The sequence below is a fragment of the Falco biarmicus genome, chromosome 18 (assembly GCF_023638135.1).
Source record: "Falco biarmicus isolate bFalBia1 chromosome 18, bFalBia1.pri, whole genome shotgun sequence".
Taxonomy (NCBI): Eukaryota; Metazoa; Chordata; class Aves; order Falconiformes; family Falconidae; genus Falco; species Falco biarmicus.
The window spans coordinates 2,635,026-2,706,873 of NC_079305.1; the positions used below are offsets into that span (position 1 = coordinate 2,635,026).

At 45.1% G+C, this 71,848-nt stretch overlaps 1 protein-coding gene and 1 long non-coding RNA gene across 2 annotated transcripts; one reads left to right on the top strand and one right to left on the bottom strand.

Annotated features, from left to right (window-relative positions):
- The first annotated feature begins 24,566 nt into the window (after nt 1-24,566).
- On the top strand, nt 24,567-43,715 carry ADRA1A (adrenoceptor alpha 1A). The gene is made up of 3 exons (XM_056363046.1): nt 24,567-24,778; nt 26,121-27,749; nt 42,815-43,715. Exons 2-3 carry the CDS (start codon nt 26,867-26,869, stop codon nt 43,324-43,326), a joined length of 1,395 nt encoding a protein of 464 aa, XP_056219021.1. The 5' UTR covers nt 24,567-24,778; nt 26,121-26,866; the 3' UTR covers nt 43,327-43,715.
- Nucleotides 43,716-53,590: 9,875 nt separating this feature from the next.
- On the bottom strand, nt 53,591-59,217 carry LOC130141102 (uncharacterized). Its single transcript, XR_008818978.1, has 3 exons — nt 54,786-59,217; nt 54,661-54,697; nt 53,591-53,670 (listed from the first exon to the last, which is right to left on the bottom strand). It is a non-coding gene; the product is annotated as an uncharacterized LOC130141102 (long non-coding RNA).
- Between the last annotated feature and the right edge of the window lie 12,631 nt (nt 59,218-71,848).

Sequence of the window (71,848 nt, forward strand, 5' to 3'; positions counted from 1 at the left end):
TATTGTAACGAGGGACAGTTAACCTGGATACAATGCATCCCATCTGTGTCCCAATCTAATTACAGCAGATGCCTCTTTGCCTCCAAAGAAAACCTCTTTGTTGGTTTTGCGTGCTCTTCGGGTGACAGTATTTGTTCTGTGAAAGCTCAGAGGATATGAATCATTCGGTCTCTACAGCTTGTGGCTCCGCTAGTTTATTAGAATCTAACCCTCGCAGGTCACACTTCTAATCTAGCACAACCAGCTGTTCACAGCGTGGTATTAGCTGATCAATACCGAGTGACCCAGGAGAGCTGTGGGCATTCAGTGCTTTACACAGCGGTTGCAAGCATCTGCTGGTCCCATACGAGCCGTTGTGAGAGCTCTTTCTATAAATAATACAGACAAGCATTGTTACGTCTCATTGTTAGCAGCAGCAAAATAAATGAACAGCTCCAGCTGGGGTTTAGCATCTTCTCATATAATCAGAAGAGCTGGGAGGTCCCAAAGTACTCCAGAGGATCCTGAGGAACAACATACTGTGGAAATTAAAATGTGGCACTAGGGGTGAAGTTAAATCTCCTTCCTGCTTTGCTGCACAAGGCCGGTGCTTGTACACAAGTTTCTGAGCTATTTCCCCACCTTCACAAAGCTACCCGTTTCACAGCTCAGCTATCAGCCTCTATCATTTCTCTTAATCAGTTCTGTGCTTAATGGCTGGTAACCCCTTCTTGTGCTCGCAGCTCCATAAACGTCTTGCACTGTGCAGTGCTCACTAACCTGCAACAAACCAACACTGATGTACGTACTCCTTCTCAGGTTTGTAAGAGGAATTCATTGTGGGATCAAGACATGCATCTTTTAAAATGAGATTAAAATGCAATGTTTGGATCAATGTTTTGCAGGAAATGAAATCAAACTGTTGATATTTTTATTTACATTTTAGATAGATGAGCGTACACTAGCCTACCATTAAGTAAATTACCAATAAGACGTTTTCTACACTTACAATTTAAGATGATCACTACTGTAGAATTAGTTAGAGTTGCCTCACTGATTTTGCTTTACCTTCAAAGGAGAAGCCTACATACACACACATCCAACGGAGGACAATTATTCAAATGCAATCATAAGTAGTAAGAATAAAACAAAAGCTCATCTGTGTGCAAGCAGCAATTAAATGGAAGAGACTATCATCCTATTTTTCAGAAATATTGAAAAACTTTTGTTAAAGGTCAAATAATTTGTTGAAGACTTCTTTTACGATTAAATTTGAAGGCATTTAAATGTTCGCTTTGTGATCTTTACTTCCAACCTTTCAATGAGTGCAAATAACAGCGCTAGGCTGAACAACTTACATCTGCTTTCCGACAGACGTACTTTCCAGTTACTAAGAGATAGCGCAGCACTGTCTGATACCAAATGGTAAAGTTGGCATTTCAAAGCATATTTTTATTAACTAACGGTTTTATTTGGTAAAGCACTTTTTTACTGAAAACTGAGTTTATAACATATTCAGATATGCCATATGTATAGTTAGGACTGGGAATTCACACACAGGCATTCTAAAGATACTACAACGGGAGCTAAAAGCTTTCTAAGTATTTTCCACGAGCAGCAGTGAGTAACAGAAGAGCTGTCTTCATTCCAAGCATAGACTGCAACTACTCACGTGAGTAGGACCGGCTGAGAAACAGCTCCGTTTTGCTCGGAAATTATGGCTGACCCCCACCCCCACCCTCCCAGGCTTCGCCCTATGACACACAGCAGACACGCTTTAGGCGTGAGCTTGGTAAAACACGCGAGTATCTGCCAGCCTTGACTTCAGCTGGAATGCCACAGGAAGGTTTGTGTCATCTGCTGTCTCACCGAATACCGAAGCCAAAGTTTGGAAAGCACGGAAGAAAATACTAGTTGGTTTCCTATAGTATCTCGAGTTTTCCTGCTAGGGAGTCAGAACCAAATTGAACGCCAGTCATTAACCGAATCTATATCCTTTTATCTGGCGCTTCAGGCAAGACCATTATATCCAACTAATCAGTAGAAAGAAGATGAGGCCAACAAACATCCTTAAGAAGTTGGCAGTGATGTTGCAAACTAGCTCAACAGAGTTAGCAAAACCAGACAGCATCCAGCTATCCTTTTCAATAATCTCTGTCTTACTGGAAGCTTTTTTGGCTAGCACAATAAACAAGAGCAGCAGTGCCTCTTCCTACTCAGATAATGGATACAAATTTAAAAAATCATTTCACGGCAGATGAACAGCCAACTTATTTGTAGCTGTGCTATCATAAAGACATTGTAAGCTGTGAATCGAAATGGGGAGAGGAACAAATGAAACACTGGGCAGCTTGTGCTTCTGTATTTGTTGCTTCTACCACAGTCTTTTGCATGAATTTGGGAGCACCCAGCAAAAGATGTGCAGGTTTTGGTTTCGGTGGCCAATAAATATTTACTTCAGTAAAGGGCAAAGTTAATGCAGCGTGTTTCAGGTTGGTTTCTGACAGGCTTAACCTTTCAGGGGCATAAATCCGTTAGCCTATCTCTTCATCCACCTGTCCTTAAGACTCAGTGAGAGGGACTTTGCTAGGAGTAGGCACTCTGGATTTCCAAAATACCCTGCCCCTAACTACAACCATTTTGCAGACACCACTATATTTAAAGCTTGCCTGAAGGTAGAATTAAATAGTGAATTCTGGCTCGTGTATCCTTTGACCTCTTCCTTAATAACAACGTGGTTTTTTCTCAGAGATAGGAGAATTAGACACTCAAATCCTACTTAACAAGAAACTCTGAATCAGCTGTTGGCTGCTTATCACTGCCTGGGGAAATATTTTAATCAACATTAAATCTGGTGGTTTTGAAACCACCTTGTCTTAGCAGTGCAACAAATTCACTTCATTGAATGGGTTTAATTACTAAAGCCCAGAGGAAGAACTGTTCAGGGGTTTGAGTGGCCATCCAACAGTAATATCTTTGTTTCCAAACTAATAAGGCAACAAAGGGGAAAAACATCAGAGGCTAAATTCATTTCAATCTGTTATGTTTTGGGGCCAAAGACAAACAATCAGCTTTGGGATCCAGGTATAAGAATCTGAACTGTTATTTATTACTTGTCTGCCTCTCAGCCTTGGTGTCTCCGTACTTCTGTGCCTTACCTAGTACCTCCCTTCTTGCTCGGCTGCTTGAGGTTCTTCACTGAGGGTTACTTTAGACTGGAGCTCAGGAGTAGCAACAAAAATGGGGTGATTTATTCTGGCATGCTAAAACACAAGAGGGGTGTGCCTAACACAAGGTAATTTAAAGCTCATAAGATTATGGGATACACTCAGGAAGTATTGTCTTCTGGTCTTTGTAGATCGAATACAACCCACCAACAATCTATTCTGCTAAAAGAGGTGGCCTAGTTTAGTATATATTACTAATAAATATCTTCAGGTTGTCAACCCCAACCCTTTGATTATCAAGTCTTGACAATATTGAGCTTATCAAGATCATTTTACACAGGGAAATACCAGCCCTCTCATACTAGAGTGCCACTAGCTCTGTTAACGCTGAAGGTTAATAGCGCAGGCTCTCACAGCGATTGGCATTTGGGATAATTGGATGATTGGGACCTTGCCATGGGAGGGAGAGATGGGAAACAAGGTTATAAAACACAGCGGTTGTGACAGCCTCAGTGAAAGGCTGTAGAGGACTGGAATGGCTTCAATGGTTTCAATCATTAGTCCAAACTTAGTCACTGCAGCCATCTACCAGAGCCTTGGGTTTTGTGCTGATAAACTAAATTAATTTCATCCCTATCTGATAGAAAAAAGGCCTTAATGATACCAAAGGCCTTAAGCCTGCCTGATAAGTATGAACTACTTCATGTGATCTGAGATTTAGTTCCCTGTGTAAGATAATCTGCCTTCTAGCTGTACAGCTATTCCCCTTGAGTAGTAGAATTAACTTGGAGAACAGGGGAGTCCGAGGCTCTTGATCTAATTAGGAGATCACAGATTCATATCACCTGCTGAAGTCACTCAGGCCAGAAGCGGTCACCAAAGGTCCACAGGCAAGGGAGAGCTGGCTGCTTCCAGAGACAGCCCACCAAACCTGGGGATGGCTGTGCGTCCCCGATGCCTGCAGGAGGAGTCCAGGGTGACCGTGCTCCTAACCCAGCTGCAGTTAGAAATATCACAGAATTATTTGGGTGGGAAGGGACCTTAAAGCCCACCCAGTTCCACCCCCAGCCACGGGCAGGGACCCCTCCACCAGCCCAGGGTGCCCCCAGCCCTGTCCAGCCGGGCCCTGGGCACTGCCAGGGATGGGGCACCCACAGCTGCTCTGGGCAGCCCGGGCCAGCCCCTCACCGCCCTCACAGCACAGAATTTCTCCTAAAATCTCACCTAAGCCTGCCCTGTTCCAGTTAAAAGCCATTCCCCCCCGTCCTGTCCCCCCACGCCCTTGCACACAGCCCCCCTCCAGCTTTCTTGCAGCCCCTTCAGGTGCTGGGGGGCTGCTCTAAGGTCCCCCCGGAGCCTCCTCTTCTCCAGGCTGCACCACCCCAGCTCTCCCAGCCTGCCTGCACCGCAGAGGTGTCCAGCCCTCTGAGCATCCTCGTGGCCTCCTCTGGACTCGCTCCCACAGCTCTGTGTCCTTCTTACATCGGTGGCCCCAGAGCTGAACACAGTACCGCAGGGAGGGTCTCACCAGAGCGCAGCACTGGGGGACAATCCCCTTCCTCGACCTGCTGGTTGCACTTCTCTCGACGCAGCCCAGGGTACAGCTGGCGGGGCTGCAAGCGCACATTGCCGGGTCATGTTGAGCTGCTCGTCAGCCAACACCCTCAAGCCCCTCTCCTCAGGGTTGCTCTCAACCCATTCTCTGCCCTGCCTGTGTTTGTGATTTCACCCCGAGATGCCAATATATTTTCATGGACATTATGCTATCCATACATAAAGGATATGTAACCTCCGCTGGCCCATGTACAGCAATACCAAAGAGCAGCAAAGCAGGATCTCTGTTGTCACAACAGCATCGAGGCAACACGACCCGTTTGTTTTAAAACACAATAGCAAATATCTTGTGTTTAGGTAAGTGTGCACGATAGCCTGCCAGGATAAGGCTGATGTGTCATGATTTGTTAGTCTGATATAGGCTGGTGACATATAACAGTGACACATCAACCAGAAATACTTGCGAAGACGCAGTTGCCTGAAGAACAACGTCATACTTTTGTTGCTAGTGGAATGTAACTCATTAATATGTATATCATGCACTCATGAGTCAATGCAGAGTAGAGCTATTAAGATCTAAATATATTTTACTATGAATAGTAGAAGATCGACCCACACTGCTCTCCCCATTACAGCAATAATTTAATATCCTGTTCTGGTGGTATATTACCATTTTATTTTGACAGCAGCAGGTATGTGAGTGATGGATGGAGTTGAGTGGCCATAACTTTTAGTCTTCTCCAGAACTATTAATGAGCTCATTAATATAGTGAAATGACAGACAAAAGACTCAAGGTGAAAAACTAAAATCAATAAGTGCTGATTTGTTTTTATCAAATAGTTTTCCTTCAACTTGATAGCTTCTAGTACTGCAGAGCAAGCAAAATTATCATTTACAGTAACTGACGGCAAATGGTGACTAGATGAAAAAATTCAGGAAGAAAATATTCCAAGGCCACCATGGCCAAGCAGACAGAAAGGCTGAGCTCAGATTCTCAGTGCCGTGCTGTGGAAGGGTTTTATCCAAATAGAAAACTTACGCCGCAGCACACTGGGTAACGGGGATCTTTGAAGCCTTGTTTTCTGATCATAGTGACATCTGGACCTTATAACAGTGTAAGACAATGAAGAGGAAGAAGGTGATACCCCAACACGGCACTTTCCTGCCTGGGTTATGGGAACTTTGTGCTCTTTATACATTCCAAGGGATCAGCAAATGCGTTCCCATTTTACCCAGTTCTGTCGTGTAGCGGGCGCAGGTTTTAAAGAACAATTCCAATTCGGTTTCAACAGCCACAAAACCTCAGATGTGAGAACTGGGACTTGGGAGAGCTTCTCTTCCCCTTAATATCATTTGGTCTCCTGTCCTGGTGGTCCTTTCCCCAGAATCTGTCTCCATCAGATGGTTTCTCTGTCCTGTAACTGCACAGTATCTGCAGTGCTGGCAGCTCCAGGTCACAGAAATACAGCTTTGCCTTTTCCAAGGGGGGGAGCGGTCAAGTCAGCATTAACCTTTGCAGATGTTGCACTATTTTTCTTACTCACAGATAAAGATCTAATAACCATTTAAAAAAAAAAATTATCTATGGCCTTTAAAGAAGAGGCCTGGTGAGAGAATTAAGTTAAAATAGAACAAAAATGTTTCCATCTTTCCCATGCTCTAATTGAGGTCATAAGAGATCCCCCCAGCCAGGAAACTCTTGTTTTGGCATAATTATTTTCCCACAGAGTGGCAGACATAATATAAGCTGTAGGACCTTCAATTTGTTGATAAAAATTTGAGTTCTTCCCTTTTCATCTGTGCGTATATATGTATCTTTTGCCTATCGATGATAAAGGCTACCAAAGTAACCAGGTCAGATGCAAGCACGTGCATCGCAGAGACAAATGCAATGACTTAGACGAACATACTAATTTACTTGCCTCGGACAGAATAACTAAAAAGTGATGCTTATCACCTTTTGTTGAACCCAACCTTTTCTGTGGATTTGCAGACTTAACGTGTTAGCACTTGGAAGCAGCACAGGAAACCAAATAATTTACAGTTTGTTAATAACTTTAAGTAGGTTGTGTCGTGTGTCTGCTTTCTTTCATGTTCTCCTCAACGCCAGCTTGATTCTGTCGTGAGAGAAGAGTGCATTTCTCCCGAGTAATTTTCCAGCCTCTAGAGTTTTGATGTTGGAGGTTCCCAAGTAAGCCCCGTTACAGAGGGAAATGGCAGAAGATCTGTCAGTCCTCTATCACCCGCTTTTACTGCTTCATCCTCTCTGAACAACTGCAGTTGCAACTGTTTATCATTACTTTAAAAATGGATGTCATCTTGGAGAATCACACTTAACCAAATGCATTACTCAGCTCGGTGGGGTGTTAGCAGTATTGTCCCCTAAAGAGTTCATCGCTGTAACACACTAAAGAACCACATAAAAAAGGGTTAAACCACCCACCTAGACATTACCAGTAGCCTCTAAATTCCAGAACAGATCACGTGCAATAGATTCTTTTTTTCCTGGGTCTTGCATTAAAAAAAAAAAAGAAATAAATCTTCCTTTGTCATCTCCAGTCATCACTGCTGCCTCACAGCTAAATAAAGTGCTGCCTTCCTCCTTTTTGGTGAATCTTGAAAGATTTTTTTTTTTTTCTTTCTGCGGAAAGTTACTTGAGCAGTCCTCCCCTCCTCTGCAGCTGACTCATCCGCAATAGCGTTTATTCGTAATACCAGCTCTCTCCCTATGTGGTATGGAGTTTTCTGGTAAAAACAAGTAAAAGCTGAAACTTCAGCACTATCAGAGCAGATTTTGCAGTGGATGGTTTGTTTTCCATTCAAAAAAACCTCAGTTTTCTAGGGCAGAGAGAATGCCAATGACAAGACCATAGCAGAAAATCTACAGCCTCTTAACAAAACCAGTACGATTTACAGGTGCTATTCAGAATACTTAGATTAAACGGAATCTTTTGAGCCCCTGAAATTTTTTTCTGCAGTGATTATACCCATCCCTATGACATCTAATTGACTGTCTGATATGTAAAGTGGCACAGTAGTATCTAAGAGTATGTGTCTGGCATTTAATACGTAATTTTCCACTTCTTACTTCAGGTTACTGCCTCCTCATTTCATTTCCTTTTTCATATTATGGGGCTCTAGCGTTCATGATGATGATAAAATATCTAATCCAAGAGGCTGCCAAGTGAAATTTTAATCAAAGGCCTTTCGTAGCCGAAAGTCTGGCTTTGTTAAATGATCGATATCTATTGATGGAAAGAGCCTAGAAGAAAAATAGTTCTCTTGGCTTTCACAAAGGAAGAAGTTATTAGAAGTTATTAGAAACGTGGACCAATTTGCCCCTCCCGTGCCTCCGAGGAGTCTGGATCCAATCTCCGACTGACAGACTGGCTGAAATCACAACGCAGCCGTTTTAAGACCTCTTCTAAGCCGTACTGTTAATTAGAACCTGAATATGAACAGACTGCTGATATCTGACACCTTGGGGGGGGGGTGGGGGGGTGGGGAAGTCACTGTAATTATAATTATGGGCACGACAGAACTTGTTCTCCATCTCAAAGCTGCAGTTTTTTACTTAGCTATGCAATGGGCTAAAGAAAAACAGAGACCGGGCTAGAAGTATGTGTGGCAACCTGCCAGGCACACAGGAGTAGAAGGATGAAGAGCACTAATTAATATACTGGTTTGGCAGTATAACAATTAGGATGCAAAGACAGGCACCAGCGGCAGAGAGAGATCTGGAATCAGATCGCAACAGAGAAGGGAAGGGAGGGATGGGATGCTGAGAACAGGAACGGGCTCTAGAGGATCTCCCTGCAGTTTACCACCAGATGATTCCCGAGGAACAGCCCCTCAGTCCCGACAGAAGTGATGTTTTGTGACTTAATGATGTGGGAGCAGATTCCTAACCCCTGCCCCCCTCAAGGATGCCCATTCCAGAAATCCTATTAAGAAAAAGACAAAAAGTACTGGATTTGTTTTCCATCACTATCAGTTCAAATCCTTTCCCGATCAAGTCCTAGCCGATTTTTGTGCTTTTCTTATTAATGTATTGCAGAGCACGTAAGAAATCAGTAACGGGGTGATTTAGTGGGTGTTTTTCTCTTCTGTGCCTCTCCCAGTACCCAGTGCAGTCTGTGCTTAAGGGGAGCAGGCAGACACGATAGCAAGATTCGTACAAATGTAAAGTAAGTACAGTTGCTCCATCATCAGATTTCTGACGTCATATGCACCTTTACAAATTAAACACCACACACACAATTAAACGCTTTACTCCTTTCTCAAGGTATTTTTACCCATTCCCCATCAACATAAATAACGCAGTGTATCTTTCCTATCCTCCTCTTAAAAATATTGACAATTCATGCTAATGCAGCACGGCCTCGTTATTTTGAGAGCTCAAGGCTTTGTGTTATTGAATGGCCATTTCCCAAACCTGGAGCTCAGAAAGGAAGGTTTTCCTTCCCCTGGGAAAACCGTGTCAAAGGAGTTTTGTTATGGTAAAAATTCTCCCGGAGAGGGGGCTCAAACCGATAGTAAAGCAGGGTGCACGGGACTGGGGCTCGCTCAGCACCAGGCACACGCAGCCCACCCGAGCACCAGGACGGCTTGGGAAAATATCCAGCCAGTCCCAGGGAGACTGAAAGAGCCGAGACGTGACCCAGCCAGACCTTCCCTTGAGAACTCAGATAAATATTACACAGGTTTGAAGCTTTTTGTTGGACCCCACTCTAGCAGCACAAAGCAATATCCTTTTATTTCTTATGTTTGGGGGGATGGCGGGGACATTTTTACCGAGTAGCAGGTTGGTACGCCAGCCAAGTTATTTTACAGAGAACAAAAGTCCAATACTGCTGAAGCTGCATTCACGTACTTCGCCAATAAATTAACTAAAGGAAAGATCCTTGGATACAATGTACCTACTACACAAATTTGCTTCAAATCATGCCGTGAGGCAGAAAAGCTTTAGGTTATCACAACTGTTCCCCTTAACAGCAACTTTTAAAAACGTGGATTTGAAACAGAGAAACAAGTAAGCGATAAGTAGTGTTGCTTTAGAAATCCATAGTTATTTTTTGCAACCAAGCCTGATCCTCTCCTCCCTCCAGGATTTTCAAGACTCGGGATTTTTACATTTGCTTGCAAAACAAAGTGTCTGCTCCTTGCTTTGAGGTGGGCTGGAATGGCCTGGCTGGAGGCAGAGCTGGTCAGCAGTCACCGGTCTGAGTCTGCTCGTGCAAGCCTGGGATTTGCAGCATCGCTGCTGCATAGCAATGAGGTTTGCTTTTGCAGAATACTCAGAAAAACTGAATGCACCCAGGGTTAAACCACAGCTTCTTCAAAATGCTGCTAGTTACCAACTAAATGGTACTTGCTGACCCTGTGCCCTGTTAGCCTTTCTCACTGTCACACATCAATAAAAACTGAACTGCTCCCTGCCCCAGCCAAGGTGGAAGCCCTCAGGGTAAGGGCAAGTTGGACCAGTAACGTATGTCTGGGCTAAACTCTGGGGTCCGTCGTTTTCCCTTAGTTCTAAAACCAGATAACTACAGTTGACTGCATTTTCTTTGACTGTCTACCCTCGCCATGCCTGCAGGCAGAGCCCCAATTTTGGCTTCAAGGCACCAACTGCAGAACGCGTGAACCCATCCCGAGCTAGCAGAACCCACCCGCGTCTCACACACCAGCTCGCCACGCTCCCCACAGGCCAAATTCAGCCCAGGCAGGAGGTCTCGGTAAGCATCCTGATCACGTGCATTGCTGACGCTGATGTTTTGACTCATGGGCATATTCTGAGTCAGATAAGTCAATATCAGGACATATCTCTGAATGCAGAACAAAAAAGTCGGGACAACCATCAGGCACCACTTTTCTGGTAAGCCAGGCTGATCCGAGTTTACGGAGGTACCTGGCTGCTAACCAGCAGAACCCGATTCCCAAATACACCAGTGCCCTGAGAGCAGCTTTAAAGTAGCGATAAATTCATGAAAACGGGAAATGGATACCTTACTTTTCTCTCTCCTATGCCTCGTGGACATTGTTTAATCCATTTCCTACAGTGAAACCTGCATTACGAAACCAGAGGAATTCAAAGTAAATGAATGGATCCAGTGCTTGCTCGGCTGCGGAGCGTTAATAATTTTGCACAGCTCCCTGCTTAGATTGTTTTTCACCTAAAGAGCTATTTACTGTAATATCCAAACACTGTTTCAGAGCAGATAAGGAGCATCCCTACAGATGAAAGGCATTCTTCTAGATCACCAGGAAAGGAGGGAGAATTCCTCAGAAGGTTTGTAGTCAGACGCTCCACCTCGTTGTGGCCGGCTGCATGCCCAGGATGGCTAACATAAAGAATAAATACACATAAAGAATAAAGAAAAACGTCCTACTTTAGACTGTGAGATTGGCTCCCATCGGGAGTCGTCGAACCCCTGCCTCTTGAGATATTTTACAAGCATCAGCAAAAGAGAGAATAAACTGGAGAGAATAACACTGCAAGCAGAGCTGGGAGGTGGTGCTGGCGTTCTCCATCCGTGTTTCTTTTTTTTTGTGAACAAACCAGCAGCTGTAATCCTGTTGATGATGTAGCCATCAGGATTGCTCTCGGGGCACAAGGGCCCATCTTCCTTTGGTAGCAATTCCAGGCTGCCATTTCAGCGGGTGTTTGACGGTTTGCAGCCAGTCAGGAATGAGACATCTCCCTGCTGCCCACAGCCCGGGCACCACAGCCATCTGGTCACACAAACACAGAAAAAGAGTTCAGGAACCACCCAGGAGCTCTGATGATTTTCTTAAAAAGACAGGCTTGTCGTTCTTATCAAATAAAAACTCAAGCGAATCTGAAACCTGGAAGAGCTCGCACTGGTATTCTGCTCCCCCTCTCCTTTAACACATTAGGGGTATTTTGGTTGCTTCTCCTTCTCCATTTTGTGCTTTTCTTGATGGAGTTACAGGGAGGTTTTAGCTAATGACAAATAACCGGCTTTTTTTAATGTTAAAGCCTTGGAATGGCCTGCCAGCTAAATGCAAGAAAGTGACTTCGTTGAAAGCAAAGAGATTCCCAATATACCACCTTACACATAACTCAGCTTGCTAAAAAGACAGCCTGTTCAGCATTGCAGGTACTTCATGCCTTGCTCCTGCTCTCTGCACCATGAGCCATTTCAGCTCCTCACCCTCCCTCCAGAGCACGGACCTTGGAGTGGGGCAGAAACCCCCTCTTCATGGCAAAAGAGCCATCAAAGCAGCTGCTGGGATGTGGGGATGAAGAAGCCGGTAACAAGATGGATGATACAAATAAAAATGTCAAAGTGGTCCCAAGTATTATATTGTCAGCTTTGTTACGATAACAACACCTCCCAGATACTTGGTATAGTTTAGGAACAGCCCTAAAGAAAGATAATTTTCCCTCTATTTTGCAACCAATGTAGACACTTTACTCAAAATAGAGAGCTCTGCTCTCCCCAGCCCCAGCCTGGTACCTAAACCGTAAATCTTTTTTCTTCTCATACTGCTATACTATTTTTTTACCTTGATCTCTAATAAATGTCATGTCTGTGAAATACGGTATACCATACGGGGAGAAATAAATACAAGCACGTATCCAAAGAGTAAGTCCAGCAGCAAGTGTCCCTTACACCTTGCCAGAATTCCTCGGCGCTGGATTTAAAGGCACTACGCTGGACTGCGACAGGGTCATTAAGTCTGCACCGAGCAACTGTAAGTCTTGCTGGGAACCCAAAGCAGCCGCAGTTTTACAGATGGCTGCAGACATGTGGCACCAACAAGAAAGAAAAAGCCACGACGGTAAAGCAGAAGGTTATTTGGGATGGCTGGGATCAATTCTATGCTCCCAGAAGACATTATTTAATCTCTGGGTCTCAGGTTCCCCCCCTCCCTGGCCAACAAAACAACACCTTCCTATTTCACGGGGGCGGTTTTTGCAGGAGGCTCTCTAATATTGCAAAGTTGGAGCTGCCTCCGGTGTTTTGATGACATATGTGACGTTCCTGTAAGGCACCGGATAGCTGAACGATGGCTGTGACTTATCTTCCTTCAAAATGTGAGCTAGAATTAAGGCAGCTAAGGACAGCTATATATTGCAGCATCAGTCCCCTGTATCTTTTAACCCCTTCCGTGGGACCCCTGCTTATGAACCGGTGTCTTTCAAGTTTTTATTCCAGATTCTGCCATTTCTGCAAAGGAGAACAAGGGATCACCAAGAATATCCATGTATAAATATGTGAGCAGTGAACAACCAGTAAGGATGAGATGAAGTTAACTCCTGTCCTGGTGCTAAAGCATAAACAGAAAGTCAAGATCAAAGAACAGGACGTTCTCTGCTGGGCTAAAGGAGCTGATTTCCACATTCATGCCACAGTAAGATAATTAAAATAATCACAACAATGACACAGCAGATGTGCCCTCAAGACATTCTGTTACAGAAATCTCAAGGAGTAAAGAGAAAAGGGGTGGCATCAAGGATGCAGTGCTTTGGCAGTAGCTGCAGGCAGCTCCATCCAGCTCGGATGGAGGGCACAGCGGGAGGTGTCTGCTCTTGCCTCAGCGCATGCAACTTGCACATCTCATAGGCCATAGAAATGTGCCCAAATCCAGCAGCCAGATGGCCAAAAAGCCCAAGTTTCAAGAGCTTGGGAGAATCAATCATGCAAGAAAATAACCACCTGGTATAAGCTGAAACTTCCATTCATTATTCTACAAAATTTCCTTTTTATTTTAACCTCTCTGCTATCTGAAACAAAACCTGCAGCCACATCGTTTGAAATAACCAGCCTTTCCTTAATTTTGAAATTACATTCTATTGATTTACCTAGCACTATTGTTGTTTTAATGTGTCAGACCTGGCTGTTCCCCTAGAAAACATCCTTTCCAATGCCAACATTTGGCTCCGTGCTGCTGTCAGTCTATTAGGTACTTCCCAGCTGACCAGCGCAGACTGGTCTGCCCTTAAGAGTTCAATCCTACGGGCATCTTGAGTGCCAGTAAACAGGGAAAGTTTTACAGCCTGAAAATATGAATCCGCTGTTTGCTCAATGAGAGAAGGCATAAAAGCTTGGGAATCATTTGAACACTGACCTAAAGTGAAAGCTGCGGCTGTTGGTTGAAAGCATCCCTTTAGCTGGCCAGGGCCAAAAAGTGAACGCTACAGCAGAAGCGCTTTGGTTTGCCTTGTATAGAAGTAAAAGGAGGATGTTTCCCAATGTGGCTGGATTTCTTGCTGGCACAGAAATGGAGGGGCTGGCAAAAAAAAAAAAAAAAAAAAAAAAAAAAAAAGGCAGCTAAAATCAGGTCCATCTGCTTAGAATTAGCTTCTGAGCTTATGCAATCCACTGTGCAGCAGTAATGCACAAAAGGAGAATGAAACCAGGGGAGTGTGAATTACAGCTGATCAGAACATTTTCAGCTCAATGAAATTTTGAAAGTGAATTCTCTTGCAGCGATGCGCTAGTTTCAACATGTGTTTTGTCAAGCAAAAGCTTTTTAGTTGTTTACTATTGTTGAGCAAGTTGGTGGACCTGCATTAAAGGAGAAGAGCAAGGCTAGACCTGCATGAAAACATTCCAGTAATCCCAAAGTAGATGGGCTGGTGTCATTCTCTTTTGGAGCAAGATTTTGCTTCTGTTCTAATGCAATATGACAGTTCAGTGGCTATAACAAAACAGATTCATCATCCCCCACCTGGCCCTAATAAGAATATTTTTGGACAGAGGTCAGGAAGGGGATTACACATGTGCACAGGTTCCTTTGAAGTCTTTCAAGAGAGAATTCCTGCTTCTGCTGCCATCTGTTCGTGACTGCCAGGTCCCAGCACAAAGCCTTCAATAATTCAGAACATATTTTGGGGGCAAAAGAAGCTGCTGGAAGTTAGCACAGGTAGTCAGCAGCTTTCCTCCTGCGAGAGAGGTCATTGCATAAATGGCCATGAAGTTAGTGAGGCTGCTGTGATACTGACTCACTGACGTGTGAACTCGCTCCAGCAAGAGCCTTTCTGGCTGAATTTCCCTTGATGTAACATACGGATGCTGCACATCTTTCCAGTTTGTCTACTGTTCTCTTTCTTAAGGGCTTCCTGCTTCTCCGTGAAGTGTCTTAAAATACCCTTCACACTCATTTGGAACTGGCATCATGCAAAATATCTGTATATGCTGCTGACTACTCAATTTTTTATTTTATTTTCTTTTTTTTAAAGACCCTGCATCACTCCAGACACTCCATTTCTGAGAGTGTTCTGCTGTTCTGACCGGTTCTGATGACTTGAAAGTTTTATGTTCTGGCGTGCTGTAGCCAGTGGGAGGAAAATATTGCAAGGAACAACAATTCATTTCTGGTTTCTCCAACATCAAAACATTTATAGTCCAGTTCACTGAGTCTCCCACATCATGCTGAAGAAAAGGAGAAAAATCCAGTTATATAGCTTTTTTTCATTTAAAAGAAAATGTAGCTTTCACAGCTGATTTTTAACATGCATTTTTACTGTGGTAGAATAAGAAGCCCTGCAGGAGGCAATCAACTTCAGCTGATAGGAGCAAAGGAACACTCTGCCAGCCTCTGAGAAATGGATTATTTAACATGATTTTTTAAATATTCCAAGGTAATACTACCTGGTTAGTGTTAACACAGGGAAATCAGCATGGTCTTCTTTTATTATCCTGAGTATTGGGTTTGTAAGGAAGGTCATTCGCAGAAAAGCGTACGGTGAGATATTACTGATTCCTTACCCAATTGACTGAATTAATAAACAGGTTTTTGTTTTGTTTCTTTTAATTTTATTTTATTTAACTTCTCCTCCTTTCACACCTTCATCTTGTTGTTAAACTTTGTCACTGCCTGAACCCTTGCGTGCTGGACCACTGTGAAGATCAGGCTCGGCCATAGCGTGCCCCCAGATACTGGGGACTTTATTATTATTATTTTCCTCCTGAGCAAACCAGGCTCAAGCATCAAGCAAGAACACTTTTTTCCCCTCCGAGCCTGCTAAACCAACAGTCAAATAAGCTGCCAAAGAAGCAACACTCCCTATATACACCCACAAAACCATGCACATACTTTCTAAACTCCAGTCTCTCCTGGATCATCCTTTTTGCATGGGACTTCCCAGTCTACGAGGCAAGAACTTGAGCTCACAGTTAGTCTCCTACTCCAGGTACTTAGGATTGTGAAGTACTTGTCCCTATTGCCTAGAAACAGTGTTAGGCACCTAAAAATAAATGACGCGACCACTTCCTCGCCAGCCCCATGCTGTGTTAAGTTTAGGACAAAGTTTCATTGCGAAAGCCAGTGCTCGAGCCTGGTTCCTCTGACGCTGAGTCACAGGAATTCTGTGTATTGTTTGTATATGGGAAATGTCGAAGGGGAAAATCCTTTTGGTTTGGGTTCATTCTTCAGTCTATAAAGAACATCGTGCCCCATCTTTCTGCCAAAAAGCAGCATGCGCTGGCACTCTGAAGCCAGGCAGCCTGGGAAAACCTGTGCACGTTCAGTGTCAAGGGAACAGAGCAGCCCAGGAAAATCACACCTTCACGCGCCTGAGTTCTGAAGCTCTGGGGAACGAGGATTTTCAAACACATCGATATGATTAGGAACACTTCCGCTTTTGAATTGGTCAAAGTGACCAATGTCATCCAGGGAAACTGCTGCAACTGAACAGCTATGAAGACACCTTTTGTTTTGGTCATCTTCCCAAGAGCGATCGAGAGCAGATCCCTAGGTTGAAGTCCGGTCCTGAGCGAACACGAATAGCCACGTGCTGGCTCAGAAAGGACCACAGAATACCGCTACAAATCACTATGCCACAGTCTGCACTAAAACTCAGAGACCACTCTATTAAAAAAAGAGAAAAATAAATCTAAGGACTATGATAAATACAATATGCCATGGGCAGAGCATAAAAGATATCAAGGGAATTGCTACTGTCTTACGTCTCTGAAATAAGATGGCATTTATTAGGCGATAACTACCATGTAACACTAAGAAGCAGCGTCTTCAGTAACGATAAATTTTGACTATCTCCAGACACAGGCAACCTGAGCAGAACAAAGAACAGAGGCCAGAAGACAACCTCTGCCAGGCATCCGAACGCATCCAGCAGCACCACGGCGGGAGCAGCACTGCACAAAGCAAATCAGAATCTGACTTCTACTGCCCCAGCCACTCCATACCTCTAGATAACAGCCTATCCACACAAGCAGAACAGTCTCCGATTCCTGTCACGCTCTTAATTAGTATTTAATATGTAGTCAGATTACTCCTTGGGAAGCATCAGCGAGAAAAATACGTATTTTCTTGTACTTGCACTCTTAGATTCTTGGAAAGCCTGCTGCTTGCAGTTATACTTGGGTCTGGAGAACAATGAACAGCACAACACATTGTTTCTTCTCCGTAAAATGACTTTACAGTGTAATAAACAAGCCATTTCTTTTTATTCTGCTTTCACCCAAATACTTTTTCATTCCCCATTTATGTTATTTAGTGATTTCCGCTACAGCGAAAGATGCTAAAAACAAATCTCTGCTCTTTTGAACTTGAATTCATCTACCTAGAAAAAAATAGGGGGGGAACTTTTGCCATAGCCAGCTTTATAAGCAGGTATTCCAGAAGGCTCAAATTAGGAGCCAGTTCTTTAATTCCTGCTCCACCACCTACTTCACGTAAGACTATTCCTTGCACAAACATTGAAGAGCTTCTGAGAATAATTCAGTGATTTTTCCTGTCTTATTTCTAAGCCACCTTCTGATCTATATGATGATAACAAAAGAGAACCTTGCAAATCATGCATTTGGGTTCATATTTTGGTACATGATTGCCAATCATGTATCATCTAGAAGTTCTCACTGAAAGCTCAAATTTGTACTAAACGAGTCCAGGGCAATTTTACTATTATCCTCCTACATTAAAAATGAACATTGAGTCACAGAAAAAAAGCATTTTAAGAATATAAATATTTTAATTTACAGATTTTAATTTACACACACCACCCCTTTGTTGAATCATGAGTATTTTAACAAATATCGAGCAAAGCTGGGTTTGATCAGTATCTCCCCCCCATCTGCAGCTGGGTTTTTGCTCTCTCCGATGTTCAGATGGAGAATTTGTGCCATCAGCTTTCTGTCCGGGCACAAGGAGGGTGGATTTGAACTCAATTTTGAAGTGGAGGAAGTCTAATAGGAAATGATTTCTTTCCTTCTTCTGGACATGTTACAAAGGAGCATCCTAGTAACTACTCTGAGAGTTTCCTCTTTGAAAGGATGCAGGAACATCCCCCATGCTTTGCCATCGGGAGGGTTGCAGCTTCGTGGAAGGGGACCCAGGGTGCTACTGACCTTCTAGCAAACAGGGGCAATCACCTACACCCATCTCTATTTTTTTTTGTGGCTCTCTAGTCATTATTACTAAAATACACACACCAGTAATTCCCTTCCTCTGAGCCAGGCTCTTACCACTGCATAACACAATTACCGCAAATTAGCATCGTATGAAAACCAAAGAAACAACACCAAGCTCAAAAAACTCAAACAAACCCTCCCAAAAGGTGGTTCCACCATCTCAGCCCTTTGTGGCTGCCCTCAAAGATACCCCAAAGCCTCATTCCTCACCTGCCTCATCCCCCAGGGGCCTGGAGGGCAAGAAATAGCACAACGGTTCTCTCCTTCCCCTCCGTGCTTCGGCCACATCGTAGAAAAGACATGCCTACTTCGCACACAAGTCTTCCAGCGACACAGTCTGAGCGTAAACACAATGTACAATACTGTTGGATGAAAGTCCTTAACATGTAAAAACATTTCACTTCGCCAATCTAATTAGCATTCCTGCCTGTTGGCGTTTTAAGTCGAGTTTTGAAATGCCGGGCAGTTGGGAGGGTTTGTTTGGGTTTTTGAGCTTTGTGTTGTTTCTTTGGTTTTCATACGATGCTAATTTGCGGTAATTGTGTTATGCAGTGGTAAGAGCCTGGCTCAGAGGAAGGGAATTATTGGTGTGTGTATTTTAGTAATAATGACTAGAGAGCCACAAAAAAAAAAAAAAAAAAAAAGAGATGGGACAAAGAACATCTCACCAAAATGCTCACATACTTGGGAAGAAAGCTAAAGCTTGTTGCTTTAAGGAATTAAGAACCTGTCTAGTATCTCTTAAACACCTATGTCTACTGGCCATCAAGACACAAACTGTGTACATTTCTACAGGCAACATTAATTTGCAGCAGTTAATGGAAATAAAAAAATAAACACGCAGTTATTTTTATTGTAGCACTAGGTGCGTGGAAGCTTTTATAAATCACTCCTTTTGTGATTTAAAGCTCTTAAGACCCACGAGGAGAGAAAAAACTAAGCACAGTTTTTTTGTCGGCAGTGTTACAGCAATACCTTGATACCTTAATTAAGGACACAGCATGCTCAGGTCTGAACTAAAAGGCAGCTCCAATTCCATGTTGCTTAAGATATAAACACAGCAGATGAGTAAAGAGCAAACAGCTGCCTCAGGAGAAGAGGGTGAGTTTAGCCCAGGCAAAAGAAGACATCTCATCATCCATAGGGCCAAAATCATCTGCTGAGGGGGTAGGCTGGCAGGGCAGCAGGCTGGCCTGGAAAGGGTTAAAGCAATGGCTTGGAGTGATGTTGCATAGGTATGACCCTGATTGATCATCTGTAGGTTTGTGGACTTACGCTACAAACGTCTCTTCCTCTGGAACATCCTGTGCTGGCCACTATATGACAGGCTCCTAAATTAGATGGAGCATTGATTTATTCTGCAGTGGTGGTTATTGTCCCCGAGAGAAAGGGGCCAGTGACCCTGGCAGGTCGGTCTCTGGAGCTCCAGCTACTGACCTGGACTTCAAGGGGCTTCGGATCTCACCCCTGCCCATGCCAGTGCTGCAGTCAGAGAGCTGCTCCCGGGAACACGCTGCCAAAAGTTCTCCCTGTTGCCATATTTCTTTTAAAGTTGCTGACTTCTGCCATCACCAGCTCAGGCCCCTTCCATTCCCAGTGGATCTCAGACAAGATGCAGCGATAACTAATAGCAGGTAAACATATGCCTATGGAAAGACCGATACATCACCACCATCATCCATCCTTTCCCTAAACTATTTTCTCTAACATCGTTAGCCAACAGCGGCTGCCTGGAGGTGGCAGCGGGTGACACGAGCTTTGCATTTCCAGTCCCAAAGCACAACAGGTTCCTTGTGGATGTGAGGCTCCATATCTCGAATGTAATTTATCATTATGCTCTGAGCTGCTTGGAAGATGGGTTGGATGGACAAAAGCTGCTGTTCGAGCACAGTGGGGAAGTGGAGGCTCAGCAGGGATGACAGAATTACATATAAAGTCACGTGGCAAAAGAAATCTAGCACGGCCGTGCAAGATGCCCGAAGCTTGGACAATCAGCCAACACAAGGGGACAAAAAAAGCTCAACAGTGACTTCCATCCCCACTGGAATAAGAGAATGTTTCTGAATAAAGACAGAGCCTCATCCCCGGGATTTTTCCAAGCCATGCTTCTCTATAGTAGTCAAGGAATTTGCCGTACTGTGTGCTTTGGATAGAAAAGAAAGCTTGCAGGCCTGTAGTGAATGCTGAGGCACGAGACTAGAACTAAATCCAGCTCAGATCTGGGAGAGATAAAGCAGCACACTCTTTTTATTTTGGTCCCGGTGATGTTATAGGGATTGCAATCTGGACCGTCGCACACTGAGCAGGGTGAGCCGTGCTGGATGCAGAGCTCTGGCCCTACGGGGTGTTCTGCCCTGCCAGACAAAAGCTGGCAGGAGGAAGAGAGATGGAAGGAGATGCTTCGGGGAGAAAATCAACTCAGTAGCAGGAAGGCAGGTGTTTTCCAGCGTGCTGGATCTCATCGCCCCTCACGCGTGGGCAGGCAGCAGACAAAAACCTGAACAAAGCATTTAAACGAGACAGTCCAAGATCGGCATGGTTTAGACACAGCTTCAATCCTCCCGAACTATTTTACATATTAAAGATTAACATCAAGCTAAAGCAAAGTGGCATAAACTCTCACTAGAGAGAAGCAGCAGGAAGATCACGGGAAAGGATCCAGCTAGACACAGGAGGTGAACAAGAAGGAAGCAGGAGGGATGAGCAGGCGCTCATCTAGGGATAGATTTGTTTCAGCAGTAGGTAACGATCAATCTTCCCCAGGCGACAGAATAGGACCGTCCTCTGTATGTGGTTAGACTTTATCAGATCATCCAGGTAATAAATCAAACCAGGAAATTCTTCATGACTTACACAGAAATAAACACTTAACAGCTTCAGCATGTGATTAGGCAGCCTTCATACCTGCAGCTGTACACAAAATCCAGTGGCTCAAATCTTCACCTGCTGTGAATTAAGAAAGTACCCTTAGCTTTAATGAAGCTCTCTTGATTTATGCAAAAGCATGGATCTTGTTTAACCAGCATTAGCCTATGCTCAAGTGATTTAGGAACACAGTGAAAGAGTCCCTGTGAATCCAAAGATAGAAAATTTCGGACACCTCTCGTACTTGGGCAGATCGCTATTGAAGAGAGTTTAAAATCAACAGGCAGATCCACCTTGCTTGAAAATTTCAGCCCTTTTTGCCCCACACTTTTTTCAACCCAACACTCTTTTTTAACCCACGGTTTGAAAGCTCACTTTGAATTTTCTCCAAACGACCTGAATAATTTTCATCTTTACTTCACTTATCCAGTAAACATAGATCTTTCCATCAGTATGCCACCCCTGAATTTAACCATCATTGTACTTGCAAATGAGGCTGTATGGGGAAAATAATTAATCAGTACTGAATGCATACTGCTCTCTTCCAAGGCTCAGACCACATGCAGCAGCATCCTCCAAGGTCCCCATTCTCAATGCAAAACGATTGTCTTCCATGTGTGAGCAGCTGCAGCCCAACAACAACTATGCTGGGTTGTTTGTGGGTGGTTTTTCCTTTTCTTTTCTTTTTAAATACTCAGAAGTTTGCAATCTTCAACTCAGCTGTGCTCTACGCTTCAGGCTGCCCAATCATAAGACAGAGAAATGAGTCTACTTCCAGCTTCAAGTTTAATAGACAACATTTAATATCTCTTGCCTTTGGGTGGGTTTTCTTTCTTACCCAAGCAGAATTACTAAACCCTGAGGGACGATTTCTCAAAGCAATGCTTTTCACTACTTTCTGAACAGGTAAATAACTAATCATGTCAAAGCCTAGAGCACCTTGGAGAAGTTATTCCACTCCTGGTCCCAGACACCGGTTGTCTGCGTGGTCTGGCACCGAGCTAAGCAGATTAACGATGGCACTTTATTAAACGGCATCGGACACACAAGCGATGGGACGCTGGGCCTTTTTATGACACACCTGTAACAAAAATACAACGCTGGCAGAAAGCCGGGATTTAAGGCTCTGATTTTTAAAAGGCTAGCAGATAAGAAAGGGCCAGAGGCTTAGAAACAGCCGAGCAGCTGACATTGCCTGGAGCCCTCCCTTGGGGACCTTCTCATGCTAATGAGTAGAATTTACAACACACAAAGCATAGGATCTTTTTTCTGCCCAGTGCTACCTACACAGCAGATACAACCCCCGCTCCACAAAGCTTACAGTCAGAGTCAGTAACTGAGAGAAATGCATTGTTCCCTCTATTTCACAAGTAGGGAAGATACACTTTGAAATGGACTAGCCAGAGATGACCAGAGAAGGTTCCAGTAGAAACAAGGGCTGCGCCCAGGACTCCTGTCCCTTCCACTGCCTGAACCCCAAGAGCTGCCTTTCTCCATAGATCTTCCCTGTAGAAAACCACGTCAGATGAGACACTACAGGACATTTAATCCTCTCTCAATAAAGAATGCAAGTAAAACACTGAGAGATCTTTGCCTAATCTGTTCCAGAAAACTTCCAGCGATGGATATTCATAACCTCTACAGGCAGTCTTTCGACTGTCTTCAGATGCGACATCTGGGATTGAAGACCCCTCCCCTTCCCCAGCTTCACAGGTCATGTTTTCTAGGCTTTTATCATTCTCACCACTTTCTCCTGAACTTTCTGTTTAGTCCAAAACTTTTTAAATTGGACACGTGCGACTCCAGCACATCTTGCCAGAGACAAGTACAAAGATTGCTTCATAAAACCTAGATGTTCTCCTGCCCCGTCCATCTTTATCCGATAACATCCTGTATTTTGTTCAGTGACCCTTCAGCCTTGGACTATTAGTGCTCTCTGGGTGTCGGGAATCTTCACTGCAATGCATTAATTTTTCTCTGAGGACTTTAAGGAAAAAAAAACTACTGTCTGGCACTTCCTTCTGCTTCCCTCCACTCCCGAAAGATGTCCTGTAACAAGGGTATTACTCATAGATGAGCCGATACTTTCAGTACAGTGTTAATGACTGAAGCTGTGAATATAAATTTATTTCCATTGTGCATTTAAGAGGTTGGAACAAGCCACCAGTATGGAGAGGTCATATGTACCAGTAGAAACAAAATCCCAGGCAGGGTTAATCTCTCTTCCCTTCCTCCAAGTCATTTAGACTCATTTTCCAATTGATCGATTGAAATAAAGTTGTCTTATCCCAAGACTGGCGTCTAGAATAGGTCTGCTGAATCATGGTCTTTAAGTGTCTTTAGTAACTCAAGATTTCCTTTACTCATTTCGACTTTGCTCCCTCCCAACATCCTCTGCCCTCGGGGAAGGACCACGGTACAGCCTGACACTCCAAGCAGCCTTCAAAAACAAGCCTTGCATCTACAGAGCAAGTAGTGCAGGTGCCAAGAAAGCCGTGGAGAAATGGAAGCTGAGCCATTAGAAATCACCTCCCATTCCTGCAGTTCACAAGGTCCTCAAGATTAGTTTGAGTTCTCATCTCTTCCACCCCCCTTGCAATTTCCTCTTGGGGGGTCTTTTGTTCAACATCAGCAACTGCAAATGCTACAGTAGCTGGAACTGCAATAAGGTCAGGATGACTATGCTTTCCCAAACTCTACACAAATTGCACATTTTGTGTTAGCTGCTTTTATATTTTTTCCCTTCTAGTAGCAATGGCTATCCAAGAAAGCAGAGTCTAGAGATGCTGGAACAGTGATGAGGGTTATCGAGAAGCCCAGTTCTGCGCTCGATGCTCTCCTGGGGGAGCCTGAGCATCGCTTTTACATTTACCTCTGTTCATGCAACACATGAATCCAACAAGAAAACGTTCCCTCTCAAAGTTACTGCCTCAGAGCGGGTGGTGGAGAGACTGTTGTGCAAGAACAGGTACATAGCTCATCTGCTTCCCTGCGGCTGCAGGAATTGTTTTCCTTTGGCTGTAAAATCCCAGCCTGTGCTCTGCTTCCCTCCTTTTACTTCAGGACACCATTTTTGGGGGCACTTTTTTAAAAAAATGCAGTTTAAAAAGCCACAGAAAAAAATCAACCTCACCTCAACAGCACATTCTGCTCAAGGCAGATTAAAACCTAAACCCCCATGTCCATTTAGCTGTGCTGCCTGCCCTGGTACTGTGCCCCACCACACAGATTGCCTGGTCAGTGTGTCTGTCTTTCCTTCTTATTTTTTTCATGCTCGGTTTGCCTGGCAGGTAATTCTCTTTTTATATCACAAGAATTAGTTGTTAGCCTATAAAGAGGAGCTTGTCAGCTGGCTCCTGTTCTCTGATCTCTGCAGGAACAGGTAGCTTGCATGGGGGGGGAATAAATATTTTAAATACCACTTGTCATCAGATGAAGTGCTCTTTCTTTCTGAGCAATACGGGAATGGCAGGAGATTACGGTAATGGCAAGGATACTGCCTGCTACATCAGCCATCAGCAGAGCAGTAAAGTTACTGCTGCTCCTTGACAGTGTGGAGCTGAGCACTGCAACTGGGGGGAGATCCCTTGAGGGATGCTGGAGCCAAGCCCCTCACAAGCGTTGGGATACAGGGAATCAGTGCAACCGTGAGCCCTCAAAATATTGGTGGGGAAATAAAGGGAGAAAAGCGGTGGATTTTCAGGCACTGAGTCCCAACCCTGCACGAAGAGAGGAGTCTGCTGCGTTGTGCTGTGGATCTCCTTCCCAGATGCTCAGAGGAGCTGTGCTGCCTTCTAGAGACTGAAGAGGTGAGTGTGGGTTGGGGCAGGCACAGGAGTCTGGGGTCTGCTCTTCCCCCAACCATCCCTCTCCGCAAGCTGAGTATTATCTGGTCAGGTTTGAGCATGAATCTGTCGGTCCTTTCTGCTGCATCTCCTTGACTTACTGGGAAGTTTTGCTTCATGTGCTTAAAAAAAATCAAGTCTGATAATTTCTTAATTTTCTAGCCCACCATCAGCCCTATAGCAACCACAGTTATAATTGTTAGAGATGCTCGATGCTACAGTCGCTTTTCATAGATGTGCTTAGTAAAATCTGTCCTTTTCTTCAACTTGTTCCCTCTCACGGGAAAGAAACAAGAAGATCCCATTCCGTTTCACTGCACGGAAGGAGAATTCCCACAGTGCAACACCTTTTTGTCTCCCCTCCCCCATCCTCCCTGCTTGTGAACTGGGAATTTCAGGGGGTCAGAGTTCTAAATGCCTTTGCCTGCCAGAAAATTCAGGTTTGAGCTTCAGCTCTGTGGCAGTTGTTGCTGCTCAGTGTTTGCACACAGTTGCGATCCCAGGAACTTCTCTGAAAGACCTAAATATTGGGACGCTTACAGAGCCTTACCTTACCTCAGCTTTAACAGGGGTAGCCTTAGCGGTGGTTTTTCACACGTCTGATCAGTATTTTGGATGCAAATACTATACCCACACCTAGGGGCTGTGGGAGGCTTTTCAGCCCACACTCGGAGCGTTCCCCTTCGTGCCCCCCGTGCCCCAGTCCCCAGGCTCACCCTCACTTTTCCATCTGATGTACCTTTTCTCCATATTTAGTCAGCTAAAGCTGAGCTTGGCTTCCAGATACTCTGAAATGTTGTGTCACTCAGTAGGAAACTTGTTCCCTGCAACATCTTCTGCTTGGCAGGAATTGCTTTTCCCTATAGATTTCTAAAACGGGCAGTTTAGCTGGGCTAATGAGCATTTCAGTGGGTAAAGGAGTCACTTAATAAAGAAATCTTCAACTCAATTCTGGACTTCTAAACCTGCTTCTCAGTCTGTAGACCTGAATTGTGTCCCACAGGTTTCTCTCTCTCCTAGAACTGGTCTCTGCAGGTGAACTGCTAATTAGAATTGATTGCTATCCCTTAGAGGGGAACGGACCGCTGCTGGGGACGTGGTGAGAAAATTCAGGCACCAAAATCCACGCTGGTCTCTTAGCTGTTGTTAAACAATACTGGGCTGAAAAAGGTTGATTCCACTGGCTGAAACCAGCCTGAGGAAGGCTCCCTAAAATAGCCTCCCACTCTATTCTTATATGGGAACCGTAGCAGTAAGTGAGCGTTGCTTCTGGGAATCATATTGTTTGTGTCTTTGTCTCCTTCAGGGCGCTGATGATCTGCAAAAAGCACAAGAGCATGCATCCCTGATACAGCAAACTTCACTCTCCCCTTCAGAGCAAGCCAGAAGCTGATGTAAATGAACCTTATTTTGCAGTCCAGGACCTCAAGTGACAACTGCTCCACAGCACGGACAAGCTTTGATGGACACTTCAGACCCTGAAGATGGGCAGTGGCAGGTATCTCAAACGACATTGCTGAGCAGGAAGAGCAGCAGCCATCTCCACCTAATCAGGTTTCCAAGCCAGAAGGTAATTAAAAGCATCAGTGATTTCCCTCTTGGGTCACTCTTAAATTTGAGGCCCTCTGGAATATTCATGTTACTTAAATATTGAATCTTCCCAAAGAGACAGAAATGATTTCAACCCGCAGTTCCAATATTTCTCATCACATAATCCTGGAAAGCAGGATAAATAGCCTCAGTTTTGTGTAGCCTCACTTCTGCACCCCAAGAAAAATGCAAAAGGAGCTAAATTTGACTTGGAAATGGTGGCTATTGACTGTGCTATCATGGTAAAAGCCTAGGCAGCAAGGCAGTTTTTCTAACATGCTTCTGGATCCTTCTCATTGTCCCTGGTGCTGCACTTCTAAGACGTTCTTAAAAACTCTTTTCCCCGGCAAAGCCAGGCTAATGTTGCCTGTGGGACCTTCCAAGAACTGATCTCATCACTCTTTCTACCTGAACAGGGGGTGAAGTACAACGGCCTCGCATGAATATTACCAGACACTCACCATGGCATTCCTCCCTGGAAACTCCTCCGACTGCTCCAACTGCACCCACTCTGTGGGGCCCGTGAACATTTCAAAGGCCATTCTACTAGGCGTTATACTAGGAGGGCTGATTGTTTTTGGGGTTTTGGGTAATATTCTGGTTATCCTCTCTGTAGCCTGCCACAGGCATCTTCAGAGTGTTACCCACTACTATATAATTAACCTGGCCGTAGCTGACCTCCTCTTGACTTCCACTGTCCTGCCCTTCTCAGCTACTATGGAGATTTTGGGCTACTGGGTCTTTGGGAGAATCTTCTGCAACATCTGGGCAGCTGTTGACGTCCTTTGCTGCACTGCTTCCATTATGAGCCTCTGTATCATCTCGATAGACCGATACATCGGGGTGAGCTACCCGCTGAGATACCCAAGTATAGTGACAGAGAAGAGGGGCCTCCTGGCGCTGCTGTGCGTTTGGGCACTGTCTCTGGTGATATCCATCGGACCTCTTTTTGGCTGGAAGGAACCAGCCCCAGAAGACGAGACCATCTGCCAAATCACCGAGGAGCCTGGCTACGTGTTGTTCTCTGCTCTCGGCTCCTTCTACCTCCCCCTGACTATTATCTTGGTGATGTATTGCCGAGTGTACGTCGTGGCCAAAAGGGAAAACAAAGGTCTGACTTCTGGTCTGAAGACAGAGAGATCCCGTTCTGAAGCAGTGACCCTACGGATCCATCGCAAAAATGCTCCCGAGGCCAGCAGATCGGCATCCAACCCCAAGAGCAAGCATCATTTCTCCGTGCGGCTCCTCAAGTTCTCCAGGGAAAAGAAAGCTGCCAAGACCCTGGGAATAGTTGTGGGATGCTTCGTTCTCTGCTGGCTTCCGTTTTTTGTAGTGATGCCTCTCGGTAAGTAAAGCAAAACCCTCTACCTTTTACAGCAGCTTCCCCACAGGGAGGGCTGTGTTTGCGCCCGTGTAGGATAATGCCCATCAGAAAAGCTCTGAGGGAATAATTTTCTATTGCAAAGCTGTCAAAATCAAAATATTCACCATTACAAAGCAGTGAACCTAAAAAATGAGAGTCTATAATGAAACAAAACATCGCCGGTGATGAGACACAAAATTATGAAAGTATCAGAAAGGATTTAGCCCTTTTTTTTGGTTTTCCCATATAGAAAATACTCTTTCAGAACTAGGACTTATTTCTGACCAGCTCTGCTCTAAGAACAATAAGATGTGTTGTTTATGTCTGTTGGCAGCCAGTTCTTCAGGTGGTATAAATATGTAAAAGGTCAAGATAAAAACATGTAAAAGGTCAAGACAGATAGAAATATGGAAAAGGTGAAAATAAAAATATGGAAAAGGTCAAGATGATAAAAACGTATTCAAGGTCCAAGTAGGCATTCACAGACCTGGGGCTAGACCCTCCTGGAGCGCTCAGCACCTAAATACTTCCCACTATAAGGAAAAAAAAAAAATCAGCTTCCTATCAGGAAACTCACACTATGATGTGCCATACTCCAAATGAAAAGGATGTATTTTTTAATTTACCGTATGAGCAGTCAGAAGACAGCAGTGAGGACCCTTCAAACTAATTTTATACTTCTCTGGCTTGCATCTATTGTGGAAACCCACTGAGCCCACTGGCCAAACACTGGCTTCAACCATCACGCTGAATATGAATATTTATTCACCAGTTGTAATTCTGAAGGGGAGGAAAGTCAGGGATTTGTTCTGCTTTGCTATCACTGAAATATAAAGAAGTAATTAGAATTTTAATTAAACCTTGCTCAGACACCTTTGATGCAATTTTAGGATTTAAAAGCAGAATACTAATTTCATACCTATATCTGAGCGTGACGTATGCGGCACATCACGCTGAAGTTTGCTCTGCAGAAGCTGTACTGTTTGGTTTTGAAACATGGAACTTTAAATCTGTGATTTGCTCATTTCAGTAGCTTTTCTTACGGAAAGGGCTTCTGCTGTGCAGGAAAAGCAAAGTGAGGTTGCATGGAAGTTTTAGCTAGTAACAGAACAATGTGTGCAATGAAGAAAAATTAAAAACAGCCTTACCTAAGCATGGGAATATAAATTTGGGGATTTTATTTAAAAAAAAAAAAAAACAACTTATAAAAAGCTCTTCTTTTTTCAATTAAGCTCTACTGGATTTACCAAGATGACCAGATGGCTTCACAAAATCCTGTTGCTAATGTTGTCATGTGAAAACCCCCAAAACACACAATCGTCTCTTGTCGGTCAGTGCTAGGAAGTGCTGGAGTAAGGGATGTGTAGATGTTTCGTAAGGAGGAGCCCTGAAAGGCCTGGCTCGTGTTGGCCAGGATGTCAGCACGTTGGAATGCTGGTTGCCAAGATGTCTGAAACATACCCAAAAAGGGTTTGCAAGAACGCACTAAACACACTTTTCATCTGCAAACGTGGTTGCCCACACAGAGCTGCTGTTAATTAATTTGCTTTGGATTTAAGACATTTTCTGGACTCAAGAGTGGCTTTGCATCTTCCTTTGATCCCTTATAAGGGAGCTTTCTTGAGGTTCGTTTCCCTATCTTTGTGGGGTTACTAGGTTATTTTTAAAGCATATAATAAGTACTTCAAAACCTATTTGCAACTTTTATTTAGAGACAAAAAGCTATTAAACAGACAAGTGGCACAAAAAAGTATTGAGAAAAGAAAATACCAAGGAAACACAGGCTGTTCCACCCTGACCCAGAGATGCCTGCATATGGCACTCTACACCACGCAAACCACTTTCCTACAGGTAGTAACCCCGTTCAGATCTGTTCCCTGCCGACAGGGGAAGGTAGGCATAGAGAGGCAAAGTGATCCGGCTAGGATCACACACTGTGTGATCTAGGATCACACACCGGATTGGCGGCAGAGGTCAGTTTTCAGGTGTGCAGAACACCCCGTTGCTGGAACCATTGGCAGCCGTGGAGTTCAGTGCACAGCTGGCTGGGCAACGGGAAATTTGTTGTGCAGAAAAGCAGCTCTGCAGCTTCGTGGCCATGGGACAGACCTATAAATGGCCCCATGAGACATTCTTAAATTACGCAACACAAACCACTTCAGACAACTGGCAGGTGCTTATCACTCTTATGCAGAAGTTCCCAAAACATAAGTTTATTTTACTGTGGTCTACATCATCTTCAAGATCCTCACATCTATTAACATCAACTCTACCAGCCCAGAACCGCTCTAAAACAAGAAACACCAGGCATGCTTAAGTGTATAATGAATGGGGGTAGAAACGTTTGAGGTGTATGGCAAGAGTGACAGAAGGATATCTCGAGGGGTTAAAGGCATGAGAGCCATATCGGCAGATCTGCCAAAACTAACTGGGAGAAACAATTTGAGTATCCCTGCCATAAGACAATATCTTAATTAAAATTGGTGTGTAAGGGTGCCAGTTGCAATTTTTAATGTCTTTCTTACCTTCTTGGATGCTTCATTGCAGACAAAGGGTCTGTGCAAAGGCTTTCAGTCCAGTCCTCCAATACACCTTCTTCTCACTTGGCCTTGATGTTGATGGAGTAAGCCAAGGAACAATTATCCTGTTGCATGAAAATAAATGAGGTTAAGACTTGTTTTTTTCTCTGCATGCTGGAGCATAAGCCCACCCTTCACAAAACTTCTGTAACATAAAGGTGTCAAAACAGCTGATGTCCCCTGGAAGAAGTAAGGTTTTCATTTCTGCATGCCCTTTCTCTCCCTCTTTAAGCCGAACAGTGGATCTGTCCCTAGTCTCACAGTTTTCCTGTAAGAACTTCTTTGAACCTAACACGTCTCCACAAATTGTTTTAAAAACTATTGTCCCAACTAGATCTGCTGTCTTTGTATTCCCCTAATTAAATCTCAGCTCCTCTCCAGACATGTAGCTTTCCCAGTGCAACGAGAGGCCCTTTTCCATGGTAGTTTAGGGAACACTTTAGGCTGACCAAAATGCAGGGTAAGAGCCAGCGACAGCACCTAAGCAGGAGTTTATTTAAGAGCCAGCAAGAACTGTGAGGACCTTTGCCTATGCCCACCAGCCTCTGTGTGACATTTGCTCTTAGCCAGCTCAAGCGCTGTCTCTGCTCCACAGCAGAAGTCTGACGGTATGAAATGTTCTTTTATTCTGCAGACCTTCCTTCAACTCGCTAGTACCCCAAAAAGCTGCAAAACCCTTGCTGAAACACGTTTACTAGGCAACTCCTTCACAAATGCCTCTGCAAGGAGCAATCGTGCCCAACGCCATCAGCCTGCAGAGCGAGCCTGGTGTCCGCGCACACCTGCGGCTGCCTGCAATTGCTTTGCAAACAGATTTTCAGCTACGTCCACCAGTCTTGCCTCATTCCACACTAGGCATCTGCTTTTCCATAGAAGTATACAAGGGGTATATTCACGAGAAGGAAATGTTAGTTTCTGGATATACTTGCCTCCTTAAGCACTTGTTTAGTCCAGGTTTGCACCAAGCAGGCTACAAGAGCATCCCACCCCACCCAAGTAATCTATTATTATTCAGCCCTTCAGAGAAGACACCTGAAAAGGATGTTTCCCTGCTCACTTTAGAGCTATTGCTCTCACATATCATCTACACCTGTTGCATCACTTCCTTAGTCTCATTTCTCTTCTGCATCACTCAATCACCATATTCCCAACTGCTAGCCACTTACGAGTGGCTCGAGCATCCCCATGTAACATCCCCTCACATTAATTTACGTGGCAAGAACAGCTATAAAAGCTTTTTAGTGCTGACCTTCACACTTGGTTACTGCACCTTTGGCTCCTTTCTCAAAACTTAAGTACACTAAAGCACTCCAAATAGCTAGGAGCACGAGCCAGGTGGCACGAGCAGGCAATTGTGCCCTATGCGCTCCTTTACATGAACAAGAATACACTGCTTTACTGAAGGGAATTAAGGCCTATGATCTAACTAGGAGGACTAGCAGGTGAAAGAGCTGCATTTTTGTTTTCTACATTAGCCAGAACCTTCTTATCACCAAGGGTGGGTTTTGTTCCCCCGAGTGAGCTATAAAGTGAAATCCTGCTTCTCCTCCCAAAGTTCTTTAAGGTCTCAGGGCGAAAAAAAACCCCAACCTCCTTTAAAATCTCAAGGCAAAAAACCCCACCCAATCTTTAAAATCTCAGGGCAAAAAAAACCCCAAAAAACCCAACTTAATTAAAATCTCAGGGAAAAAAACCCCAACTTTAAAATCTCAGGAGAAAAAAAAAAGCCCACACCTTCTTTAAAAATCTCAGGGGAAAAAGAAAAACCAACCTTCTTTAAAAGCTCAGGGGAAAAAGAAAAACCAACCTTCTTTAAAAGCTCAGGGGAAAACAAAATTCTTTGGGATTTTGGGGCAAAAAAAATACTTTGTTACAATCTTGGGGCAAAAAAACCCCTGCACTAAAATAAGCAACATTGCTTTTCCAATTGGAACAACCATATTCTCTGAGGGACCAGCAAAGAGGGGCTACACAAAGCTGAACTAGAAACCCAAGTACAGGGTCCTGGGAGGACTTGAACAGGGCTGCTCCAGGAGGGAGGGCAGCCCAGGAACAGGGGGGGACAACAGGAGATGCAGGACCTGTGTGTGTCCCCCCAAAAAACACACCCTCACGCTACCTGAGCTGCAGCAGGTAGAGCAGGCACCTGGACCAGGTTGTGCTGACATTCCAGTAATCACCAGACACTAAACAACAAAACACAGCAAGGAAAGAACAAGCCTGAGCTTGTCTACATCCCTCAAAGAGGACACAGAAAAAAAGCCTGAGCTTATATGCAGCTCCTGAGCCCCTGGGCAGAGGGTTTGTGGGTACCAGCCACAGATGAGGCTCATCTGGACAATTAAGGCTTGTTGGGCGCTGGCCCTCTGCAACAACCATTTGCCACACGGCATGTTTCTTTCATTTCTGGTGTGTTGTTTTCCTCTTCCAGTTGCTAGAAAGGGCTATAGGCAGGTGGACAGATATAGTAAGAAATACTCCAGGCTAGAAGAGTTCAGAGATTCGGTGCAAGCCCCAGGTGATGGCACCAGTTTTCAAGGTGACGTTGGGGGTGAGGTTACAACTGACAGAGCAGACCTCTCCTGTAACTGGGAGGCACGGGTTGCTCTGGGAATTTTTCAGGTTTCGCCTTAGAAACATAGGTGACAGTGCTTACAGGTCATTTTGAGGTGAAACATGCACAGAACTGATGGAGAAAAGAAAAAAGGTTTGGGGATTACAAAAATGGTCCCAAGTTTGATGGATGGTTCATCTCAACAAACCCTCAGAAGCAAACAAACCCACAGAGCTTTGCCCATTGTCCACTTTCTGTGGCAAGCTAGCTTAAATCTGGTTGTAGATGTTGCTTTCAAAAGCAGAAAAAAAGAAAAAAGGAAAAGTCTGAGCCAGGACATCACAGGGAAAAAAATTCAGATTACTAAATTGGGCGAGAGAGAGGAAGGCTTTTAGCATTTGACAGTCGCTCTCATGATGGAGAGAGCAGAAAAGAGGATACACTGGAAGGGATTTATATTTGTAGTAGAGCAGCAAACCAGTCTTGTGAACTGACACAAACACTGTCATGGGAATCCTCTAATCCTGTCTATGTGTCCGGCTGCAGCTAGTTTCTAATTACTATTTAGTGGTAGTTGTTTGACTAGAGTCAAAATGAATGACTCTCTACTTTCACTAGAGGTAAACCAGAAAAATGCCTTTTTCTGTCTCTGCCATGGATGCAATGTGTCAGGAGGTCACGGGGGAAGGAGTAGGAACATGCACCAACACGTAGAGGTTGGTGGATTTATCCCTCTGTTCCCCAGTGAGGTTTGCAGTTGCTGTCTGTATCATCACTTGCGATATCTTTTAATAAGGTGGCTGATGTACCTATAGCACCTTGGGCTCCAGAGGCACGAGTTCATACCCAGTCCAGTCAGCCGTAAATGGGAAACTTATCCTGGGAAGGCAGAGCTGGCCAGACATGACAGAAACATCAGACACAGGAATTCATTTACCTCGGTCACGACTGACCTGTCCCCCTCCGCGTTGCAATGCCAGGACAACACAAAGCTCCCGCTTTGCCTGTTAAGGTGAAGCTCCCCCAGGACCTGGCTCATTTTTGGTACCGGTGAAACACCTATCAGATACAGCCTTATGGCCTCTTGGCCTTTTCACGATCGTCTGAGCCTTGATTCAATGTGTTCTGCTGACAGAACACGCTCAGAGCAGCTCCCACAGCTTCTGGACAAGGCACCCTGCGTCCTGCCCACGCGCTGTCAAAGTAACCGGCTTCGGACCATGTTCCTTTGTCATCGTGAGCCAGAACATGACAGAGGCAGGTCAGGGAAGAAAAGCTAGGGTGTCTGCTTCACCCCGTCTTATCACAGCAGGAGTTCAAATAACTGCTACTGTCTTGAAGTTCATACCCTGCAATTCACGCCTTTCCCTTCCTGCTGCCTCCTGCAGACAGCGGCGTTTTAATGAGCAAAAATTGGGAACAGCGTCTCAGAGTAACACAGGCTCCAACTGGTGTGAGATTCTGAAAGCAGGTTAAATACAGGGTTTAGCGTCTTTTGGGGGGGCACAGAAAGGCAGTGCTTGTGATTCATCCGTCCCCCGTAGCTTAAGCAGCGGTGTAATGGGAGCAGCCACGGTGTGAGCGGCAGCAGGGCGCTGGGAGCCCTCAGCTGCGCGTTAACCAGGTGCTGAACAAACCGCCGCTTTCTGCAGAATTGAGACAATTTTGATGATATCGAAGCGATGCGTAGTGTTGTCTTATCCCGTGAAGGCAGGGTTAAAGAGAAGGTGTTTACATGATGGAAGGGTAAAGGAGTCTGTTGATGAGGAAAGTACGGAAGAGAAAGCAAAAGTTTCCTGGGAAGCTGTGCAGAATAGCACCAGCCTTGCAGGGAATCGCTGTCCTGGCATTCCCCCATGCAGAAGGGAAATAGCTTCACTCCTTTTAATGAATCACCTCTTTTCTCCTTTAGAACTGGATGGATGGTCTAGTAAATATAAGTGATATTAGTAAATATAAGCACAGGATCCTCCTGTCCCTGCTACCCCTTTACTTGGAGGGCAGAGAATAAGGCAAGCAGCCTGCACCCTGCCTTCGACATTGTCACGGCTGGGATGTCCAGGTATTCAGAGAAACAAGGATCTGAATCCCCCTTCTTTTCGTTGTTGAGCTGATAATAATACAATGTAATAAAATAAAATGAATAAAACCTCTGACAACATAACCCTCAACAAAGTTTTCACTTCTGAAAATGCTGAACTCCGGCCGTGAAGGAAATATTCAGAGCTAGATTCCCCACATCAGCATTTCACTACGTTCTCACAGTGACAAAGAGAAAAAAAAAAAAGAAATAAAAGGAAAAAAAGACCAAAACTGAATAAAGCCTCAGCTCATTCTCTGGAGCGCAGGTCAGGGAGAAGAAGGATGTCTGCACTCCTTGAGTCAGGGAGCACGTGTGTGTGTGTTAAGCCATTGAATGGGGAGAAAATAAGCCATGAAGATAAATAGCCAAGGTATTTCCTTGGCAAATTTGGGGTTGGGGGGGGGGGGGGGGTGGGGTGTTGGGGTTTTTGTGTTAATCGCAAGGGGTATTTTCCATAAACTCAGCTAGACTGAAGCCAAAGGCAAAGATCTTGCTGACATCCCCGTGGCCAACATTTCTCCACCGTTACCGAGTCCCGAAACGTTGTGTCCCACTGACTCATAGCCCAGCAAAGCAGCGGAAGGGATTGGCGATATTAATAGCCTTTTACACTGAAAACAAGAGAAAGAAAGTAGAGGCAGTTGTGCTACATTTCGTGACTCACTTCTATGGCTCTCCTGCCCGCACAACCTGTCAGGGGTTTGTCCTTGTCTCCAAGACGTTCCTGCTTTACGTTCCTGCTTTGTGTAGTCACCGCTTGCAAGTCCCTGGAGTAAATGAGCCAAGAATGTAACTTTTCACTCGCTCTCAAATGTCGTGATGCAATTTAGGATTTAGTGACTGAAAGGCGGTATGAGTGATGCTCCCACCCCGCCCAGCAAATGTCAGGATTTATCTTCATTTTGGGTACGTGAGGGAGAGATGCTCAGCTTTTGCTGAAGATCACTCCTGTATTGCTAACCCCAAGGATTCCAAAATCATGACCGTCAACTGCAGAGTGACGAACTCGTGAGCCAGGCTGAGACAGACACATCTTTTCAAACTATTCCCCGAACCACCCGCGTGAGATTTTTTTCTAATTTTTAAAGGAAAGCTAAGATTTTGTTTTAAGTGCCTGACTCTGAGAGCGAGGGCTTCGGGACAGATATCAAATATCTTAAAAATGTGAGCAACAAGATCCAGAATCATTCCACTGCAGTAACAGCATGGGAGCTGGAATTTCAATGACAACGAAACTGATTTGTAAAACAATGTGATTATTTCAGTTTACAAGGGTAACAAAACCTCAGTTTACCTTCCCATGGTTTTTTATCAGCTTTCTAAATCTGCAGCTGCCCACAGTGAATCTGGAAATAGTTGCTTGCTGAGACGTTTGCTCTTTGCCAGAAATATCATCCATCCTAAGTGGTTACAATACGAAACAGAGCATAAACTAGGACTGAAAAAACCCAAATCACCAGAGCACCGTCCCCAGAGTGACCCACTCCTGTTGCCTGTCCTTTCCACCTCCCACCTGTGTCCAGGCACCTGCACCCTCCTCCTCCTCGCTTCAAGCAGCAAACTCAGGCCCTTGTGAAGAAAAACAAACTCTCACTCGGGGATATCTAGGCACAAAGTCACCCTCATTTCCCCCCTGGAATCCTGAAAACTGCAATATTCCAGGCCCTGGGACAGGCACAGCTGTAAATGTGATGCCAGCTTTTACCCTCCCTCTTGTCTGTGAACCGCTGGTCTGCATTTGTTGCGTTAATTAGATTGTACAGAACCCAGAAGCATTTCCTCCTGGTCAAGGATTCTCTGATCCCCTTTTTTTTTTCATTCCCACAGAAAATACTTCCCATAAGGGAGCAGCAGGGTGAGACGTGCTGGGACAGCATATACGTACCAGCGCAGCTGTCGCATGGCTGCGGCAATACATGTGTATATATCTATATATTTTCCAGAGGGTGGTTTGTGTTTTGACCCGAAATGCAGTATAGAATGCCATTCTTATGGAATAAAGTTCAGTGCTAACATTGAGCTTGGGAACGCAGGCTGTAAGGCATTTATCCATGTTTGCGGAGCAGATTGTCTCGTGAGAGTTCGAGGGTGCCCCTGGTACAGAGTTCATCTGTGTGGGGACATCACTGCTCCTCTGTGCTTCATCCCTGCATCCTTCAGGAAATTGCTTTGGAATAGCTGCTGCCCTCTAGCTTGACCCCTTTAGGGCAGATCCCAGGACCTGAGTTTTAAGCTTTGCCTCCCTGTAAACCAAACCACTGTCCCTGTTCCCAGGTTGCTGTGAGCACAGAGGCGTATTTCCTACACGTCAGAGGCGAGAGATGCCAGGATTTTTGTTTGACTCCTGCACACAGTTAAGAACGGGTACTTCTCCTGATGCCCTCAGCCACTTTAAGCCCTGGTAACATGATGCTAACAAACACTTTGGTTTTCTGCTCACAAGGCATCACAGGCACTGCTGGTGTCTTCTGAGCGGAGCCTGCAGCTGCTGACATCTAGGTACTGCAGGCAGCTACTCACTGCAAGCTCTGAATGCACGGGCATGATGCTCTGCAGGTTGTTGCTGCTCCCTCGTCGCATATGGGTGCAGCCCCAGCATCACCCATGCACCCCCGTGGTCACTGCCTGCCTGCCTTCTCCTCTGCTCCGACTCAAGCATCGCATTGGTGCCATCCAAAATAAAAGGGGGGGGAAAAGCAGCAAAGCTAAACTGAGCTGTGAGATCTAGCAGCAGAGATGGGTTTTAACCCACCGAGGCTCTATGGGTCACAAAAATGGATGGGATCTTACTCCCACGGTGCTGAGAGAGACGATGCAGAGTAAACAACACAAGCTTCTGTAGTCTGGCAGCTTCTAAATCCCTCTGCTGTCCATCAGTGAAACAGCGCACAACATCAGTACCGGGTTTTAAACAACCTATAATCAAGCAGCTCTGTAACTTCTGACAAGTGACAAAGTCAAATTACATCTTTGTGACTGAATTGGCGCTTACTCACCGGGAGGTAGATGGAAAACTTCTCGCTCAGATCTGAAGAAACTTTGAGATGACAAACAGGGAAATAAATGGTGGAAGGAAGGGAATGCAATCCTGACATTTTCAGGGGTGAATGATGAAATACTTACTGGCAAAGGATCTCAGGAGGCTAGGGGCACACTTCATTTTATTTAATTTTCATATCACAAGCAATTGAATTGTGCTACTGGCACTTGAGAGTCCTCAACCTTTTGAAAACAAAGCAGGAATTCAAGCATCATTTAGTTAATCCACAATCCAAAGGCATTCAGAGATCTGTTGAGGTTTTCTTTCCTGTTCCTCCAGCACAGACTGCAGGGATGCAAGGTGAAGCCTCTAAACTGTTACCAGTTTTGCCACTATTTACCATTTTATTCCTGCCAGTGTAGCGGGGAAGACACTGAGGCTTGTGAATAGGATGCAGAATCAGTTTTAAGAAAGAAAACTTTTCACTTCTCGACTGCTGCTCGCTCCCCAGCTCTGTTGAGGATCCCTGGATGGCACCACTCCACTCATCTACGATCACACCCAGCTGAGAGCGAGAGAATTGGAAAAGCTTGCTCTGGAGAATTAGGTGCTCTAATAATTCTGTTTTCTCAGCCATGGCTCCTAGTAGGCAAGTGTCCAAGCTGCCGCTAATTGGCAGCCGCCGAGTCGTTAAGGGTTGGATGGGCACGGGCTCTGAGCGGCTCGCCCTGGTCCCACCTGGCTTCTCTGTGCCACCTCGCTACTCCGTGGGAAACAGTCTTCTACTGTACACCTTGAAGAAGAGAGAATTCACCATTCCGGTGTTTCCTCTCATGGTTAATTACAATTATTTTTTAAAAAATAACCCGCAAAGCCTATGTTTTATTGCTACTCTGAACCTATCTGCCTTGGCCTGCCAGGCAGTGCCCATTGCCATGCCTCAGCGCGCAGAACAGAGCCCTTCATCACCGGGCTGAGCAGCACGGTTTGAGAACAACTCCGCTTGCTACCGCATACATCACCCGCTGATATTAATCAGGACAGCAACATCGCTGAATATTAAAGGCCTGGAAGGAAAGAATGCATCCCTAGCATTCTGTGGGGAGCAACACTATTTCCCAAGGACTTGGAGAATACGGTATTTTTTCCCCTTTTGCCAGATCCTCAGGTGGACAACGGGAAAGATCAGGGCAGGTTCCTGTAGGTCCAGGGGTAACCAGGTGTCTGCAGTAGAAGGGCAAGTTGCTTTCCATGGCCCTCTGGAACAGGACATCACACTTCTACAGCGGCACTAAGCAAATGCTGAGATGTCAATAGTTCCTCACGGCAGTCCTGAGGCGTACAGAAGGATTTTGCTCATCAGACAGAGAGAAATGTGGATTTGTCCCCTCCACAACAATCCAGTGGCTCAAGGTTTAGAGCTGCTGACCGTGATTACGTTGCTCTGGAAGTTGAACAAGCCAGCGGTGTGTGTAAGAGGGTCCAAATTATTTCCACGCTGATTTTACATCTAGCTCCGTTACATATTGTGTGACAGATATTGGTAGTCCATTGACTACCAGCTCCAGCCTCAGCCCTACCAACCGTATTTCTCACTATTGACCCATGTTTCATTCACAGGACAACACACAGGGATAATGAAGCCTGGAGACGGAGCTTTATTCGATCCAAACTGATGAAACATCACTGCCTGGCCCAACCAAATGGATGGCAGAGCAAGGGGACGGTCCTACAGCCCAAGTTGTGCCCCCCACGGGACAGGCAGCGTTAAAGACAGCGCGCGATGGGGTGTGCAGACGGCAAATCTGAGCGCTGTTCAAGCTGCTGCGCTCTCTTTTCACTGCATGCTGTTCCAGGGCAACAAGTCTCCACACTGATGAACCAAAAAAGGTTACATTAATAAATTAGCATGCAGATCCCCACCCCAAAAAAAGAGCAGGAGGCAAACTCTGACACTGGCTATTTTCTATTTTTAACCGGCTTTGGCAAGGCACTAGCATTCCATTTAGAGCGAGCCAGAAGTTGCAGCAAACAGGAATTGTTATTGTTTACCCATTTTTACACTCAGCCTCACACAGCCGATTCCCCAAACTGAGATTTGTTTCACCTTTTGTCTTAACACAAAATGGGAAAGCGGTAGATGTGCGGCAATTAAATGAGGAACTAAAGAAAAAATTGAGCATGATTTGGGCATTTAGAAGCCTTTCAGTTTTTTGTTTTTTTCATCTGCCAAAGACCTCAGCCAGAAAGTTCTTTGAGAACGTTGTTTAGTTGTTTTCCACTAAAGGAAAGCAGCATTAATTTGCTGAGAAAAATTCTAGGTCATGGATATGCCTGCTCGCTCACGCTTCGCTGCAAAACAGCATTTGCTTTCTTTAGCACGACATTTTTGGTCTTAAAAACAGGTTGATATTGAAACAGATAGTGCAACCGCTGTACCTAGCTAGCTGGGAGCAACACAGAGGCAATGACGGAGGCGGTGAGGCTCGTGCTTGATGCCCGGGTTGTAACTGGGGTTGGAATCAGAGGTTCAGCTGCTCCAGCACCCGCAGCGAGCTCCTGTGGCATGTTCTGCGTCGCCAGCGGCTGTTCTGCCTCAGCCTGGCTGCTGCTCCACCATACACCAGGTGGCCTGGGTCTTTGGGGACCTCTCCCCAGCCAGAGAGAACTGAAAGGCTTCTCACCCTGCCACATCCACCTCTCCCCTGGCAGCGGGGTGTCCTCTGGGGCCACGAGCCCCAGAGGAGTAGGAGCTGGTGTCACGGCCAGGGGACATCGCTTCGCCTTTCACAGCAGAGACCGTGTTCGGCAGAACGAGCACGTCATTAATCACGCTGCACTGTTTGTGTCTCTGGTCCAGGTAAAATTTTGATACGTTCTCACACAGGCAAAAACACCCTGAGAATTCCTCTCGGGCTTTTGCCACTTGAAAGCCTTTGCTGCACTTGCCGTATCTTTGTTTGACAAAGATGGGAAGAAAAAGATTCCAACCAAAGTTCACCAGCTCCCCGAACGCAATGACACCCTCTGACTGCAATAGCAAATCAGAAAATTAGATTTTCCTAAGTCAGAGGAGGTCCAACACACAGATCGATCCCTGTAAAGCTTAGGAGCTGCTTACAGAGAGTTAAACTGCAGAGGATGACAAACGCATCGATGCCTAAAACTTCCACAGTATTTCTTTCAACAGGCACATGCTTAAGATTTTTCCGGGGGGAAGCAGGAAGACAAGCATTTGTCAGTGCTAAAAGTCCTGTTTAATATAAACTTGATGATAAAGCCCAAAACCAGCCAATTATGTTTTCTGGGAAATCATTTTTCCTCCTGTGCCCAAGCTAATCACTGACATGGGTAGGATAGAACCACTTTTTTGTTTGTTTCTTTGGTTTTTTCTCTGCTTTTAAAGGAGGCAAGGAACAGCCTTTCAACATATGGCAAATATCTTTCTCTTTCGCTGGTTCTAAATTCATTTTGCAAAACTGGTCTTAGAAATGCTGTTATCACTTATTCCCACCCCAGCATCACACGGTTTAGTTTTCTGCTTCATTCACATTCAGACAATATTGGTTTTATTTCTAAGCAAAGAGAAATACCAAAGAAGAGAATTTCAGGATCTTGTTACAACGGCCACTTTCCAGTGCCATTCAAGAAAAGCAACAAATTTTTAAACAATTCTCCATAAACAGCGGTTTGATATCTTAAAGATGTCTCTGTAGTTGTATAATAACACCTCTCCACGGGTAAATCTCTTACGCATTTACTGACATCCCATTCAAATAATTTAAAAGTTTGAAACTTGCTTATCCAAGCAGTAAGGAGATCAAGCTGCAGTTAAACAAAAGCACAAAGGTTTGCCATTAGGAAAAACGTTCCCAAGATTTTAAATCAGCAGATAACTTACAATGAAATCCTACTTCACCATATACCCGCATCTATTTTTTTTAAGTTGTATTAGTAATGCCATTTAATTTTCAATTCACACGGTCACTTGCAGTCAACTGCTGTTGTGCCAAGGCGGTGAGGACTAATGAATGCACAGTTTATGGCTCTGTCACCAATATGCTAACTAAGCTTTGTCAAAAGTTTTCAACTTTTCTGAGTGTTATCCTGCCTTCTATACAATAAAAATCCCCGTAGCACTTTTCTTATTACGAAGCCATCAAAGCTCTTGCTCTTTGAATCATCCCTGGGAGGTAACCTTGCAAGTATCAGTGTATATCTATCATCGAGGGCTGCCCATGAAACAATTTCCAGTGTTCACTGATGCAAAATGGAACCTTTCCTTTAACTTATCTGAATTTTAGATGCATTCTATGAGACAGGAAACTGTGGATAGTTAGATTTCCTAAAAGCTTCAAGGGAAAATGGATACCCAATACTTTATTATTTTTAAATTTTAGCTGGAATGCAAAATGAGGAATCAACTCAGCAATCCTGTTTTTCACTTACTCTGACTTCTGAAATGGTGTGATTTTCTTGCCATTTGAAACCCCTTTTGATGACCTCCTAGATAGGACTGTTAGTTGGTTAACTCATCTTGAATTAGAAATCCCAGAGGAAGCAATTTTCCGCTCTTGATACCAGTCCTCCTGCTTTCCTTTCTGGCTGTACATGGGAATACAACACTTGTATAATAAAGTAGATGTCTTGAATTGATTTCTGATAAAACATCCACGTAGTTGTATGACACCATGTATTCTGAAGACTTGTTCCTGCAGAAGTTGGGCTCTGAGTCGTAAATTTTCAGCGACAGAACAGAATCTTATTTGTTTTTTTCCAGTGTTTAAGTTTCTTTGGTTACCTGCAATTTCTCACTGCCTCTGCCTTAACACTGTGTATTTTCCATTTTAGGTTCTTTCTTTCCTGCAATCAAACCCCCGGACACACTTTTTAAAATAACATTTTGGCTTGGATATTTAAACAGCTGCATCAATCCCATCATCTATCCATGCTCAAGTCAAGAGTTTAAGAAAGCGTTCCAGAACGTCCTGAGAGCACAGTGCCTCCCAAGGAAGCAAGGAACAAAGAAGCAATCCCCAAGTTTCAACCTCAACCATCCCCCTAGCCAAAGCATGGAGAGTGGCAAAGGTGTGGTCCGTATCCCTGTCGGCTCAGGGGAAACCTTCTATAAAATTTCCAAATCAGACGGGGTCTGCGAATGGAAGATCTTCTCCGCTGTGCAAAGCGTGCCTGCAAAAACCGCGGTTGCTAAAGACTGTACTGTGGCCAAAGCAAAAAGTAAAGGTTTCCTCCAGGAATGCTGCTGTGCAGGCACCTCAGGGAACCTCGTCCATGAAAACTGTAAAGTGCCAACCATCAAGATACACACCATCTCCCTCAACGAAAGCGGGGAGGACGTCTAAAGGTCTGGCCGTGCCCAGCAGCGTCGGCTGGCAAACTCGTGGCTCCGCTAATGGGCTGTTGCTCTTTTTTGTGGGGAAGTAGAAGCAGGTGATACAACAGTTGAAAGGATCCAGGTGAAACAAACAGCATTGCGTAAAGCAGGGCCAGACCTTTGGAGGAGCGGTGTCTCCCAGTGCCGGTAGCCTGAACAAAGCCCCTTAAAGACAGCGAATGGCTCCAGCGGGTGGTGAGCCCGACAGTATTCCCAGAGACCGGCCGCTGCAAGTCATTTGCCTGACAATTAAAGGGTTTTTTTTCCACTGTATTCCCCCGTTTCAAAGTTCCTACTGCTCTGATTTAGGTGCAACGGGGGAGAAAGAGCAAACTACAAAGACCCCATGCTGATTCCAGCCCGGATACCTGCAGACAGCCCCACATGTAAAGCCTTTTGTGCTTCTGTGTTCCCCTCCCCCCCTCCCCCCCCCCCCCCCCCCCCCCCCCGAAAAAGCTAAATCTCAATGCGACAGCCGGGAGAGCTGAGGCTGGGAGGCTCAGGTCTTGGGACAGTGTTTACAGATCTCGGCTTATTTTTTGGTAAGGGACCGTGGACGAGAATGTTTTCCTACCACGTCTTGCCTCTTTTGTTCACGTCCAGGTCCTGGCTTGGTGAGGTCCTGGCTGAAGAGAACAGGCAGCTTTTTGGATCTGCATCTTCAGCTGGGCAGGCTCACCGGTCCTCACGGCTGGGCTGCACCGGGTGGGGAACTGGTCCTCTAATGCCACCAAGGCAGCTTGTCCTCCACCCGCCTGGAAAGGCAGTCGCTTCAGCTCAGAGGGCACAGTGAAACCACTCTCTTGGCTCTTGCCCTGCTTGGAGTCGCTCTCAGCTTCCCTTTGTGCTGTGGATTTCAGTAAAGCCCCTCGCCCAGGGAAACCTGACCCAAGTGGCCAGCCAGCCTCAGGGTCCAGCCAGAGCTTTTCTTTTTTGTGCCACCACCCTCCCACATCTCCAATCCACACCAAATGAAAGGTTGCATGCGTCCTAGGTTTGTTTGGAAGGTCTCTGCGCTTTGATGCGAGTCTAATAAAATTCAAAACTAGGTAAGTCATCATCAAATAAGGCTCAAAGGGGTCACTTTCACTCATCCGTTCCTTTTCCTCGTTCTGAGCCCAGCAGGGACCTGCTTAAAGACTCAAGAATTCCTTGCTCAGGTGCTCGCTAGTCAGATCAGTGCCACGGTCACTGGCAAAGCTGCAGACATTTTGCTCTCTCCCTGCCCCGTGTTATGCTACATTCCTCTTCTGACTCCTTCAGTACCAAGTGCTTTCAGCTTTCTGTGAGATCCCGGGTACCCTGGAGTCAGGAACTTTACCCTTGTTCTAAGCAGTGGGAGTTAAGCATGTTAAAAGACTTAAGGACGTGCATCCCCATGAGAAAGGGCCATCCTTGGGGAATTGGGGAGAAAAGCATTTGGAAGCATGTTATATTTTAATACAGCTAATCCGAATAAATAAATAAATGAGCTGTTCAGCATCTGGAAGAAACAGCGGGAGGAATTCTCTGTACAATATTAGAAATAAGCGGCTCTTGACATAACTCCTCCTGTGCCTGCCAAGTAAGAATGCAGCTTCTTGAAACAACACGTAAGCTTGTTGTGTCAGCTCCTGTGCTGAGTATCTGCTGGCCTGAAAAGGGAAAGGGCTTAAGATAAGGTTAGCTTTTACAGGACGAGGCCTTGGGAGGACACCTTAATATTATTGATGAGGAATCATTGTCCACCCATCTCTCATTCAGTATGAAGTCCCCAATGGCAAGAGAATTTCAGTCTTCCGTGTCTTTTCCTTAGATATGAATGAGATTTCTTTCCTCCTGCGAACACATATTTGCAGCTAGAACATTCTCGGACAATTTGCAAAATGAAAATCCGATCCTTGGAGTTCTTGCGATACTGTTGCTTTGTGCAGCCCTGGAAGCAGAAAACAACCTCGGAGCTTAAATGCTCTTCACATCTATACGTGGCCAGGATGTTAATCAAGCTCTGCCACTAGAAATACACGTTGAGCTCAAAGCAGAAGGGAGTAGAAGGACTGAAGCCTGTGTTTTGTGTAGACAACCCACAGAGGCAGAACAAGCCACCTAATTTTCCCCTGACATTTGACCCTGTCCTCAATGTATTAAAATTATTGCATAATATCAGCGCACCTAGGAAACCTCGCACTAATTGTCCACTTACAGAACTCGCTAATCATGCAGGACCAGAAGTTAAATCTCTCAAAGAACCAGGTCTTTGGGTAGATTTATTCAGACATGTCAGAAAATGCAAAAGGGGTAAAAAAACTGGTAAAATCAGCATCTTTTTCTGGTGTAATAACCAAGAACATGGTCCCATATGTGCTGGTAGATTTTCCTTGCAGCACTTGCTGCCTCAGATGTAGGTTTTATAGGTGTTTTCAGGTGCTAACACATCACGTCAAGCAGAGGACGTGCTCCTCCCGCCTTCAAACAAATGGGTACGCAGCGATGGGGAAAATGGAGCTAACGGTTCTCGACTCAGCCTGCAGCAGTCCTGAAGGCATTGGCAAGATACCTGGATTTGGAAGCACAGCATTTTTGCAGACCATTAAGCCTTGGTTGTGTTCGGTGGGTCAGTGGATGGCAAGGTCTGCCTCTTCTTATGCTTGGGAAATGAAATATCTAGCTTAGCTGATTAGCTGAAGCAAATAGTTATTTGTTCTCCCACATAAATGCTGCATAAGAAAGATACAGCATGTCCCAAACAGGTTAAAATTAGAGAAGAGTCCAAATCAAATCCCTGGACCCAAACCCTTATTTATTTCCAAAAGCAGGCATCGCAGACAGCAAATCTGTAGCATTATCCCATTTTTAGTTTAAATAAGAAATCCACCCCACCCTTAAATCTTTTCTTAAGGTTTTCCAATAAAGTCTATAATTTGAAACTAGAAGTGTTGAAATACCATGAAAAAAATATTCTCATGGTACATCAAGCCAAGACCAGAAGCAGAAAAGCTGGAAATCTCATAAGAAAGTCACGTGAGACTCGTGGCCAAGGTTTTCAGTCTCACGGGGTTCAAATACGTGGGACGTTTATTTGAAGAAAACCTGAACTCTGAAATATTTTGAAAAACACCCCTTAAACTGAGCAGGACTAGCAAGATTTAAAATCCTCGCTTGCTGCCCAACCCTATCTGTATATTTGTTTTATAACTTGCACCCATAAGGTCATTTGTGCCACCTCTCCTTTGGAGCTGGGAGATTTACACAGGGTCTCTCCAGCAATATTAGATTTTTTGAGGTTTCATGTCATCAGGCAAGGGGTCGTTGTGGAGGCCAACAGAAACGCATTAGTCATTTAATTCCAGAGCAATTCTAAAGTAGCAGTATAATCTCAATCTGTAAATTTAAGATAAACAAATCAGCATGCTGGGGGCAACCCCCTGATAGCGATGGGTAGCCACCTTTGTAGCGCAGTATTCCTGCCTGTGAGAGACAGAGGTTATAAGGAATAATGAAGTCTTAGTCTCATCTTCATCCTTTTTTAATGTCATGAAACAGATGCTAAAGGACCTCTCTCTGTCCAGTGACTCTGCAAAGCACCCAGACCTCAGCATCAGGCAAGCCTGGTCCCAGCCACACCTCTGCTGCGGTCACATTTGCCAGCAAAAACACAGAATTTGTTTGGCTCACTCAGAGAATTTCCGCATGAAAACTGCCCTGTTCCCTTGTTGCAAGCAGGGTCATAGGCACTTGTCATCTTGGTGGACATTTGGACCCAGCAAGTCTCAAAAACCATAGAAGGAGCTCTAGGAAGAAAAAAAAATAAAATAAAAAATTGCAGATTGAAGCAGCCCATATTTTTTCAAGCAGCCCATATTTTTCTGTTATTTAAAGTGAACTTGGCACCAGTAAAAGAGCTGCAGTCACAGAGGCTGAATGTATCTGTCTATCTAAAAGGCACTAGCAGTACAAGAGATTTCCCAGTGGCTTGCCATCTATCATCACATGTAAAATCTTTCCACAGTCAGGACTCTGTTCTGAGAAACGCCGTAGGAGCACGGAACAGAGCGCAGAAGGTGGTCAGGTGGGAAGGGCGCACTCAGCGGAGTGCCACGACCTTCCCCTCAAAGCCACATCCCGCGGACCACACTGACCTGTTGGTTGACGTGTCCTGAGTGAAACCTTGGAGGGATGCACGTGGCATCCCTCTGACCTCTCCGGCCAGCACTTCCTCTCGAGAGCGACAGCCAAGACTTCCATCGTGAGCGGAGCAGATAGTCTCTGCTGCGAAGGGTTGAGAGCCGGAGCATCATATAGATGACTCCTACATCATATAGATGACTTTTAAATTACAGCTGAGGCTAAGCAGATCAACAACCTCTCTTCCTCACAGTGCAGGGAAAGTTCAGTATTCCAGTTGCCACAGTTAATGTTCATTCAGATTTACTGTCTTACGGTTTTGAGGCTTCACGTACCCTGTTTTATTCACTTTCCGAATACTTTACGATCTGCCCCCTATCCAAATAAATGTCTTCTCATGTATTTTCTTTAATTTTGCTCTGCCAAGTCCAAGGGTAAATTATGTATTGTGTAAAAGAATATTTTCTTTTGCCAGGCTTCAATGTCTTGAAAATCCATGGCATTGAAAAGAGGAAAGACAAATCTAGGAATACTTCTTGCTTTTCTACTCATCAGAGTAAGCAAGTAGATTTCACAAAGCCTCTTCAGTCTTACAGAGTTTCCCAGCCTGACTTTTTCAATTTTCTGAAAGGTAACAATGACAGACTGGAGCAGCGTGTACTGATTTAAGTCAGTTAAAAAAAGATCTTATTGCTTTACTGAAGTGGCAGTTCCTTACTCCTAGGCATGCCTGTTGGCCTCGTGTTAACAAATGCTCACGGCTGGATGGGTTGTGATTAGGAACTCGGTTTGAAGATAAAGCTACTGAGGCACGGAGTGACTCTGACTCGCTCAGGGAAGGTTTCAGCTGTCCCATGTTGAATCCAGGCTTGGTGATTAACTCTGTAGCCTACTCAGAGATACCTTTACTCTCTTTCCTGTCTTAATATCATTTGGATAAGCAAGAAAATGCTGAAAATCAGCTCAATAGGACAGGCTCTTGACACCAGCTATTCTGGATGATTGCTTCCACCCACAGAGCCAAAGAGAAACACCAGTCAGTCTTCCAGGTGTTGCACTAAGCCCCAGGCGTACTTGGGACCTGCACCACGCAGTGTCATCCTTGGCCAGAAGTAAAAAGGTCTCCAACGGCTCACGAGAGACCCGCAGCAATGGGGCAGCTTTGGGTGGCTGCTCTCGAGCTGCTGGCTGCATTCCTCGCACCTGCCTCCCGCCTCCCTCCTGCCCAGAGCCTTTAAGTCCCACTGGTGCATCAGCCCATATGTTGCCTCCCAAGAAGCTCCAGAGTCAATCAGCACTTTCTGTGAATGAACCCGCCCGATATTTATTCTGTTTCTTGCCTGACTATAATGAGACTCACAGGGAGAAGGTTAGACTGTCTGGCCAGGCTAATCCTGATTTTCCTATCAGTGCACATAAGTAAACTAAACCTTCTCTGTCTGTCAAAGGGAGCTAATCCATAAGCATAATCAACTACTTTTTGAAGGTATTCCCAAGCAGATTGTTTAATATATGACAGTATTATGAAAATCTAAGGCTCTATGGAGATAGCTCATGGTGCATTAAAATAAAGATCTTCCACCCAGCTTGATAAATGTAATTGAATCACTTATTTCCCAGGAGGAGATTAAGCATTTGTATTAGGGATTCGAGTAAAATGTCATGCCTTCCATGCAGCGCATGCTGCATATTTCTCGTACTGACAGAGAAGGAGAAAAATCATGAGCGTGAGCTAAGGGGAAATGAATTGCTAAAGAGGAGAGCGATGTATTGCAAGCAACTATCACATATGAAATAACACACCTCTTAGTTCCACAACATGCTCAAAGATCTAGTTAATGCAGATTACTGTCTGTTATACTGAGCTCAAACCCAGGCTGAGAAATGCTCTCTCTCCTTTATCACCACAATAACATTTAGATCTTTTTCACAGTAGAAAACGTCCAAGAGTTAACACTGAAAAGCAAAAATGATTTTCCAGTACTCATTGTCTCGGACTGAATGACAAGACATTCTTGCACTGAGCTGAATGTCTTCTCTGATCTGCAAAAACTCGGTCCTTGCGAACCATTTGCTGAAGCGAGAAGACACAAATCCAACCGGCATTTCAGCAGCTTTCCACTTAAAAAGCAATTCTGCTCAGCTAATGATCACAGCATCATTGTTTTGTGATACAACCCCCTGGCTGAATGTCGCTGAATGCTCAGTTCCACTTACTGATGTTACAGCTGTGGGAATTGTATGCAAGCTGCTTTGGGGTTTTTTTTTTTGGTTGGTTTTGGTTTTTTTTTTTTGCTTTGCCAGTCTTTTGTTGCAAAAAGTGCTTTATTTTTCTTCTGTCTGCTGCAGCATTTCGCCTGCATGTTGTACGAGTTTGGCTGCCAGTGGTTTTTTAAAGATGTTTCTTGAAATGGGCACTGCATTTTCTGAACATCAGTATTCCGATGGCGTTGAATTTTCTACGTGCTGTTTTTAAAGGCCCGTCGTTTATCGTGCGACGTGTTTGAACAGTCATGCTGGTCATTTTCTTGAACAAAACTGAATGTATATGAAATATTGCTAGGTGAACAAATAAATTATTGGGGGAAACGTGCACTTTGTGACATGTGAACTACAAGTCTGTTTGCTTGTTTGGGTGTTTCCCCCCCACCTCCCCCCCCCCCAAAAAAAAAAAGTATTTATACTAATGCGACTTCTCCCTTCAACAAACATTTCAGGCAGAGGGTCAGGTAGAGATTCCTACCAATGCTGCTGATCTCAGGGGGGTTTAGCGGGAGTAAGGAACAAGAATAAAGGAATCAACCTTGTATTTCTACTGTAAAAAGCTGAAGAACTTAAACGATTCTGAAAGGAGATTGCAAAGTTCATTTGGGCCCCAGATCCTTACCCTGTTTTTTCACTTTGCTTACAGTAAAACATCACATCCCAGATGAAATGCAGCCCATTTTGCTGTATTCCTTATAAACAACTTTAAGAGAACAATCCCTGTCAACCCAAGAATGTAAATCCTCTTTGGGAAAGACAGTGCTGAATTATTATTTTCCGCAATTTATAATGGGGAAAAAAAGAGACACACAGAAGGAAAGACAGATTTCCACACCGGCTGATACACTGGGAACCTGGAAAGCCCTGGCTGTAGCCGTCACTTGTGAAACCCTTGACAATCTCATCCTAGGGCTCAGGCAAACTCTGGAGAAAAACTGTAACTGAAAAAAAGAAAAAAAAAGTTGCCCTTCTGCTCCTTTTACAGGTCTGTTCTTTGAGTCACAGGGTGGATTTACCCTGTATTACTTTGGTATTGCAGTAGAGTCGGGAGCTTCAGCAAGGGGCTGAGATTTGGTCCTTAACTGATACAGACCATGCTCCAAAGAATACCCTTCTAAAGCTACAGCTGGACGTGAAAGATATTGCAACTCCAAGTAGTAACTCGGAGTGTCAGAATGGCTTTGTGATCGCTAGATTGGCTGTCAGATAAAAGAAGCAGAGTTATTTTTAATCAATGGTAGGAAATGTGCATTTTTGCTTGGCTTTATAATATAAATCCAGTTTAGATTACATAGGGCTGTGTCAGTCTGCCTTAATAACGCGGCTATAGGTCCTTCCCCTCTTACAGGACATGCTCCCTTGCTGTGAACCTGCCAGGTGAGGGAAGGAAGGAGTTACTTTTTCTGATGTACTGGATAAGGATTTTATTTTCCTAACAGGGTCATGATTTTCTGACCTTAGGCAAGTCAACGCATTTACAATATGTCTAAGTTCCCCTCTGCGCAATGGATGTGATATATCCCAACTGTCCCAGGAACGCTGAGCCTCATAAAATACCATTGCTGATGTTGAAAAGCTGACATATGACAGGAAAAAAATAAAACCTTTGGGTGCATTTGTTTCATTTCATTACAAGCACATGAATTCAGCAAATTCCACTTGTGCTTTTTGGGGGGATAAAGTTACTACCCCTTTCCGGTTCCTCAGATGTCTTTGCTAGTTTCTCAGCAGCTTCTGTCCACGCGGTCTCATCAATGCACCGTTCCTGTCACACCCCATGATGGCCAAGGTAGGACAGAGTTCTCACTGCTCTGCTAACGGCACAGTGGAGAAGGGCCACCAGGCTGCTGCTTCTGCCTCTCTGAAGCGTGAAGGTGAAAGGTGCAGCTCTCCCTCGTGCCCTGACCATGGGCCAGCGTAGCTAAATGCTTCAGTGCCAAGTTCTGCTCAGGGCCACCTCCAAGGCTGCTGTAGATTATTTCTCTGTCTTGAGCCATCAGGGGGAAATAACACATGCACGAGGCTTCGGAGGGTCCTTGATTTCCTCCAAAGTTACATAATCAAGAGACAAGGCAACATTCCCACTTTCCCCAGTTCTGTTCCACATACTAATTTCAACAATAGTGTCTGTGCTCTGCATTACAAATAAGGTTTAAACAAATAATGTAAAACAGTTCTCGGTTTTGTCTGTGATCCACTAGCAAATCCCACGCTTGCCCTGGATTTTCTTACCATTACAAGATACAACGTTAGGTATACTACCATAGTTAAAATACCCTAAACACTACTAACGCAGTACACTTCAGTCAAGTATCTCCAAGTGCTTTTAGAAACATTTCTTTATTAAGCCTTTCCACTACAGAAACAGCATTATCCATACCCCCTTAAAGGTTCCCAAGCTGTTTCATAAACTTTAACTTCATGAAACTTTAACTGTATGAAAGGTAAAGTCATCTTCCACGCTGGTGTGCAAGGAAGCATCTGGTTTAGTATCTGCATTAATGTCATACTACAGCTTTGATACGGAAAAAGCTACTTCCTTCTCCAGAGGAAGATTCCAAGGGAAATGCAAGTGGCAGAGCGTTAGTGCCCAAATATAACTTTGACTGAGGCAACACGGTCAACACAACCCCATTTTTCCATCTGAATGCAGTTCTTCATAAGCCATGGATGGGTGATGCTAATGGTACCACTTCATCTCCCAGAGAAATCCTGCTAATGCTCTCAAGAACTGTTGAGGTTTTCTTCATAAAGATTCAGGCCCCGCGAGAAATTTTATGACAGTTTTAATCACGGTCCCCTGCAGGATAACAATCTTAGCACTGCAGCTTTTGTTTTGTTAATCTAGCTGCAGGCAAAGGTCAAAGCAGTCAGGAGCTTTACTGAGGTTCAAACGCTTTTACAACGACAAGTGACACTGTGCTGGCAATTACAGGAGAAGCAAGAGCCGGAAAACATCCAGTTTCTCTTTCAGCTTGTTATTGGCCTCATGCTATCGTAGCTCTTACAGTAAACTTCTTTTCCTTAAAGAGGTAAATGAGCTATGCAGGTATTTGTTGAAATCAACTAGTTCCCGTCATGCAATTACCAGCCACTGCCCTGTATCCGAAAGCTGGAGAATTAATGGAATGACTTTAGAGAAATGGCTTTTTTCTCCCCAGTATCAAACCTAACACCCTTCTCCAGATCTGGAGAGTTTTGCACAGGTTTGCCCGCTTGGGCATGCAGTTGGCGTTACCTCGTGTATGAAGCAAATCGATCTGGAGCAGCTCTATGGACAGGTTACCAGTGACCTGTCAACGCTGGCTTAGTCTATCACTGTAATGATTAGTCCATAAGGGACAGATGCCCAGATATAATTAGAAGTGGCCCGGTTAATGTAACAGTCTATCTCCCAAAGCAAGGAGAACCTGCACAAAAGGCATCAGAGAGATGGGTAAGAAATTCTGCCTAATCGTTTCGAAGAGTTTAGCTGAAATCAGGGCTTGGGCTTGCACACACCAGAAGAAACATAACAAATATGGAGTGGGATTGAATTGCCGCTGAGGATTGCACCCAAACGCACTTCCACACCAGAGCACATCTTCCAGCTCCTACAGTTTGTTATAATTGCAGTGCTCTGTTTTGTTTTCGAGAAAACACAGTGCATGATGATAGAAGCTTTCAGGGTGAGTTTTCTTTTTTCTTTTGCATTTTCTTCCTGACATAGTTTGGCAGAAAAGAAGAAAAAATAAATGAAAAAAAAAAAAAAAACCAAACATGAAAAAAATGAATGCCTTCCATATCCAAAAAAATGAAGGGCCGGTCCCGTTTCCTCTCAATCCAATTAAAAATCTATGTTGAAACAGATCCAGCATTCCTTACCCATACTGAGCAGCCAGTCACCAAGGAACCCCGGCAGCTCCAGCACAGCTCACCAGCAGGAGGCCTTTGGCTCCTTAACCTACAGCAGAAGCAGACCTGGTTAATGCAAACTGAGTCTTACAAAAGTGGTTACCAGCACGTTAGTATCACAGGCTGAAAGTTGTTCATCCGCTCTCTATGCAGTCCCTGGAGGTAAAGGAGTAGCAGAACCAGGTTTAAGAAGGATGAGCAAGATGTGCTGCAGATCCAAGAGTGCCGAGTCGAATCGATGGTCGTCACATCTCATACTGCTGTCCCCCAACAATATGAGGGAAAAAGCTTATTTATATGATACTGAGTTGAGGACCTCCTGTTAATTATCAGTATAAATTCATCCCTTTCTTCATACGGGGTGTAACGGCACCTTCTAGACAAAGCTCTGAGACCTCGGCAACAATTAACTTCCCTGGGACTCTACTGAGCCCAATTTGATCTAACAAGTAAAGAATTTAGCACAGGCAAATGATTCTCCAAACCTTCATCTTTTATTCCCCGCTTGGCTTGTGTGCAACACAGCAAGAAAAGCCTGTGATGCTACCGGTAGCAGCAAGACAGCGTTTACGTTCCCTTTGCACAGTAATGCGTTTTGGGTAGCAGTGAAGTTCCCATTCACTGATCTGCTGAGCAAAGGGAGCACAGCTCCTTCCCAGCCTGATCTCCAATCGACAGCACTTGCTTTGCACCTCCAGGGAGAAGCAAACCACACCATTTCGCCGGTGCAGTGGACGGACTGTAACCAACTCAGTGTCACATTACCCTATGTGTGCATATATGTATTTGTACGCATAGGCACGTATGTGTACACCTGCAGATCCTGCCCAGCCCCTGCCCAGAGCACCCTTTCAATGTCTGAAGGCATTTTCACAGTTGAGACTGACTGAAAAAAACTGAAAAAAAATATAGTCTGCAAGGAGTAGAAATCTGTCAGCTGATCTCAAGATTTATTTTAGAAACTTGAGCTCTGGAGGAGATTTATTTTCAAATAGAAAAACCCGCCCTGAACTTGTTGACCAAGAGTAAGAGCACGTACCTGATTTTGCAGATTCCAGACTTTTTTTTCTTCACTCCTTCAAAGCAAAGGGAAGAAAGTGTTAGAGGGCTTCAATAAAAAGCTGGTTTGTTTTGCATGTTTCCCTCCCTCCCCCCAGCACACACCTGATTTTCCTTTCAGCAGCAGATCGCCACTGATGGAGCTGGCCAAGGCTGTGGAAAACTGGGGATTTTGCAGCTGCACCCTGCTTCTTCACCAGTGACAAGTCCCCTGCTGAGCGATGCTGAGGAGACGGTGTTTTCACATTTCATTTTCCTTCATCAGCTGCACACGCTTCAGCTCACAGAAAACGGGTTTGCCAGGAGAGCATCTAGGGCTGGGCAGGCTTAGGTACATATAACATATATAGTATTAGTGCCAGCCTATATGGTGGAAAGGGGAGGTGACAGCTAGGAGGTAACAACCCATGATGCTGAACGCTAAACCCACCTTCTGCCCAGTGTTCGTGTTAACCTACCCAGCAGCAATAATTTAGAGGAGTGAAGTGTTTACGGACACAGCAACGCATTCTCTGCCTAGCACAGTATTTCCCTCCCCTCAAATACCTCTCAAACACCCCTGACTTTTTAACCATAACAGCTCTTCAGGGATGAAAACTGCAGAAATTCCTCTCCTACTCCATGAAATCCACGGCAGCTTTTCAGCCCAGCTAAGGCTCTGTGGTACCAGAGCTTGTTTTGTTTCATTGGTTGACTTTTTTTTACTACTCAATAGTCTTTTTTTATTAACATCCACCATCGCATTGTGTTGGTTGGTGTTGACATAAGGCTGAAGAGCTGCTGCCTGTTCGTTTACTGGTCGTTTTTTTTCTCATTATAGCTGCTGGGATGGAGGCAGCTGGCAGCAAATGAAGCCTTCGTGACAAGTCAGTTTTTTGTTAACACTCTTTACCTTCAGTCGTGACGCTTCTTTATCATCAAGTTGCTGCTGGAAATCACACTCCGCTACTTTGAGGTGAAACATTTACTATTTATTAGTGAATCTAGTAATAGTATTGATGTTTATTGGCCCCATGCCTCTTAAACCACATCTCCCCTGTGTTGGCAGCTCCCATGATTTATCCTTGAGAGAGACCGCGCTGCCTGAACTCCGGCTCAGGGACTCCAAAATGCTACTTCAGTTTCAGGAATGTTCTGCGTTTCCCCTGAGAGTCATAAAAATCTCAAACTAATGGTGCTATATCCGGAGATGTAGTGGAGGAGGGGGCATGCAGGAAGAGTATTACCAGGGAGTCTTTGGTTTTAAAAGCATTTCTTTCCTTGAGCACTTGGAAAAGGGAGGAGAAAACCAATCTGTTGGTTACAGGCAGTATTATCAAACCCAGGGGTCACTAATTCCACCCCCACCCTGGGCAAAAGACAACAAACCCCTTCGAACGTTTTTTTTTAAATTTAGTTTTAATCCTAAAAATTAGAGAAAATCAGCTATTTTGGAAAAGGGTGGAATTCTTTCAGTGGTTTTCATAGTCTGAGGATGCCCAGTCCAACTGTATCCCGTACCTGCACTCCAAAGGAATAACGGACAGGTGATCTCATGGGGAGCTGCTTCCCCTTCTGAAAGCTGTTTCTGAAAGAGATGTTCTGGCACGCAGGGAGAAGACAGACAACGCTATAAAAAGCCACCTTTTCCTAAAACACACCCAAACCCTGCAGCTTTTTGTTTGTATTCAAGCTTTTAAGTCCTCACACCCACTGCAGAGGTTTTAACATATGGTGGATTTTTTTACAGAAACCAGCTTTTTCATTACATATTACACTATCCAGCGTGTCAACCGACCTCAAATTAAAATTGTCAAAAACCCAGAGAGAGATCCATCTCAGAGAGGGATGGGTTTATTTGGTTTGGGGATGATGATGATGATTTATTATTAATAATATTATTAGTATTGTTGTTGTTGTTGTTATCATTATTATTGTTATCATTATTATCATCATTGTTATTAATATTCCTATTCCTACTCTTACTCTTACTCCCATTCCTACTCCTATTCCTATTCCATTGACCTTACATATCTCTACACTTTCAGAAAACTGACCCTTGTTATCATTATTATCATCTACTGTTATTATTATTCCTATTCCTGCTCTTACTCTTACTCCCATTCCTACTTCTATTCCTATTCCTATTCCGTCGGTCTTACATTTCTCTACACTTTCAGAAAATTGACCCTTGTTCACTTTCAGTATTAATCCTGCAGAATCCCACCGGAGCATAATCACGGAATACAAGATCTCTTCAGCCTGTTTTTTTCAGTGCTCAGTTCAGGCACCACCGAGGCAGCTGCATTTAATCACCAGACTGTGTTTCTTCTGTTCTGCCTGTCCTTCCTCCACTCCAGACTCAACACTACTACTTACCTACTCCAAGAAAGGCATTTTGCTGCTACCAAATATCACAAGATGTGGAGGCAAGAAACTAAAATTACTGTTCCCTTTAACTGCTGCCGTTAAGGAAAACAATATTCAGAACAGGTTCAGTAAAACAAGCAGCTTGTCTGGTCTCAGGATGCTAAAGCAGAACAGGATTTGCAGGAAAACTTTGCAAACCCAGCCCAAGAGGAATTTCCTTGCAAGGCTAACAGAGAACTTGTGTCAGACGGTTCAAAGGGGATAAATTCAAGTCCCCAGAACAAGCCTGTGCATTCCCATCGACTGCCTGCATAGTTATATGAGAATTTATAAAGTGCACGGTGAATCTGAAAAGCCAAAAACGTGCCAATGCAAAGAAAAAGGAACATGTACTTATTTATGAGTACTGAGTCCAGACCCATAAATTGCGTCCTCCTTTTGCCAAAAGAATAGGTTCCACGTGGTCGTTAGCAAGCTATTTTAAGGCACTTTTATGCCTTTCACTATGTTGTTATATCCAAAGAACACTTGATTGGGAATTCAGTTGTCTAATTCTGAATGCATGACACATACCCAAAAAGAGGCAGTTAAATTAAATTACAAGGCTTGGTTGGGTTGTTGTTTCATTTGTAACATGCCTGCGAGTGTCTGTTGGCTTCACCGGGAAATAGCTGAATATAAATCTCATCTCAAGCTATATTTACATATGGATCTGGGTATATTGAAAGGCTCCAGAGAACTCATAAGAATCATATGGCCCTTCCCGGTGCTGCAAAGGGATCGTGCCTAAACACTCCAGAAGCCAGTGTTCACATCACTGGGGACATTTGTTTTGCTGGAAGCTATGTATAAAAATACAATTCAGGCTCTGTCGAAGCAGGTGGCAAACAGCGAATTGGCCAATAAACACCTGTTGCACCCGCAGTAGCTGTCGCGGGCACGTTCGGTGCAGCCTTGCCATCTTGTGGTCTTCTCGAGTCTGCGAGTCAGAAAGCAAAGTTGGGGTCTGAAGGTCTGACAGCACAGCTGGGAAGAGAAAGCAATGCCACTCCAACTCCTGAAAAAGTCAGGGGAGGCAGGGAACTGCCCCCCCCATCTCTTTGCCCTCCCATTTTACACCAGTTTATTGCTCCACTGTCAGCACTGGGACCACCAATTTACGCCGGCAGTTCAGAGCCATGAGCTTTGCTGCCAGGTTTTCTGATCCCGCAGGCAGTAACGGCAACATATGGGGAGGAAGATCTCCCTTCCTCTTGCTTGAGGCATGTATGGGCTCCCGTAGGCAGCTATAGGCTCACCCTGAATAGCTACATGCAATGGGAGGCTCTGCAAAGGTGTCGCAGCAGGCTGGAGATGCCGCAGCAGGCTAGGCAGACATCAGTAGGGAGGTCTGGAGAACTTCAGCCTGAGAAACATCAGCAGAAAATGTTTGCAAATACCTGAGAAGACCAAGGAAACATCTAAGTCCAACCCAGCAAAATTATCCCTTCACGTGAAACGTGTTGGTCACCGTAGTCGGCCAACTGCGTAGTCTTCTTGCCCTTGTTTCATACAGCCAAGGCTCCCCAGTTCCTTTCGGATAATTTTTTCTCATGCCAATGGAGCCAACCCAGCTCCTGAGTTTTTTGGGGGGAAGAGCAGGTTGTCAGCAGCTCATCAGCGGGGAGCAAGTTCGGCTGCCGTGAAGGGGTTAACGCTGGAGACATTCGCTGCTTTGCATTTGATGATCTTCTGCCTTCTTCTCCCATGATCTCAGGGAGCTTTAGAAACCTGTTAGCCTAATTGGTGTCATTAATCTAACTAGAATCTTATCATCTTAATTTGTATTGAGGTTAATTTTTGTTTAGGAAAAAAAAATGGCTAGACCTTTGTTTAATGTAGCTATGTATGCCTTTTAAACCAGCTATTTTATTCTAAATGATGAATTAGAGGTATAATTTCCTTTCAGGTTTTGAAAATTAACATCTAATTATCCTTAACCTAAGGGATATTAGCACTTCTTGTGAAAGCGAGTAACACTCTAATCTAAATTTAGAAGAGAACTCGGTAAATGGCAAGGCTGGAATTATTCAAAGACAAAAGAATCAAGCCACAGTTAAAAAAAAAATAAATTAACATTTAGAAAAAATCCAAAGTCATTTTTTTAAGACAACCAAAGAAAAAGGAATCTGCCTCTTTCAGATTTGTATCGGTCACGTTATCCTGCAGCTCAAGAACAGCTCGGTGTAAGCAGCATGATACAGCAACGGGATTTCCATTCTCTTTGGGACCACCAAGACCAACCTGAGGCAACTGAGGCAAGTTCTATCTTTTTGCTTTATTTAAAACAAGTCAGTGTCTGGAAGAAAAATTAGAAATTCGATGCTTTTTTTTTTTTTTTTTGATTGGTGTGAGCAAAACACCATCGAGACAGATTACCAAGCAACATGACAAATTCTCCATCTCTGAAAGACTTTTAAAAGTCTTTAGACTAAAGACTTTTCAAAACCAAATGAGTGTCTAAAGAAAGTGATGGTTCAGCCTCAGGCTCTTGGGCCTGATCTTGGAACAAATCAGGGAAATAACCAAAGAATCCCAGTTTTAAAAAAGACTTAAGATTTAGGAATCTAAGCGTCTTTGACAGCTACAAAACTGCAACTGCTTGTCTTCTTTCTAAGTGCACAAAGGCACAGATCCTTTTTTTCTGGCAGATAGTTCATTATTTCAGACTTTCTCCTCTAATGAGAAGCAGCATTTTATTTTTCTCTTTATTCTGAAACCGCAGACTGTTACAGAGAGAACTGCAGCAACCAGAAATAGGTCTGGATGTAGCCTGACAACTCATTACTTGTACCTAATGAATTAAATCCCTTTGGAGAAGGAAGGCAGCACAAGAAGGGCACTTTGCTGGTGGGATCTCCTCTTGCTTTCAGAACTGACACTTCTCTCCTCTCTGCCTCCGTTGGATGTTCCCCAGCGAAACGTCCTAGTCCGTACCACGTTAGCTCATTAACTCGCATGTTCAAGCCAGAGAGGAAGCACTTGCCTTCCTCTCTTAGGGCTTGGGATTATTTTCTCTTCCCTTTGGACGTCAGGCTGAAGTCACCTTCATCGGGGTGTTTGTCACTGGGAATACTTTCGGGCAACACAAAGCCAGTGGGTGACCAGCGCCTGGCCCAGAGCAAACACAGATCAGTGACCATGGCAGCCGCAGTTTGCTTTATTTCTAAATCAAACTCCCAGCTCAGGGAGCTTTTTCTCAAAACAGAAGTTTCCACTCTCCCCTGATATTGGGTAGCAAACTGCACTTCCAAACCGGGAGGCGGGCTAATATTACCTTCTCAGCTCTTCCTGAGCTTGCTCCTAAGCTGTTTTGGTGCTCACGTGAAGTGGGTTCAGCGCTAGCCTAAGTTTTGGTGGCCCTGAAATAATCTCAAAACAAAAGAGAGGACGGCCAGGGTAACCAGCGTGTTGCCAGCCCTTCCGCTTTGGTGGCCACCACATGTAGGTTGGCCAGTGGGACCAGGCAGAGGGAGGCCAGCTGGGCTCACAGGAGAACCTGGCTGAAGCCACAGCTTTGGCACAGCTCTTTGTGTTGGTTTGGGCACAGTCCTCGTTCCTCCTCCCCTGATAAACTGGCAGCAATTCCTCCTCCACCCCCAGACTCCTCCTCACCTCTGCTACAGCTCGGAGAAGATGACATTCCCTCTGGAAATAATGTCTTGGTGGTCCCCAGGGCTTTTTTGAACTGTTTTTCCATCCTGCTGTAGCATCCCCAAGAACCGGGGTATGAGGAAAGATGGTTTAGTCAGCCTAATCTTCCCACGTACGCTTCAGGTCCCATTTTTCCGTGAGCGGTAATGCTGAAGGAAGCAGTTTGTCTTTTCAGCACAGCCACGCTAAGGGAAGGCGTAATTACAGGAGTTTATCTTTTCACTCCACGCCGTATTATTCAAAAGGGCAAGATATTTGCCTAGAAACACTGCAGCAGGTGGGAGGGAAAACTTCCAGCAAACACCACGCACTTCAGTAGCATCTTTCATCAGAGAACGTGAAAGGGCTTTTTAAACATTATTGAGGAGATGTTTCTCTGAAGTGTTTTGCATTGGCCAAAGCTCTTTTCCCACTGAAGGCAACATACAGTTCCTGCTGTCCATTCCTGGGGCAGCCGGAGGAGCCAGGCAGCTTTGGAAATGCTGACTAAGCCTTGTGAAAGATTTCTTCAAGTCGATTTCTTCAGCTGTAAAATTAGAAAAAGTGGGTTTCCCGTGAACGATACAATGGGTCAGGGAGGGATTTGGTGTGCTGAACCCAGGAGCTCTTTATGTTTGCCCTTCTAGAAAAGAGAGGTTCGGATGGACTTAGACTTAGAGAAGAGAGAAAATTTACTGCAGTTCTCCTTGTGCTTGTCCCCAGCTGCCCGTTGCGTGGCCGAGGTGATGCCCATCGCTCCCTCCCGCGCATCCCTGTGCCTGGCTGCGGGAGCTCTGCAGGCAGCATCTGGGCGGGGGGCTGCTGTGAGGACCCTGGGTTTTTCCTCTGGGAAGCAAAGTAAGATTTCAGACCTCAGGTTTCATCAATTCCCGTTGCAGTCAGTGAGCTGGTACCATGCCTATAGCCAAGCAGATGCCAACATTGCTAAATTATACCCTAAAACTGTCTTATAGGCACTTGCCTTTGAAGTGAGCACTAACGAGCTCCGCTCGCCCCGTTACACCAGTAGGCAAGGCACAGCTTTCCGAAAAAGATTTTAAACAAAAGTTGCATGGATTTGGATTCTATCCCCTCTGTTGCTGTGGCTTGTTCATAGCACGGGTATTTAAAAAATAAACTTCTTATAAATAAAAAGGACCATTTAACATCCAAGTGACAAGTTACAGCAAAACCCAGAGCGTATAAATGCCAGGGGCTTTTTTCAGTTTATAAAATCTTGTTTCTAAGTTTATATAAAACATCTTGCTGGTTTTGTTGGGTTTGTTTTTAAATAATCCAAGAGCTCTAGGACCGAACCCAAAGACGACCGAAATGGATGGAAATACTCCCATTGATTTAAGCGAGTTTGGATCAGCGTGTTTTTAATATGCACAGGGAGAGGTTTCCCAGCTCAGGGTGGGGGACTCTTGCCCTCTGGTGGCTGTTCCTCCTTCTAGAAATAATCTACCAGGAAAAACTGCTTTAAACCTGGATTATTAAAAAATAAAAAATAAAAAAAATAACCACCAGCCAGCATCACTGTGGTGGGAAGGGTGAATTCTGCAGTAACAGGGGGTGGATGTCTACTAACACTGGGGTGGCCCCACCACCACAAAAAGGGCAGATAAGATTTTCTATTTTTTCCCTTCTGATGTTCCCAGCTTTTGATCTGTTCAGCTGCACGAAGCGGGGAACAAAGGAGGATTTTTCGGAGCTGTGCTAACGAGTTCTCCAGTGTGCATCACATCAGAAGGTGCTGCCCCATAAAACTCAGCCCCAGCCACACACACCCATTTAATAAAGACCAATTGCCAGGGAACCACAAAGGTGGGTGCCCAAAAGATCACAGGGTCCCCGTTGCAGCTGGATTCCCCCCACGACAGCCCTGGAATTTGGTCAGAAGTTTTGCTAGACCTCGTCAGGGCTAAAGGAACTGCTCCACTCAGTGATTTTTTTTAATGTTGTTGAAAGGCAGAGCAGTCTGGTCGTGAAGGACACGGTCTTTGTTGTTGAAACCAACACTAGACTGTGAGAAGAGTGAGAAAAATGGATCTGAGCTGAAAAATTTTGAGCCCAAGAGGGTTTTTTTCCTTCTGAGAATCTGATTTATCACTCCAGCCTAAGAATAAACCTAAGCTTATTCAGTTTAATAATATATTTCTGTATGACAGCTTTCATCAGAACTCCAAGCTGCTTAGAAAGGTGGCCAGAACTGTATTTCTGTTTTATGGAAGGTAAACTGAGGCATGAAGCCAGCCGCCAAAACCCAAAAAAGACATAAGCATGGAACCAATTTTAAGCACCTTCAGTGCAGGCATCCCCAAGTGAGCAAGATGAGTAGAGATTCTTGCTACTCGGTCCAGGGAAAGAAGCACTTGCAGAGAAAGAAGCACTTGAAGGCTTGTTGCAGCTCATCCTAGGAGAGAAGCCTTTCCCCCTTGCCCTTGGGGAATGGGCTTTAAACGCTGATCAAACACGCAGCGTCACCAGGCAGCACCAGGGTCCCATTTGAGCTCTAAGTAGCACCTTTGTTTTCCTTCTTTCTATTGAGGCAAGAAGATGCTGCCTAAGTCATTCATACAGCAACGTCAACGCCAAAATATATTCTTTCCACTTCTACAAATGGACCCTGAAGCGGTCCTACGGGCGCTTTCAAATCAGTGCATGTAAAGCAATGCACAACAGGGGGCTGGTCCCCAAGCCAGATGAGTGACTGTGATGTGGGGTGAACCGAGAAGCCTCTCCAGCACGAGCTACCAGAAGCCCCCCTGCCATGGCACGTTGTTCCCCCCCTGATTTTATAGCCACAGCCAGGTGTGTTTCTAAAAGCCCCTACGCTGATGCTCATAACAGCTCACCTCCCACCTGGATCCGGTCCTCTGGAAGGCACCGTGTTCCCTCTGTATCAACTGCTGCTTCGTCTGCCGACCCACAGGCTACCAGGCTGCCTGGGGGAGTCATTGCTGTCCACTAAAGCAGCCAATCTTCTGGGCACTAATGTGGAGATGAGTGAAACCTGGAGGAGGGAAAACGATTTTAGCAGGGACAAGATCCATAATTATTCGTAAGGATGTCTCTCTCTCTCTCTCTCTGTCTGCACCGTCTAACTGAAAAAAAGCAAACTGTTCAGAATTATTTTGAGCTGATTTGCTCTAGCTGAAGTTCCCAGCACAATTGTTTAGCCAGAGCTGGAGGGAGGGAGGAGATGCTATAAGCCAGAATCTGAGCTCAGTTACCACCTGTGAAGGTCATTCTAATTCCTTCCATGCCAAAGATGATTTGTACCTTATAACCTCTGATCCAAACCCAGGGTGGATATGCAGGAACACTGCAAAACCAGTAAGAATCACAACAGTAAAACTGGGATCAGAATCTGACTCCAGAGCCACTCTCCTAAAATAAAACAGATTTATACAGATACAGTAGATCTGAACAGACACCTTTTGGGCCAAAGCTTGCTACAGTACAAAATCTCTCCCATCTAAGCAGTTGGGCAAATCCACAGCTCACACAGTCTGTGCTGGTGCAATCTGGTGATGGTAAGCAAAGGCGTTAACGACATCCCAAGGACTGGAGAGTCTGTTACCAGTATCTGTTACCAGTATCTGTTACCAGTACCGTGTTTGCATTTAAAGAAGGGAAGGGAAGGGAAGCCTGCTTTGGGCTGCGATGGACTGAAGGACCGCAGCGTGTGATGGACGGAGGGACTGCAGCCCCGTGCCCCGTCCCTGCACCGCTGGTGGGGAGGAGATGGAGAAACTAGGAATTCGGTTGAGCCTGGGAAGAAGGGAGGGGTGGGGGGAGTGTGTTTTAAGGTTTGGTGTTATTCCTCGTTATTCTACTCTGATTTGATTGGCAATAAATTAAATTGTTTTTTCCCCAAGTTGGGTTTGTTTTGCCCATGACAGTAACTGCCGAGTGATCTCCCCATCTTCATCTCGCCCCACGAGCCTGGCGATGTATTTTCTCTCCCCTGCCCAGCCAAGGGGAGCAGTTTTGGGGAACAGAGCGGCTTTGGTGGGCACCCAACATCCAGCCAGGATCAACCCGCAGCATCCTGTAAGGGTCACCCCCCAAGGCTGAACCCGAGCCCAGGCTCAAGGCTGCCAAGCCCCAGGTGTCAGATCCGCACTGGCGAGGGGCAGGCCAGAATAGAGTTTATGCTTCTAATTTGTTTTGAAGGACAGTGTCCTGCACAGATGCTTTTATAGTCCCAGCATGCAGCCCTGGCAGGGGATCTCCTCGAAAACACGGATGGTCTGGCATCTACACCCACTGCCCTCGCCAAGTGGTGCAGAGCCTCAGTATTTCTGCCATATCATTCACGCTAACCTAAACCACCCCAAGCGGGAGCCACGGTTGCCCTGCAGTGCTAGGGCACAGCGCATCCCATTATCTGCAAATTAATGGAGTTGGACCTTCAATTTGTGTGTTGATCCAGGTGTCTCTGAGCTCCAACCCTGCTCCAGACCTACGCCCGAGCAAGACGAAGCGAACAAGGCAGCCCCCCAAGGACAGCACTGCTGACCCCAGGAGGCTGTGCACTGCTAGGGGACGGCACCGAGAGCACGATGCTGACGGCAGATGCTGCCTTCAGACGCAGGGAATCGACTTGTGCTGAGACCAGGCAGATAATTCAATATTTACACAGCATTTCAACAGCAAAAGAATGTTGTTATGCCTTAAAAGCTTTCCGAGGATGAGATCCAAGATGGCACAGCAGGGCCGTGGAACAGCTCCAAACTCTATTTCTTTATCGCGAATTTGTCAAAATGAGGTGTTGGCTCTGTAAATCGCTCAGCGAGCAGATGTTGGCCCATTCACAGCACCAGAGCTCCCAGTAGCCCTCCAACCTCAGGCTGCTGAGTGTGCCTTTGACCTTGTGGTCCAGCGAGGCTCCCGGCGATGATGCTAAGGAGACAGGGCTAGGCTGAGCAGTCAGCCCTCGATGTGGCAGCCACTCAACCCGGGCTCTGCAGCCCAGCACTAGGCTGGGATCAGCACATGGACTCGTCTCCTGGTTCTGCCACAGGATTCCTGTGTAACCTGGGATGACTCACTTCACCTCCGGGCCTCTCTCCTCCAGCTTTAAGATGGAGAGTGCCACGGGCAAGAACGCACCTCCTTCATCTGCCTTTCATATTAATGCTCCACACGGTCGTGAGTGCCGCAGACAATGCAGAGCCCCAATCTTGGCTGAATGCTCCTCTGCTGCCACTGTGTCATAGCCATAATAGCATGAATTTATAATAACCAAGTCACGGTTCTTGTCCTACACATACGGCAGGAGCCCCTTCCTTTGTTCCAATTTTTGAAGCCAGAGGCAGTTACGCCAAATCTGCCTTAGAAGATGATATATGACAGACCTTTGAAATCTGCTATTAAGCTGCTATTGTTCTTGCAAATGTGTTTACGGACTTAAAAGAGACAAAACCAACTGAAGGGGCTTAATCAGCAGCCAAACCCACGGGAAGCAACGCAGCAGCCAGGAAACCCCCTCTCTTACCTGGCTTTGCAACAGAGAGGGTTGGTTATGCCTGGGGCAAGGCACTCTGCCATTCCTCTGGGTTCTCCAAGCGCAAGTTCCTCATGGCAGGGACTCTTTCTTAATCTAAACTTCACGCTAGGCAAATGGGACAGTGGCTCTCATCCTAAACTGCTGCCATCAGAGTAATTAAGCCCAGCACCCTCCCTCCCTCTGAGAAGCTGAACAGGTATGCTGCAGCATCCCTCCTCTCCATCCTGCTTGGCTCATCAGCTGTGTTTGTCCCCTGGCTTTTCTTTCCCCATCCCTCTCTACTTGAATTTTAATCAGAAGCAGCAGCTGAACAGAAGGTGCCATTTCCATAGCTACAGAAGAGGCATCGACAGCGAGAGGTGATGGAAAGGCTTTTACCCAGATGCAGTCATCATTAACATTCACCATAATAACCTCACCTGCAAGTACAGTCCAACTATGGCAATAAGGCGCTTGGGCTGTAAATCCTTGGCCAGGCTCGTCTTTCATCACCGGGAACAATACCTTTTGGGGTCGCATTTCTAATCTGCCAATTCATCATTTTTATACGGGGTAACACTTACATGCAAGCAGAGACCACTTGAACCCACGTCTGGCTACACCAGCGGTCCCCTCGGCTCAGGCACGGGCAGGCAGAAATTGCCCTTTCGAAGGGATCATGCCTACGTACACAGACGTATGCAGCATCTACCGCCTGCGTCTTGCTCCTCCCATCGGACCGATTTGCGCCTCTTGAAACAACGCTGTTTAACAAAGACAGTCTCTCTGTATTTCTGGCTCTCCCACTGAGTTATTTTGGGATGCCAGGTAGGACCTTTCCCCTCCGTTGTCACTGTTTAGCTTGTGTGCAGCTTATCTTAAACCTTCTGTCTGTCCTTCCCAAAACCTAAACCAGAAATACTCCCTCCCTCCAGGATCTCCTCTAACCCAACGCATTGTTCAGAGGAGAAGAAAAAAAAAAAAAAAAAGAACCTCATCACACCACAGGTTTTCTCCACGGAGTGTGACTCAGCCCGTTGTGGTTTGTGTTTTGGTCCAGGTACAAATCCTGGTCAGTGGGCGAAGCGAGGGGCTGTGTGGCATCTTTGGGGTATATATGACAAGGGGACCAGCTCCGGCGTTAGGCTGGGAGTCCCTCTGCAGCACTCGTTTGTGCCTGGTACTGTGCAAATCTCCCCTGCAGAGCTCCAGCCTTCTCTGTTCAGAGCTTTCTACCCAAGCATCCCACACAGCAGCGCAGGGCGAGGAACCGGATAAATAAAATTGAATTTGAACGTGAGGGAGGGAACGCAGGTAGAAGAAAATAACCCTTTGAGTAATTTATGAGGCACATTTATAGCTGTTATTTATGGATCTCTATGGGGGATTCACATTGTTCTCTACCATCTGACATTATTTGGCAGTTTAGTGGTACCTGCAAAAAAAAAAAAAAAATACCCCAAACTCCAAAAAACCCAGCCCTCCTTCAATACCGCATTTTTGATTGATCATCTTGAAAGCTCAGAGTGTCAGCAAGTCCTCAGAAAGACTGTCCCTGCTCTCCTCTAATAACTTATGGCTTAAAGGTACAAGGGCTTGATTAAAACTCTCATCACAGTAAATCAGTGGTAGCTCAGGGAAAAGAAGTCCTCGCCCTCCCCCTTTTCAGATGAAGTTTACTCACTTGTGCTTTCTTGGCGTTTGAGTTTGCATGCATGCAAAACGATTACATCAACGCCATCAGTAAAGCGCTCGCTGGGGGTGCTTGGTCCAGTCCGTAGCAAGCTGAAAGCATGCTTTTTTATGCACGTGCCTTCAACGTGATTTTTGGCGAGATTAATGAAGTCAGGTGCAGTAAAAAGTCTACTGCAAGCAAACGAACCCCTCCTTAGCATACTGGAAGGATAAAGAATGTCACCTGCATGAACGCAGCAGCCTCAGTGATACCCACGAGCGACGCAAAGCAATTGCACCGCAGCTGCGGCTGGGTGGGGCAGGGGATGTCTGGAATGCCCTTGCCTGTTCGGAGCTGTTAATCCCAGCATTTACCTCGGCTGAGGCAGGAGACACATCTGGAGTTGAGCAGAAGAAACCTCCCGGCCCCTGTTATGTCTCTACATGGGCACAACATGTGGATCTAATTATAGGACTGAGGTTTGCAGGAGGCTGGAAAATAATGCTGATTCCTCCAAACCTCCATTGCTTGGGGAGTCAGGAAGGGCTCGTTTCCAGGCCTACCCCGATATCCTCCGAGAGGGAGATTTTTCACTGTGTTTCTTAAAATATAAAAATCTCAGGAGGCTTCCAGCTGACTGCTAAGCCCTGGTCACAGTGGAGACCCCTTAACTTCTGCAGGGTCTTTCCTGCACTTAGCAGCACGACTGCTGCGAGTTTGTTAGAGGAAAGAACAAAATACAACGGGCTTAAAGCAAAAATGTGGAATGGTAGCTCATCACAGAATTGGCCCAGAGCCTGGGAAAAGCTTGGTCCCATCGCCAGACAAGCTTTAGAGAGGGTAGGAGAGCAAAGGGGAGGAAACCACAGTCTTCTGCAGAGCTTTGGTCAGTCCACAGATAATTTGGGTCTCATCCTTGAAACGTGCAGTGGGGCTGAGTCTTCTGGGGACTTCATGTTTCTCTCTGACCAAGAGGTAACACGAAATGGCCCAGAGAGGAAGCCCACACTAAATCTCACCATGCGCCTGCTCTTAGAAGTATCACACAAAACAAGCCATTCCTGGGAATCGCCTTAGCGCTTGCAGCCAGCAGGCTGCGTGCAGCTGATGAGCGGTGACATTTGAATGTCGTCTAGTCCCAGCCCAACCCCCGACTGCTGTTTGACTTGGCAAGTGACCTCCCCTCCCTGTCCCAGAAATGCAACGCTCCACCGAGGTGACACCCACCTCCAAACCTCTACCTCTCCCATGCTCCGTTTGTCCGACAGGAGGAAAAAGCTCCAAAGAGATGCACAAATAAACCAAGACATGTTCTTGCTGAGCTGATGTCATTCAGGGAGAGAGATGCAGCAGTTTTCATCGTGCTTTGACTGTTGTAACAAAATCTTGCAAGAATCTGTAGAAAAAGCCTATGGGGTGACTCCAATGGGGCTCTTAGAAAATCACTAGTAAAACTATAGCTTCGCTGCAGAATTTTGTGTGTGAATTAAAAAAAAAAAAACAGAGGAAAAAAAAAGGATTATTCCCAGTTACGCTTACAGCTAATTTTGATTTGGGGGGAAAAAAAAATAATAAGATTATTACAGTTGTGTATGAACCACCTGTCTAGTCCAGGACAAAGTAAAATACGGCAGATTTTGGTGGTGAAAAGCAGGAGAGATATAGAAATGCCAAGGCCTGCGTACTTTGTGTGTAAGTAGGTCCGCATCTGTTTGTGGAAGGAACAAGGAGGGAGTTAAGAGCCTCAAGAAACTAATAAAAACGCAGCTTAAACGTGTATCTGGTGCCCTCCTGTGGAAACGAGCCACTTCGGAGGAAAGGAGCAGATACCCCGTAGTTCTCACGAGCAGAAAGGTCTCTGGGGCAGGCACTGCTTTTTGGGCTTCGAATTAAGACTAAATTCGAATTAAGACACGGTAGAAACTAGAGCTGAGTTAGCAACGTAACCAGTCAGCTCCCACAACCACGCTGTGAGGTCTTCTGCACTAACAACTGAGATAGTTGTGCATGTTATTTGAGTAGCTTTTTATATTACGAAGATTATAGTACTGTATTATTATTATTATATATATGTAGGTTATTTTATTATACTATAATAATCACACCCCACCCCCGTACCACCTAACCATTAGTAAACAGCTTGTATGGGCATGCTTGCTCCTATTTTAGGGACTGGCAGAGGACAAGGTGTGCCCGTCGCAACAAATGAAATGGAGATTTCTGTGTGTAAGCTTAAGTAAAGTTTCGGAATACTTGTCTCCGAAATCTGAACGAAACAAAGCAGGGGAAAAGGGTAGTGGTCATCACGTTTTCGAATTGAAATCCAGAAAGCAGAACAAGCTGTCATCGGACACATCTAGGTAATATTGATTTGTGATCTGCTTTGTTAATTCTTGCATTTGCACTGCTCATCTCTTAGGGATGTTTTGCGTGACAGGCATTAAATATAGACGCCCTCAAACTCTGTATGGGGTCTGGCTTGTGAACCAAAGCATGAACTTCTTGTCACCCTCTACATCCCGGTCCTAACAATTCACCGCTCTTGATTAAACGTGGTAACTCATACTCACAGTTTACATGGGAAAATTGAGCAATTTAAAGCTTTTTTTTTTTTTTTTTGAGCAATAAACGTTATTACTTTTTAACCTGCATCTAAGGGGGAGCAAATATTGGCCTTAGTTGCAAGTTAAAAAAAGGGGCTGCGGCAAAAAGAGGCTTTTCATTTTCTAGAGGCGCTTCCATACACCAGCAACAGGAATGTACATCCATAGCCAAAACCTGAAGGATGCAGGCTCGCCGAGTCAGATCTTCCCACGGTTTTAGACGGTGTAACAAATCCTCTCCGGTAACGCAGTCCTTCATCAGCTCGGGCTAGCCGGACTGGAACTCGGATGGACAGCAAAGGGTCAGGGAGGGGAGGGCATCACAGCCTTCATCAGCACGCGCTGGCTGGCTAAGCCTGTGAGTATTCAGTGTGATGCTGAGCATGCAGCGGGTGCTGGTTGCAGATCCATTGCTCTCCTCAATCCACAGGACACGCTGCATCTCTGCAGCAGGACGTGGTGGGACCGGGGGGGTGGAAGACGGCCAGAGCTGCGCATTTGGCTTGGCAGCTGAGCCACCCCGTCCCAAAGAGTGCTGCTACCACCGAGAACAGTCCCACACCAGTCTTACAGGGATCTTCTACTGTGGGAAGGCATAACAAGAAGCACTGGCAAGGAATTAAAGATGGGCCAATTCAAATCAGAAGCAGGGGGAAAAAAAATAAATATTAACCATGAAGATGATTAATCCATGGAATAAATAACCAAGGGATTTTCTGCCATTTGAGGCTTCGCAAGTCAGCACTGAAAGACTCACCGTAAGGTGCCTGCCAAGTTTTACTGGTTAACGGTCAAAAAAAAAAAAAAAAAGCTTGTGGAAAGAATACCACACTCAAGTGCGTAGTGGTAAATCCACAGTTCGAGTGCCAAGGCTCCAAGGCTGTAAGTCAGTCACAACTTCTCAGAGTTAGCGGTGGGCCACTTCTCCGGGCTGTGTTATATGGGAGAACAAACGGATAATCTCCTCTAATTGCATTCAGTTGGCAAAGTTTGCGCTTTGACAAGAAAGAGGAATAGGAGGAGCAATAGCAAAGAGGGAAATGATTCTCCCGCATGTATTAGCCAGCAGCTAGCTCTTGGAAAGAGATGGTGGCACAGCTTAGTGCTGAACAGAATTAGTTTTGATCATTTTCTGGAAAGAAAATGATTTGGGTTTTGTTCTGAGTGTTGGTTGTTTTTTTTTTAAGGGGAAACTTTTCTTGCTACTGATAAAAACAACACAGAGCAAAAAAACCTGCATATTTCCCAGTTTAGAGAGAAAGAATCATTGGGGTTTTTTTGTACTTCTATTTTTTACTGTTTTCTCAATGAGTGGAAGAACTCATAAACCAAACAACTGTTTATGCTTTTTCTCTTCCCCCTCCCCCTCCAG

Bases quoted from the DNA above. Each gene is read 5' to 3' on its own strand.
- ADRA1A (XM_056363046.1), top strand. From the start codon at position 26,867: ATGGCATTCCTCCCTGGAAACTCCTCCGACTGCTCCAACTGCACCCAC. The intron at 27,750-42,814 runs GTAAGTAAAGCA...TTTCCATTTTAG, and splicing joins TTTTGTAGTGATGCCTCTCG to GTTCTTTCTTTCCTGCAATC.